The following is a 58,063-nucleotide window of genomic DNA, read 5'->3' on the forward strand; positions in this document are numbered from 1 at the left end:
TCTTTTGATAAGACAAAAGAAGTGGAAAGAAGAGGAGAACGGAGGACAGACGAGAGAGAACAAGGGCAGAAACACGCCTGATTCAATAACCCAAACATCATTCTCCATTAACTCATTTGCTCGCTCGTTCTAGTGTAAGACTGTTTTGCTGCAGCTGTCCTCCGCAATGCACATCCTCTGCAGTGTTATACTAATGATAAATACAGCAGCACACAGGTCGAGACGAGAAAGTGGGCGAGTGTCTGTCTATTTAGTTAGCCTTGTACCGGCAGTCTCAATGAGTGTGATATTGATCTGTCAGACTACACTCCTAAAGTCAGCTGACGTCCTCCTTACTGGAATCTTCAGATTTCTACCCTTACAAAAAGTACTGTAGTGGTAGCATGGGACAGTGATGGTATCAGATGGTAATACACTGAAATCTACATACAGTATATTGAATGATTAAAATATTTATAGACTTTATACTATCTAAATTTACATTGAAAAGAACTGGAGGCCAAAAAATGAAGGTTTGCAAGAAGTTTTGATAGACCTGGTATTGCGTGACTCCTAGTTGAGGGTTCCCATTTGTTTTTTTATTTCCTGAAAGAAATTAAAAATAACATGACTTGGCTTGGAGATGTAAAATAACCTTAGTATTAGAAACGAATTGCTGGTTTACCTGGCTTCCAAAAGTAAATGCATCTGTCAGACTTCTAAAATAGACATCCTTCATCCTCACTGTGCCTGTTTAATTTGATTAAAAGTAGACTGCGCCCTTCCCCTGGAGGAGGGCACTGAAAGGGCATCACGATTTGTATTCACAAACATGCATGGCATTGAAATAATGGGCAAACACACACACGCTTCTTACTAACAGGAACACATTGAGGAAAGTCGAAAGGTGAGTCTGGACACGTTTTTGTACAATCATATATTCCATGTCATTAAGTTTTAGATGCTTTTTTTTTTTTCAATAAATATGAGACATCCTGGAATATAATTAGGTTGGTTATATTAGATATGTCTCATTTCTCCTTGTCTAGATAATGACACTGCATATTTCAGCTTGGCACAAATCAATGGCATCGCTGACGTCAAATGTGGCATGACATATGTATCTGAATATGCAGAAGGGCAAATTAAGAGTTTTTGTCAATAATTGACAAAAATAAGGGAATATAACATCCAATATCAACTGTGTCCTCACTGATTAAAAATAAATATACATAATATAATCAGAAAACTTATAAGATAGTGATTTATGTGTGTTTCATTAATTTTTCTAACTGTATTTACAGTTTTTTAACTGTCTTTGATGGTATCACCCTATCCCAGTGTTCTCACCCTCCTGTATGATGCATAAAATTGAAGTGTTGTTTTGTTATTGTTTTTTTATTTGTTTTTGTTATTGGTTATTTATTTTAAATTAGTTTTTATTTTATTATTTTCAGTCCATTTTATTATTATTTATTTTGTCATTTTATTAGTTTTTATATATATATATATATATATATATATATATATATATATATATATATATATATATATATATATATATATATATATATATATGTTCATAAACAGCTTTTTGACAGATGTTTGCATTTGGACAGATTTTGGAGAAAGTCTGACCAAACAGTGAATTTCAAATTCAAATTAAATCTACAAATATTAACCACCAGCAATTTACACAGTGGCCTACATGAAAAGCCATCAATATAATTTATAACAGACAGCACACATCTGACAAAACAAATGATGCAAATGATAATTGCACATAATAATAATAATGTGGCCCACAATCATGACAGTGATAATGGGTTGAAAATGACAGAGGTATTGTGCATTTGACATATTTGTGTTTGTGTGCTTTTAGCATGTAATCACTTTATTTATTAGACACAGAAAAATACAGAGTGATGGACAGACAGAGAGAGACAGAGCTTCAGCAAATGCATGGATAAAAGAAACAAACAAGCAGCTGTGTGTAACTAGGTGTCATGTTAATTGCCAGTTAATTACATGTAATTGTTGGCATACTGCTTGTATACCATCATTCATATGCAAGACACACATATAAAGAGGTAGGTGGTGGAATAAAATCATTGTCAACTGTGTGCACTGAACAACAGAATGGAATTCCATTAAGAGTGATGAATCTCATTATGTCAAATCCCACGATGCATAGCACCTATAACTCCCACGTGTGCCTCTGCTAATGCTGCATACTGTACCTGTGTGACATAATCATGTGGTGCATTAACACGCTAACAACACACATTTGTATTCCCAGCTAACATGGATCTTTGATACTGCATGAGAGCTAAACTAAACATATACTGTACCTTACTATTAATAAGCAGCAAATTAGGAGTCTATTGAGGTAAAAGTTGTAGTTAATTGCTACTTTATAGTAATAATTGTACCTTAAAATAAAGTGGGTCCTCAAAACACAAAGTAAAAAATATATATATTTATGTATTCTAGTAGGGTTCTTTGGCAAACAACTTTTTTCATTTAGTAAAGCTGACAATAGAATCAAATATAGGTTCGAAAAGAAACAAACCATTATAATCAGTCCAGCTTTGATATTTCTTTGTTTCAGTGAACTTGCACTATTGAACTACGGCTGTAATTTAATGTGGTGTTTAAAAATGGAGCACAATCCAATCATCCCGTCTACAGATGCTGTTTCTATCGGCAGTTCTGAAATAATGATTTGATTGCGAGCGGTCCTCTTGCCTCAAATCCCCCGATCCACCAAATGCTAAGCCTGGATGAAGCTTCTTGCTGACTACCAAGATGAACAAACCCTAAATGCACATATATGCACATTTTCGGTCAATGCACACATGTATTTGTGCATGGGTGAACGTTTCGGTATGTTCCGCTGGACTAAAGATTTTATTTTAATTACAAAGGTCCAAAACATGGTGCATGGCTATGGTCAGAGATCAGGGGTTAAGGTTTCCCATCATGCCTTGCCCATATAGCCTCTGGCATTCACAGGAAGCGTGGCTTGTTTGCTGTAGTGGATAATCAAAGTCGCCAAATGTTGGTTATATCCTCCAATCCCTCCATAATAATCTCATGATGGCAGATGTGCAGATATAGCTGGATATATTAGAATGCCTTAAAGGAAACAAGATTCAGATTCATGAAAATCCCTGGGATCAACGAGCATTCATTCCTGGCTTACAGCGTACAATAAAGGATTTGTAAGGAATTTTTCTGTTGAATTGATGAGGAATTAAAAGATATACAGTAAAAAAATATATATATCCTAGGAAAACCTTGCAACCACAATACTTTTTCAAAAACCTTATAGTACTAATAAACAGCCAATATGCTAGTAATATTCATGCTAATAAGCAGCTAGCTCACAATGACAATTGGCCCCTAAACTAAAGTGTTACTCATTGTATTTAAATGTTTTTTCTAATATTTTTTTTTTGTTGTTGTTTTTAGGATTTGAAGTACTCTAAAAAGTGATGCCCGGGGAGCAGTGCCTTGCTCAAGGGCACCTCAGTCGTGGTATTGCCGGCCCAAGACTCAACCCCACAACCTTAGGGTTAGGAGTCAAACTCTCTTACCACTAGGCAACAACATCCCCAACTAATGCCAATTCAACACAATCAAGCACACTTATTATTTTTAACAAGGATTAGACCTGACATACTAACAACCCATGTGGTTTTATCTCATTCAGCCTACAAACAGACTGAACAGAGTTGAGTTGAGTAGGCAAAAAAATACTTAGCATAGAATTCTGTTCTATTCCACTTTTTTATTGTCCACCAGGAAAAATTCCGGTCCAAAGACTTATGAAACCAACAGCACATCCCTACCTCAACAAACCAGACGATTTATCATGTCCATAACACAAACAGCTTTGGTCAAGTTAATACAAATTTAATACTCAGAGTTTGTTCCAAGATTGAGTTCATTATTGGGTCAGATCATGGTAAAATTTAAACCTCAAGTCTTCCATCACTTTTATGAACTATCGGTTTTCCCATTTCCAACCACTCCACGTTGATCGTTTGCAGGCAGTACACATAATCCACCTCTGACCATAGGAATGGTCACTTTTTATTTCTACACTGGGTTCTGGTGAGTGCTGGCAAAAAGAGATAGGTTTGTCCTCATAAACTGATGAGCTCTTCACCCCTCAATACCTTTTAAAAATGTTTCCGTCCAGCCCTCTATGAACCTGAGCCAAGCGCTAATGGATCTGAGACTTCTCCTTAATAAACCTCTCATGACCAATGACCTGACAAAGCTACAAATTAGGTGATTCAGCTAAGATGTAAAACAACTCTTAAAGCATTTAAAAGGCTTCCCCGCCGGAGCTTCCGACTGTTTATTTAATTGTGGGCCGAAACAAAGACAAGACGTCTTATTGAAGCCTCAGCCTGCCAACAGACCAACACCACAACAATTACGACAACAAAACTTCTAAAAGAAACTTAATTTGCTCTCTGAACTTTCCACACCATTCATCAATACAGAGACAGGGGATTAAATTGAGTTTGTCCGGGACCAGGGCAGCCAGACATGGGTCTTTTACTGGAGTGTTAAACACAAGCTCCGGGGCTGCTCTCTCTCTGACTGTCAGGTAAAGGTCTCGGCAGAAAGCGCAGCTGAGATACTGATGAAGACTGGCACAGTAATAGCTGTCGCTGGGCAGATGCGGGATGTGTGTCTTCGCACAAGTTGGTAAGGGAAGACTGGTGTGCCTCAACAAATATGTGTGAAGGTACAAACTAGGGCCAGTTTACACCTGAAATTAACATCTGTCTGATCCAGCCATGTAAATTAGGGCTGGGGATTGACACAAATTTCACGATTCAATAACAATTCACAAGATTGTTATTCAATTCAGTTTCAAACTCTACTGGTTTCAATTCAATATTGATACATGCGGAAATATGTCAGGTACAGAACTAGCTTAGTTTAAATGTCACCTGAAAATAGCATAGACTTATAGCATAGACTTTTTTAAGAACTGATATCAGCTCATCAGAATGTAAATTGAATAAAATTGAGAAATCTATATTGTCAACCCAGCCCTAAAGTAAATGGTGTCCAAAATATTTTGTGAAATGATCAAAGGTAGTCACATGTGACCACATCACATTTGTAGTCCAGACATTAATATTGACGTATCTTGGACAATGGTGAAGGACTATCTACTCAAAAAACTATTATCTATAGCAGTAGTTTTCATGTGACGAGTCATGTGAGATCAAAATTTAAAAAGAGTGGATTTTTCATTCTGGAATCCTAAATTTTTCATTTCAGTTATAATTGTTTGTTTTCTTCTATTAAAATATGTACTTTTTTATCTGAGAGTACATTATTAGGAAAGGTGATTTGCAAAGATTAATTTGAAAAAAACTTTAACTCACTTCTTCTCTTGGTGAAGGTGGATCAAGAATGATTCACGCAAACATAGACACATTTATGTAGATTGCAGGCACATGCCCTTCAAAAACAAACGTAATCCCCTGCGTATTCAGCGGCTCAGATGTCGGGAGTAAATAACGACTGCTATGTTCATTATTACATCCAACAACAGAACACCACAGTCACTTAGAAGACATTCTTGTTTACATCTGCTCCAGCGGTGAAACAATGGTGGACTGATGACAGCCACTCAGGGCGGGCCTAAGATAAGATGCCAGTCCAGTCTATGAAGAAACGCTACTGTCAATCAAAGCATGTCTTTGTGCCATCAAAGCTGAGATTGGCTCAATTTGAGAAAGGGGTATAAAAGTTATTAAATTAAAAGAAACAATTGGTGGACTTTTATCGTTATAGGGTGGTTGTGTACACAACCTGCCAACACACATTTTCAGCACAAACTACTTTTAAAAGTGAATGCAGCATCCGATGACCACTCTAAGGGAAAACTCTTAGTAAGTAAAAATGTGTTCCTTATTCTAAAGTGTTACCAAAAATATTAATTAATAAATATACCAAATTATGGTAACACTTTATTTTAGTGGCCAATTCTCACTGTTACCTAGTTGCTTATTAGCATGTGTATTATTAACATTTAGGTTGTTTATTAGTACTTGTAAAGCACTTATTCTCCATGCCCATATTCTACATTCCTAATCCTACCCCAAACCTAAACTTAACAACTAACTTACTAACTATTAATAAGCAGCAAATTGGGAGTTTATTGAGGCACAATCATAGTTAATTGTTTGTTAATAGCGAGAATTGGACCATAAAATAAAGTGTGACCCAAATTATATTGCAGTGTGTTAGCTTTGAGATCATCTTTATGCTGTTTACAATATTTCTGCTCTCTTCGTGTTTAATACATCAACACATATCAAACCATATAACTGAAATGAAATAATAAACAACTGTTCCTTTATTTGTCGACTGCTGTGACATTTTGCTCAATTATTTTGCTCATTATTCTGTTTGGTTTCCATACACCAGTGTTTTTTTGGGCTTGCTTCCAAAAGTGCAGTGCTAATAGATAAAGCAAGTTCTAATGTAGAAAAACTATTTAAGAAAACATTTCACCTTGTACAAAAGCACTTCTCCTCAGCCAGGTTTCTTCCAACAGTAGCTCAGATGGCTCCTGAACTCCTGGCGTGACTATGAGTGAGCGGGAGGTAAATACAGCCTGCAGCCCTGAAAACAGTCGAGGGGAAGAGGTCCCTTGGTAGCATTCACGCAAGAACAGCTTGACCCAGCACAAGTCTGTTTATAGAGCTTTGAGTTACAGCAATGCAAGTACTCGACAATGTTTTGGCACAAATGCATCTGTCACTTGGTAGAAGATGGATGAATTAACCAGACACCAACATGGAAAGTTTACATGACATACTCTGAATATGGCTTAATTTTCAGAGTTGAGAAATATGGTTTCATACAGATGCATAACAACACAGCAAGCTCATTTCTATAAAGGTATGCATATGACATTTTCATTAAAACATGACTCCAAAAAAACAACTATGAAAAATTAACTCTGTTCTGCTGTTCTGACAAGGTGAATGAAATCAAAACACACACACACATGATATGAAACATTTTTACAGTTTAAAATGGATGTTTTCTATTTGAATTTTTTTGTAATTCAATTTATTCCTGCTATGGCAAATCTGAATTTTTAGCATCATTACTCCAGTTTTCAGTGTCACATGTTCCTTCAGAAATCATTCTGATTTGCCGCTCAAGAAACATTTCTTATTATTTGATAGATCTATAGTACATCTTAAAAGTTAAAATAACCAAAAAGAGAGGAGCCTGTGAGGCCAAGCTGGGTTTTTTTTTTTTTTTTTTTTTTTTTTTTTTGGACACTTGAAAAACAGGACAAATAAATCGAAGCAATCAGAGATACACTTAAAATCCAGCCATTTATTCCGAAGATTTGGTAAAGACTAGATAATTTCAAAACAGATCCTGCTCAATGCCCTGAGAGCAGCAACCAATCAAAATCAGACTAAGCCCTCAATGGGACCCAATCCAAAAGCCCCAGAGAAGGAACAATGACAAATCGAACTCAACCTAGATTAATATCAGAGGCCCAATCACCCAGAATGCCACTGCAAGAGAGCGGCATCAGCTGGAACGCATTAACCAGGGTCAGCCTTAGAATACAAGATGCAGGCAAAGCAAAAACATCAGGACTGTCACACATCAAAACAGTCAACACACAAGCCCATTTCAGGCAATTCTGCCAAATGAGAGCACATCAGACCTGAGAGAGAAAAGAAGATTTAACCTGACAGATGTGGATGTGTTGAACTGTGTGGATGGTGATTAGGACAGAAGGAAGATGGATTGCAGACAGGAAGAGGAAATCAGAACACAGGCAATCTTCTTTCTGCAGTGCAAATTGCCCACTTTACAAAACAGACTTTTTTTAATATCAAACAAGCTAAAAAAGAATATGTCTTGCACACAGTTTTTAGTTTGGTCGAAAAACAATCAGAAACTAATCTTCAGCACCAACCTGGCCTCAGAATCATATACATATACACTATAGTGTCATGACATTTCTCTTTATATATATATATATATATATATATATATATATGTTACAACTTTGTTCTCATAAAGCCCTATTATGAGATTATTCACAAAACATCAATATGCAAATTTTATTCTTGTATATTATATATTCAAGTGTGACACTAAAATGCCTTCATTTCAAATGTAGATTTGGCGAAAAATGACATTACACATGAATCTGCAGAGAAATCTCTTCCAGTCTGAGAAAGAAAACAAGTAAACATCCCTTAAAAGAGGTCTTCTTCAGTTTGGAAACAGATTAAAGATTGACAGTCTTGTGCTGTAGTTCTATGGATGTTTTGCCCTCCAGATCTTCGAGCCGGTCACATGACTGAAAGCTATAAATAAATAAAAAAACTGGCCAAAAATCACTCACCCAGACAAGAACAGATTATCTGAGACACATGAAGCAACCAATCACAGTTTGTGTTATTTTTGGATGTCACATTTAGATTGACATGAAATAGATTATACTACAGCAATGGAGAAATATTTAATTCAAATATGCAGTTCCTGCCAAATAATGAATCATTTAATCATTTATTGCCTCATGTTATTCAAAATCTATCCACCTTTTTTTGTTCTGTGGAACACAAAAGAAGAGATTTTGAACAATGTTGGGAACCAAACAGTTTTGGTGACCATTGACTTGATATTTGTACATTGATATTTCTTGATATTTCATTTATATTTCTTTTGTGTTCCATAGAAGGAAATAAGTCAGGTTTGGAACAGCATATGGGTTGATTAAAAATATAATAAAAATAATAATAATAGTTTTTAGGTAAAAGTCCTTAAACATTTAAAAAAAGTTATTGTTATTATTTTACTTGAAACAAAATAAATCTTGACTGAAATAGAAAGAAATATATAACAATGTTAACTTATTTTGTTTCAGATAGTAAAAAAAAAAATAATTTCCCATTTTCATTTAGTTTAACTTGTCAATTAATTAAAATTATATAACCAGATAATTAAAGTAACTAAACCTAAGACTGAAAATAAATTATTTAAAACCTACATACATTTTGTATTTAATAAAACAAAACAAAAAAAATTTTTTTACTAAAGCTTTGAAAACTAAATGTAAAATCTAAATAATTGTTTTAATGTTTAAAAAATATGTTTTTTTTTTTTTTTTACAATATAATAATACCCCTTTTTAACAAATTTTACAAAAGCAAACCAAATATTTAAACAAACAATTTAAACATTGATTTAAACAAGCATTGTCAATTAACATGTGAAACTGGTCAGTGCAACAAATAAAGTTTGGTAACAAACAATTTGTCAGTAAATTTGTTTAAATTTGTCATCAAGATTAACACTCGTAACAACCCAGTGCCTTTTAAACATGGCTTTGCTTCTAGAATCTGCTTCCCCCAGCAACAACCAGAAGCTGCCAGCCAATCACATGACTATTTTAGCCAGTGCTTGCTAATTTTGTACACAATATGCATTAGACAGTCAGAGAACAGACTGAGAGCCACTCATATGAGATTACATTTACTCTAGGGATGGAAGTGTTGTCCGTTTACATCGAGGCTAATTAGGGATCACAGTCTTGCACCTGTGAGGATGTTGATGAGGTTGTAGCAGTTCAGATTCAACACAAAAATCTAAAGCAAAATCAGGTGTTTTAAAACGACCTTTAAATGTGATACCCATATCTCTACTGCTCTCTATTCACTGACTGAAGATGAAACACTTGACGTGCCACGGGCGGCCCTACGGTCCCAGAGCAGCGGCCTGAAGTGAGAAGGGAATTCCCTGTGCTGTGCTCAGAATTGCTGACAGATGGAGAGCAACGCTGACAGTGCCGGTGTGAGAAAGGCCAGGCACTCCGAGGGCTCTCCACCGTGTCACAGAAGTTTTTACTCAAGTGACTCGTTCCTAAAATAAATTTGCTGAGGAATACAGTTCGGCCAGAGATGTATTATTTGTCTCTGTCTTTTCTATTGTTAGTCGTGTACTAAACCCAAAACTAAAGCCCTATACAACAGTTCTATGGACTCAGCCGGTGGGGAAGTACATGGGAGCTTTAGTAAAGCATTACCTCAGTGCAGCCTACGGGGTGCTTCACACTTCTCCAGTATTTACAGTCCATCCGAGAGCTGTTTTACAGCTTCTGTAATACACCCGCATTGATTCATGGACACCCTCCCAAAAGAGGCGTATTAGCCAATTACAGTGGTCAGCAGCTCATCAATCTCCCTTCTCCAATGACAGCGGGTCAGAGAAGGAGAGCTGCCTTTATAATTCACATCGCTGCGATAGGTTACACTTCGCAGGATTAGTACTGACCCTTTCTGAGGTCATGGCTTGTATAGCTCCAACAGAGGACAAAAGCAGGCTGGTGTAAATGGACCAGCAAATGAATGCAAACCAATGGCTTATCGTATTTAAGGCCCTATGATAGAGGTCTTTTTCCTCTAGGGCAGAAAAAGAAAAGGTTGTGATGTTTGGTTACTATCTGATTTGGATTTACATCATCTATCTATCTAGCTAGCTAGCTATCTATCTATGATTCGATTTATCCATCTTTTTATCCATCCATCCTTATATCTATCTATTAAAAAAATGACCAGCTCATTGAGAACGAATGACTTTCGGGAGCTTCAAACCACTGTGAGAGCCCCTTAAGTAATACAATGCATTTTTATGAAACCCTTGCTGAGTCCTTGCATGGCTAGTTATGACATTTCCTCTGACAACACAGAAATCAGCTATTTTCAAATGTATGTAAAGGCCCAAAATGACACTTTCCTTACCCAAGAGATGAGAATATGACTAAATCATGACAGTTTGCATCCACCTGAAGAATAGAAACTATGGAGCTTATAATATGACAAAACAAACTGAATTTGTAATGTGTAAATTTGAACTATTTGTAAAATTTTGTAATTAAAAGAAGATATACATATATATATGTATATCTTGGACGCTTTGTCAGCTTCAAGCAGTTGTGTCCGTTTAATGTTGTGCCGTGCCGGATCCAGATGCTAATCACTTTCACACCAAATATACTTTAAAACAAACACCAGAGACCGCTTAGACAAATGTTTCACATGCTGAGAATGCTAACCTAACATATAAGTATATAAATCATAAATGTTTAAGAATCACTTCTCGAACCACACGCTCACACCAGACAGCTACTAATTGGCCAAAATTTCTTTGTTTGACTTTTCAGAGATCATCTACTCTTCCCAGTGGATTTCCTCTGACCTACTTTCTCTACGATCTGAATTTCTGCTTATTTAACTTTAGAATATTGAATTTAATGTTTCGAATTTCATCTTCATCTTGAAAACTTGAAGCTGTATTTTTTAAAAATTGGATATTTGCAATCTAAGATTTCAGAGCTAAAAAAAATTGCTGTTTGAAAATAATGTCTATAAAACTCAAATATTCAGTTGTGTTAAATTACAAAAATGTCATATTCAAGTAAAAAAAAAAAATAATTCAGAACTATGTCAAATGCCACATAATATTCAGTTTTTTTAAATGACACTTGTCAATAATTCAAATATACACAGTAGAAGTTAAATTCGTTTTGTCATATTATTAGCTCCATTAGAATCAGAAGGTCTTATGATCTGTGCAAAGGAGGCAAAAAGAGACATTGTCATGCAGCATGATGGACGCCACAAACCTAGACAACAGTTCAGTTTGCTTCCATCCCTTTGAAAGAGAGAACAAAACAACCTGAAGACAAACAGAGCAACCCTGTCATTTACTGGATTGAGTCAAGGTGCTGGGTGAAGTTTGTGATTTATGAAATCATGTTCACAATTTCTGTCAGAAAACAAATGCCTGACAAACACTGTAGCACACAAACACTAAGATGCAAAACCTGCCACAAACATACAAAAAATCCATCCGTCGCATGTCTCAATGCCCTGTGTAACTATGGGATTTTAATACAAATGATGTAATAATACACTTCTCACACAGCTTGATGTCAATTCTCTTTTTACATTTTCCCACAATTCATGAATAAAGCAAACTCCTTAATCAGACGTTCTTCCACCTATACCCTTGATTACTGTTTTTCTCACTTCTACTGAGTATAGGCCAGAGTGGATTGTCAGCTTTAATACCTTAATCTCTGTCACACTATGGAACAAGCGGACAGTCAATGGAGTGATTTGCCCAGATCTTAAAAGTACAGCACTTTTAAATTAACTGTAATCCCTTCAGTTTATTCTTACACCTGGGACGAGTTCATGGCCTGGACAACGGGTTGAAAGAGTGGTTTTGTCAAATTAAAAAGGATATATTTCCAGTTATATTACTGCAGTTGATCTTAATATATATATTTTTTATATGAATGGGCAAATTCTTTATTAGGAAATGGAGTACAGTCATTAACATTTTTTAAAGACCAATTACCTAACTCTCTGGCGCTGTTCTGTTTATTTCATTTTATTTTATTCATTTATTTGCTTTATTTTATTTTATTATTATTTTTCTGATAATAAAAATAGTCACAAAAAAATAATCTGTCACGATACTGTGTCAATGAACACGCACGAAGATGAAGATGAAGATGAAGAAGAACAGTGTTTAATCAATCCACACAAAGGTAAATCCACAAAAGGGAAGGCTGGTGACACAATGATTGGATCGTAAAAGCAACATTTTTCACAAAGAGGTAAAAAAAATCAGAAAGTTAGTGCATCAAAAGTTTTATTAATTAAGCACTAACACACATAACTAATCTAAAAAATAAAATAAAAACATACAATCACTCTGGGGGAAGGGCAACTGAGACTTGAGACTGAATGAAGCCGTTATAGAGAAATAGGGAACGAAGCTTTGAAAAGGAGTCAGTTAAAGGGATACTCCACCCCAAAATGAAAATTTTGTAATTAATCACTTACCCCCATGTTGTTCCAAACCCGGAAAAGTTTTGTTTGTCTTCAGAACATAATTTATGATATTTTGGATGAAAACCAGGAGGCTTGAGACTGTCCCATAGACTTCCAAGTAAGTTACACTGTCAAGGTCCAGAAAAGTATGAAAGATGTGGTCAGAATAGTCCATCATGCCATCAGTGATTTAACCATAATGTTATGAAGCGACGAGAATACTTTTTGTAAATCGAAGAAGACTAAAATACTGACTTTATTCAATAATTCCTACGTCAACAGTCTCCTCTGTGTCTCTCCATATCACCATATACTGCCTGAGCTCTTCTGTGTCAGACGCGCCACAAAGATGCGCTGTTTCTGCGTGTATTTAGCTTTGATTTGAAAGAAAACAGCGCATCCTTGTGGGGATTCTCTCTAAATACTTTTAGCATATAGTTTATCTCGTCCGGCTGAGGTGTCTTTGTTACCATTGTAACAAGGGGCCTTTTCTGCCTTTTTGAGGTGTAATGCCGCGTTTCCACCAAAATCACCCTGAACAATTGTACCAAGAACTTTTTTCCCCAGGAACTATTTCTCCCCCAGACCTGTTGATTTCTGTGTTTCCACCGTGGTGTAAAGTACCGGGAAGATTAGCCAAATAGTCTGGTGACATAGGTCTGCACGAGCTACTCAATACAAATTACACAAATTTCAGATTTACTGTACATCCTCGGTAGTTCAGATTTTGTGCATTCGACTCAGGAATGTGATGTCCACGATGACGCAAATCCGGTAATTCTGCAAACAGCAGTGTACTTGACAACATCAGTCAGCTCGCCTTGGCTTTCTTATGTGTATTGTCACGGGAGGAGCACAAGACAGACACAGTGGGCGTGGCGTCAGGCCTCGGAGAGGCTTTTATTAACAGAAATCATAAAACAAAGGGAATAAAAGTGGCCAAAAAGGGGGAAAGTGTCCAAAATAACAGGGAATCTGGTTGTCCTCGTTGTGCTGCGGGGTTCGTGTGGGTCAGGCAGTGTTCATGGAGGAAGGGTCCAGGTAAGGGGCGGAGTCCGGCGGCCGCACGCGCTCCCCTCCTTGGTCCGGGGCGCGAGGGGCGGCGGCTTCCTCTAGCGGCCGCATCTCTCTCGTCGGCCGCGGCGCTGGTAGGGGATGGACGGCCCGGCATCCTGGCCCGTCGGCCGTGTATACGGGTGCGGTTCCCATCCGGATCGCGGGTCCGGCAGCTCACGTCTTGGTGGCGCGGGAGTCCCTCAACGCACCCTTCCTGGACCCACGAGGACACCAGTGTGCATGCACGGGGAAGAGACCGGTCTCCTGAGGAGAGGCGCGTTGGGCTTTTAAACAGCGGCGGTAATGAGGCTCCACTTCCTTCAGGTGTGCCCCATCACACGCCGCCAGCCCTGACTCGTCCAGCGCCCCTCCTCTCACACACCCACTCCAGTCGGGAGCCTGGTGAAGGGCGGCGATTTAGGACGGGGTGCCGGTGACAATCAGGGAGGAGGCAGCTGACTCGTCACATTCCCCCTCCCAAGCGACATCCCCGTCCCCAGGGCGCCACCCACACGGGAGTGCTACCATCCTCAACCAGGCTCCAAACGGTCGGAGTGGGCGGGGCTTCCTCTCCGGGCGGTCCTCCCTCTCGCAGCGCACCAGAACAGGGACAGAGAAACCGGGTTTTAGTGACAGCCTCAACCAACCACAGGGTAAAATGACAATGGAAAAGTCACTTACCCCTTGTGTGGCTGGGAGGCTGTCCCCAGTTTTCCTCCGTCCCAGTCTGGGTTCTCACGAACGTTTGCAAGCGAGAGGGGGGTGACGTCACCAGACGTTTCCCAACTGCGCTGTCTAGGCTCCGCCTGCCCGCATTCTCCACCAGTGTCACGGGAGGAGCACAAGACAGACACAGTGGGCGTGGCGTCAGGCCTCGGAGAGGCTTTTATTAACAGAAATCATAAAACAAAGGGAATAAAAGTGGCCAAAAAGGGGGAAAGTGTCCAAAATAACAGGGAATCTGGTGTCCTCGTTGTGCTGCGGGGTTCGTGTGGGTCAGGCAGTGTTCATGGAGGAAGGGTCCAGGTAAGGGGCGGAGTCCGGCGGCCGCACGCGCTCCCCTCCTTGGTCCGGGGCGCGAGGGGCGGCGGCTTCCTCTAGCGGCAGCATCTCTCTCGTCGGCCGCGGCGCTGGTAGGGGATGGACGGCCCGGCATCCTGGCCCGTCGGCCGTGTATACGGGTGCGGTTCCCATCCGGATCGCGGGTCCGGCAGCTCACGTCTTGGTGGCGCGGGAGTCCCTCAACGCACCCTTCCTGGACCCACGAGGACACCAGTGTGCATGCACGGGGAAGAGACCGGTCTCCTGAGGAGAGGCGCGTTGGGCTTTTAAACAGCGGCGGTAATGAGGCTCCACTTCCTTCAGGTGTGCCCCATCACACGCCGCCAGCCCTGACTCGTCCAGCGCCCCTCCTCTCACACACCCACTCCAGTCGGGAGCCTGGTGAAGGGCGGCGATTTAGGACGGGGTGCCGGTGACAATCAGGGAGGAGGCAGCTGACTCGTCACAGTATATATACAGCCATTACACTGAAACAAAATATTATATCAATTGCATTTTATTTTCATTATAACATATAGATAAATTGAATACAGACCAAAGATTACCTGTTAGATTTACCCAAAACAAATAATATTTTATGTTTAACCACTAAAGAGACATCAGAACCAGCGGCACATATCAGCAGGTCTAGCCGAGGTGAGGCTGCTCTCGGTGGATAGATGATCACTGAGCTCCTGCTGAAACACGGTGCTGTCTTTATACATAAACCGCAGATTTGAGTTTTAAACAACCACATTCTCGACTGAAATACTTTAAAATTACATTTCATCACTCAATAACAGTAATATTTTGAAAATTATCTGAATAAATGGTGGTTGAAATCACAATGCTGCGTGAACTCAACCAATCAGCATGTTTAGCGCACAAGTCCGAAAAGCCCGAAAGTTCTGCAACACTGAAAAAGTACCACCTCGCCAGCAGGGACTTTCTGAGGGTTCTTTTTTTACCCGGAACTTTATTTAGTTCCTGGTTCCTGCAGTTGAAACACACCGAGTACCAGCCCAAAGTCCCTAGTTCCTGGGTAAAGTTCCTGTGGTGGAAACACGGAGTAGGTCGCATTTTGGGGGAAGGGTCCATAGACCCTCATAGTTCACTAGTTGGTGGGGTGAGGGGTTTTAGGGATTATTTTAGTATAACAAATAATTGTGTGTCTGATTGGTCCAGATGATGCATTTGAAAAGGTTGAAGGATCTTACTGTAAGCCTATAAGGTTTCTTTGTGTTCTTTGTTTTTGTTTTTGTTTTTTGTTTTTGTAGATGTACAGTGGTGGCCAAAAATTATTAGAACATTAGTTTCTTGAAGCATCTTGGAAACGTTGCCACAGTTCTTCTGGATTTAGTCTGTCTCAGTTTATTCTGGTTCTTCATCTCATTCCAGACAGACTGGATGATCATCAGAAACACATCTCATCCATCTTTAGTTGACCCTCTTACACTAACACTCTCTATTCTAAATCTATTCTTTAAAAAAACTTGCCCCTTTTAGACTTGCACTGTATTAATTTACTAACTGCTTGTTTTCTTAAAAAACGTACTATTCTTTTTGTATTTTATCAATTTATTTTCTTTTATTATACAATAAACAAGAGCAATAAGTTATAATAAAAAAAACCTTGCTACGTGTACTCCATTAAGCTAACTGAAACTTGTTATAGCACTTCCTTATCATCACTCTTTTGTTGATTTTGATTGCTTCCATTGTCCTCTTTTGTAAGTCGCTTTGGATAAAAGCATCTGACTAAATGTAAATGTAAATACATGTAGAAATATACACTTATCAATATTTTCCAAGGCAATAACACATTTATACCAAATATTGTGTGTTGGCATGCACAAAGGAATAATGAGCCAATAGTCTCAAGACATACATTTGATTTAGACAAATTACAGCTCAAAAAATGAGCATTTTTAATTGTTTTTTTTTTTTATACCGAAAACACAAGCTCTTCTTTTCTGCATATAAGCTGACCAGTACAATTGGCAGAGACTACAATCGTAACTGCATTACGGAAAAAAACAGACAATCTGAGAGAAGACTTTAAATTATCGTCATTAACCATGAAGGCCCAACTCTTCAAAAAAGGTAAATGTTGCTGATTTGGACTTGAATCTTGTAAATTAACTCTGAAAATACTCTGAAAAGTTTGTGTTATAAAACAAATGGAGATACTGGAGAAATGAGGGCACTGTGGTTTCAATAATGGCAGAACAGCAGCATCAACAGGTTGTTGTAATTTTCAGAAAAGGTTGTTTCATCACTCTGAAGTATCTGTGCACTGAAGTAGTTTCTATAATGCAGAGGCCATACTAGCTGTTATCTTCCCGCGGTAATTATCCCAAAGGTAATAATGTTATCAAGGTGTGTGAGAGCCACATGTCAAAATGATTTATATGGGCCACCTTTCTTATTCTTCCTCTACTCATTTTATCACACACTTCAGAAATCACACACACGCACACACACACACACAGAGAGAGAGACTCACATACACTCACACATAAAGGCTTTTACAGACTATTCTGCCTTGCTGGACACTTAAATTCATCAAATTGCTGAGATGGGCCATTTTCCTTCTGAGGCCCGTTGTTAATCTTCCAAACATTGCAGTCACAGACATGAAGATGCTGCAAGGTTGGCCTTCACATCACAGACTAGCTCTCATGTTTGTTTCATACACTTTTCCACATCAAAGACTGTATATATATATGTGTGTGTGTGTGTGTGTACGTGTGTGAAGATTAGCGTGGATTTTAACATGTGCACACTCATGTACACAGATTTTTCTAAATGAGTAGTTTCTACTGGTCTTGCTTCAAGTATGCAGCTATTCAGAATTCTACCATTATGCTGATGGACTTTGGAAAAAGTCCATAATTTTCCAAGATTTGAATGTTTAATGAATACTTTTATAAAATGCAATTTGCCTCCTATGAGTACAAATTAAATTCCAACCTTTTTTTTAAAAGTCTACAACTCTGTAAAATTCTGCAGTGCCGGGACTTGCTTTCAACAAAGTCCTGAAAGCATTCCCCTGAGATTTTAGTCTAAATTGGCATCATGCACTTGTTGCAGATTTGTCGTCAGCACATCCATTGATCCAAATCTCCAGTTCCACCACATCCCAAGTGTGTTCTATTGGATTGAGATCTGGGGACTGTGGAGAGCATGCTTGTATAGTGATTTCATTGTCATGTTCAACAAACCAGTTTGAGATTATTTAAGCTTTATGACATGATATGTTCTCCTGCTGGAAGTAGCCATCGCAAGATTGGTACACTGTGGTCATCAACAACACTCAGTTGATCACACAGGTAGACTGATTGATGCTCTTTTGGTACTAATAAACATCCCACCAGCATTACACCACCAGCAGCTTAAACCATTGATACAAGACAGGATGGATCCATGCTTTCATGTTTCTTGAGCCCAGTTTTGACCCAACTATTCAAATTTCACAGCAGAAATCTAGAGTGTTCAGAATAGGAAACCTTCTCCAATCTGCTATTGTCCAATTTTGGTGAACCGTACAAATTTTAGAGTCAGTTTCCTGTTCTTCTGCTGCTGTAGCCCATCTGCTTCCAGGATTGATGTCTCAAAGATGCTCTTATAATTAACGAGTGCTTATTTTGAGCTATTGTGGTCTTTTTATCAGCTCAGACCAAGTATGGACCTTCTCTTCTGACCTCTGGCTGGATGTATTGGGTTGCTTCATTGGGACTGTAACTAATTGCTATTGAAAAGCATTTGCTAAAGTTGCTGTTTTCTAATTATAAATCTGAGACTGAACTTGGTATTGAACATTGTCTGTATGAAGTTATATAAAGAAATATGTACAGTACAATCATACATTTAATATTATTTAAAAATAATTTTCAAAATAAGTATTTTTTTAATAAAAATAAAGCCTAATTATTGAGGAAAAATTAAATGATTTCCAGCACAGCTGATGGCTTATAGTTCAATTTAATGGCTATGCCTTTATTAAACACTGCAGTCTGCTAGAATCCCTCCTGTCAGCCAATCAGCTGATTGGCCAGAACAGGCGTCTCTGTCTTCATTTAAATTAAACAGACACCTGCGGGGGAAAGTTGTGCCTTGCATCAGCTCCTCTCTGGTCTGCCAACATCGTGGTGTCCGGGCCCATCTCCATCCTCCTTGGCCCAGGTGTGTGTGCGAGCAGCCTTCATTACATCTAGATTGGCCAGGTGCATGTGTGTGCGCATGATTTCATTACTGTGAGATTGCTTTCTAAGTCCCACACACACACATGGCAGACAGTAAAGGGATAAAAAGGGAAGCGCGCAGCTGTGGTTGCCCCCACGATCCGACGTGCTTTTCCATCTCTATTTCTACTGCGAAAGAGATGCCGGAGAGAACTAACACAGACTACTATCTGCATGAGTAATGAGACAGTGAGGAGAGAAAGGGGAATCAACCGCTAACAAAGACCCTGAGATCGGGGGGGCAGTTAGTATTGAACTAACCTAAGCGCAGATGCTTTGAAATTGATTTTGAAATGCATACTTTACCTTGTGTTTGTCTTACACTGCCCTAATATACTCCTGGGTTTTTCTCAAGAAACGGTTTGTATCTCCATGACTTCCAAGAGATATGATTACATATATTAATCAAAAGAGATTAAACTGTGACATAAAATATGATAATTTTTAAATAATAATTCAAACAATATAATAATAATTTTTGAATAAAAAACATGTAGCCATTGTCCTATAGTTATAATACTAGTGCAGACTCACTGTCTCTGTTTGGGCCTGAGGTGAAAAAGAGAATTAAATGAAAATACTGAAAATTTCAGACACAAATCACACCATTTCTTCACAATGACCCTATTACAGAGAAAGAGAACACAGTTTCATTGCAGATACACATATTCTGTGTTGTTTACCCCCTAAACATTGATTCTGCTGTCCAGCAGTGCTTTTAAATATAGACCAAAATAGTGTGTTTTATGGTTAATATTTAATCACTCCACTTACTTAGACTTGTTTGATTAATTATTCACAAAAGAGGTGTATACAAATTAAGTCTTGTGTCCTGTCAATCAGTTGGCTCCCTGGTGGGATGGGTGGCATCCTCTTTAAAGTCAAGCTACAAAAAAATCTGTAGTCAGCGGTAGATCACATGTAAACAATATGGCTGTCACCCTATGGATGCCTCTAGAAATGAACACACCACCATAGTCATGTATTATGAGAGCTTTATTGCACAATTCCTCTGAGAGTGATGTTTCAATTTTTTTTATTTTTTTTTATAATCCACTGGATGTATTATTTATACATCCAAAATGATTCATATGAACCTCCCTCTACAGTAGTTTATCTAGGCTAGGGTACATGCACCTTGACTCTGTCACAGCTTACAATTAAAAACCACCACACACTGGAAGTGTATAACTTTGAAAATCAGTGACTGAAGACGTCTCATAGAGATGAAAGTGTAGGAACAATACAGAACTGCAGCTACAAAACAATGTCACTTTTCACAACTCTTCTTCAGGACAGTAGCTCAGGGTCAGAAATTAACTTTTATATTAAGTGGTGATATCTGGATAATATTTTTTTACCTTTATAATGGCAATTTTTTATAATTAACTAATTAAATGCATCTGTGTTGTCTTTTGTTAACTACAATCAGAAGACTTTAGACTGTTACCAATTAATTTTGATCTACATCGACAAAAGCCATCTTTATACTGCAAAGGAGGAACAGAAATGGCATCTGACATTTAGGTGGCATTTACATAACAACTGCATAATATAAATAGCCTTAAAGAATATAAATTATAAAAAATAAAATAAAATTAAAAACTGTATACACTGCAGAATTAATCTCTGCACTTTATTGTTTATGATGAGAGGATTTGTGAGGATTCACATTCAGAATTCATTCAGTAAGCATTTGCAGTAAACAAAACTAATCTAAGCGCCTCTGATTGAGTATTACATTTATAAGCTTAAAGAAAATGTGACTGGTTATAATGTTAAATACTGTAAAATACACATGAAATCAAATCTGATGCAACATGAGCTGATCTAAATGTAATGCCACAGTCACTTTTCATTCACTTTCACATGTCGCTTCAATTGCAAACAGACATAGTAGATTGTTGAATTTTACAGAGGTATTTTTAGCACTCTTGTCTTGAATTTGGGGTGCAGTTTTATTAATTTTCACTGCATTTTTCTGAACTTCTGGCACTGCTCTGGCTTTATATGGCTAGTTCCCTTTTAGTCAGTCACTCTCTACGAGCTCACTTAGAGAGACAAATCCACTTTGAGTGTAAACTAAATGAGCCAATCCACATTGGCATATGATGATTGCATCCAGCTGTCGCTGATCACAGCTCTTGGTGTTGGTGGTATGGCCCTTCCACGGTGGTGGTTTCCTGTATTGAGTGGGTTGCACACATCAAGCTGCACTATCCCCTGTTTGTGTTGCAGGCAGCCATCTAACCCTGTGGATGCAGGATGCTAAAAGAGCTTTTTCCCTAAAAGTCCATTCTCATGTACATCTTTTTAAAGCAAACTCAACATTACCTCAAAAGGGGCGGAGCTCTGTTGCCTCCGCCTTTATCTGGTTCTCGTTCTGACTGCTGAGCTGCCAATGGAACGTGCTGGGCACTCTAAAAGGAGCATACCAGCAGTATCCTTGACGCTCCTCCTGACAACCGGATTTCGATCACTGCATTGGAGGGTGAGCTGGAGCTTTCTGGAGAGGAAATTTCTGCTACACTGCTACTCTTCGAGTGCCAGCAATGCCTGAGTCCGAGGGTGGTAACAATCCGGAAGTTCTGAAAGAGCTCCGAACTGCAACTGACTAACACCGGACCATACTCATGCTCTTCTTTCGCCAGCAGGCAGCAGCGGGCGGTTCGAGAGCATCATCAAAAGCCCTACTCACGTACCCTCTACCAAACCGTGGAACCAGGTTAGCGTTTCACCACACACTCCGACCCCTTTTCGGCCCACCCACGAGTCGGGCCCCTGTGTTCCACATCGCTGCCCTATCACAGGTACATTAGTGGTCCTGCTTGTACAGTGTCTGGGTACCTAGTAGCGCTACCCAGCCCGTCTCAACTGCTGATCATCTGACTTGGCTATTCGATTCAGTTCACCCGCCATCCTCCCAATTTCACATCAGTGAAGGCAGCTGATGCTCATGTCTTGTGTGCGGAGGTCACAGTCATACTGGCAAAGGAAGGGATAGAGCTGGTCCCTCCAGCCAATTTTAAGACAGGGTTTTTACAGCTCTTACTTCATTTTACCCAAGAAAAGCTATTGGTTACGACCAATCTTGGACCTGTGTGTGGGGGACCCAGCCCTTTACAGGCTACCATTCAAGTAGCGTATCTTTGGGTGCATCTGATCCTGAGATTGGTTTGCACCAATCGACCTGAAGGCATGTACTTTCATGTTTTGATGCTTCTGCTCCACAGACCATTCCTGCTATTCGCGTTTGAAGGACGAGCATATCAGTATAAGGCCTGCCCTTTCGGGCTATCCCTGTTGCCCCGTGTCTTCATGAAAATTGACGAGGCAGACTTTGTTCCCCTGAGAGAGCAGGGCATTTGCATTCTCAACTACCTCCATGAGTGGCTCATACTAGCTCAATCTCAGGATCAGTTGTGCGTATACATGGACTTGGTGCTCTCACACCTCAACCAATTGAGCTGGGACTCTCCCCGATGCAGAGGATCTCTTTTCTCAGTATGGAGTTGGATTCAGTCAAACAGACAGAATGCCTCATGCAGGAAAGTGCTCAGTCAGTGTTGAACTGCCCTGAACATGTTCAAGAGCAGGACAGCGGTCCCACTGAAACAGTTTCAGAGGCTCCTGGGGCATATGGAAGCTGCAGCAGCAGTAACGCTGCTGGGGCTGCTTCATATACAGTAAGACTGCTTCAACACTGGCTCCATGGCCGACATCCAAGGAGGGCGTGGCAACACTGACGCCAAACCTTCACTCTGTGGTCAGGCCTTGCATTTCTTCGGGCAGGTGTGCCCCTGAAGCAATTCCCCATGCATGCTGTAGTTTACATGGATGCTTCTAACACCAGCTGGAGGCCACGTACGATGGGCATGCAGTGTCGGGGGTTTGGACAGGCCCCCAACTGCACTGGCACATCAGCTGCCTAGAGCTGTTAGCAATACACCTTGCCTTGAACCATCTCAGAGGGCAGTTACGAGGCTAGCACATGCTGGTCCGCACGGACAACACTGTGACTATTGCGAGCATCACCCCACAAGGTGGTCTACGCTCCCGTCACATGTCACAACACACCCATCACCTCCTCCTCAGTAGTCAGAAGCGTCTGAGGTCGCTTTGTGCCATTTACATTCTGGGACTGCACAACCACTCAGCTGACGAGCTGTCACGAGCTGCACTTCCTGGTGAATGGAGACTCCATGCCAAGACGGTCCAGCTGATTTTGAGACAATACGGAGCCACTCAGGTAGACATGTTTGCCTCTCCAGAGACCTCTCACTGCCAGTTGGTTTACTCCCTGCCTGAGGCAACACTCGGCACGGATGTACTACCAGCTTTGCCCGTTTGAGCCTTTGCAGTCAGCTGAGTTGAAGTTTCTATCAATGATGTGATGAATCAGCTGCCTCCTCCCTGATTGTCACCGGCACCCCGTCCTAAATCGCCGCCCTTCACCAGGCTGGACGAGTCAGGGCTGGCAGCGTGTGATGGGGCACACCTGAAGGAAATGGAGCCTCATCATCGCTGCTGTTTAAAAGCCCAATGCGCCTCTCCTCGAGAGACCGGTCTCTTCGCTGGTGTCCTCGTGGGTCCAGGAAGGGTGTGTTGAGGGACTCCCGCACCACTGGAGACGTGAGCTGTCAGACCCGTGATCCGGATGGGAACCGCACCTGTTTACACGGCCGACGGGCCAGGATGATTTATGATTTCTGTTACTAAAAGCCTCTCCGAGGCATGACGCCACGCCCACTGTGTCTGTCTTGTGCTCCTCCCGTCACAATGAAGATTCAACTCCTGTTTGCAGTGGCCTCCATCAAGAGGTAGGGGACCTGCATGCATTTTCAGTTGAAAAATCATGCCTAGAGTTTGGTCTAGCTAACTCCCACGCCTATGTGCCTAAGATTCCCACTACTCACTTCAGGGATGCAGGTGAGCCTGCATGCGCTACCCCTTAGAGGAGGAAGACACAGCCCTAGCTTTACTCGTCCCATCCAAGCCTTGAGATGGTACGTAGACTGTACATGAAGTTTCAGGATCGCAGATCAGCTCCTTGTCTCTTATGGAGGCCCAGCAGATGCTGTCTCTTAGAAGAGGATGGCCCACTGGATAGTGACTGGCCTTCTTGTTGTGAGCCCCGGCTTACGCTGAAAATGGGGCGCAGTCATTATTCATGTGATGTAGAGAGTGACCGACTGAAATGGGACCTCATGGTTACGTATGTAACCCTCATTCTCTGAAGGAGGGAACAGGGATGAACCGCTGAGCAGTTGGGTCACCAGCTCAGCTCCTCAGGGAAAACCTGAGTATGCATTGCACCATCTGCCTAGTTATACTCGAGCTGCGATCAGTGGCAGCTGGATGCTATCATCACATATCAATCTGCACTGGCTTGTTTAGTTTACACTTGCAGTGAATTGGTCTCTCTCAGCGAGATTTCCCGGTCATTATCGATGTGACTTCTCTGTTCCCTCCTTCAGGGAAGGAGGGTTACATACATAACTGAGATATTTTGCTTCAGGATATTAATCAAATTGGATATAACTTAAATTATCAGCTTTTTTGTTTTAATGAGGAAATCTCCTCAGAGAGGTTTCTCTGTGTGTTAGCAGGAGGTAAGTATTGGTACACTGATTTGCACTTCATATTTTGACTTCTGCTTTTAACTCATCGGCTGACAGTTCTCAAAGATGAATGTAAAACCATGACTGAAGATGGCAAAGAAGACTGAGATTAAAGTAAAGAATCACACTGACATTTTCTGGAGAAACGTAAGGAGCACTTGACCACACCAAAACAGAAGAGATCCAGGGAAGTGTTGAGTGGAAAAAGGGATGTCTAATCTACAATCGTTCCCTTCATAAGCATCACTCATGTCTGACGAATGACCCTCAACAAAGCGCCGGTGGGACAGAGATGTCATCAAACTGCTGTGCTAAATCATGAACACCATTGCTCACCTTCAAATCTGCAGACCACAGGTTAACGCGAGCTCTGGGGGGAAAGCCCTGGCTTCATGATACTCACTATTTTAGATAAGAAAAAATAAATTTTTCTAATCTTCAAGAGAAGTGTATATTAAAGTGTATCCTTTCCATCCTAGAGGTAATGATGAATCTGGCCCTTTCATCTGATCAAAGACTGTAGCCATTTATTTCAACAGAGAATCAGACAGCTTATAGATTTAAATCCAGTCTTTTCATTTGAAAATCTGCAGCCAGGTCATTCCGTGACATTTCAAGAGGTTGTATCATATATTTTAATTTCTAACTTCTAATAAATGTTATTTTTGGCCTTTAAAATAAATTTTGGGTTCACATTAAGTGGTTTTAGTTAAATTAAGTTTTAGTTTTTAGGGATGCACAATATTAACATTCTAACTGAATCTAAAGCATTTTGCTTTCTTTTCTTTTTACTTACAATTTTCCACGTTTGGAATTAAATTAATTCAGATAAATTTGATACTATTTTGTAAAAGTTATTTAAAAAAGCTATTTAAAATAAATATAAAAACACTAGAAACTAAAATCAGTCATTTTAAAATGCTGCATTTAGACAATCATAGATTCATATAACAATCATATGAATTTAGACGCAAAAAAATTATAACATACAGTATGAAAATTTTTCATTTATTTTAATGTTTGCTAAAGGACGCATTTATTACTGATTTGGTGTTTTTAAGTTTGGAGATGTCAGCGGTAAACAAAAGAAATCTATAAAGAAGATCACACAACACTGACCAATACTGATAAATGAACAAAAATAAATAAATAAAACCTTTAAAACTGGATAAATCATATTCTATTAATATATTGTGCATATATCAGGTTTTTCAAAAAAAAAATAATAAAAAAAAATAAATAATAATAATAATAATAATAATAATAATAATAATAATAATTCAACTTGTATTCCTCATGACACAGCCTTTTTAAATGAAACATGAATTCAAATTTTAAAAAAAAAATTCCATGTTCCTAGTATTATTGTTTATTGATTATTCATTGATTCATGGTGAAGGTTATTCAAAAATATATATATATATTTTTTTTTATTAAAATCAAACTTACTTAGTTTCTGAAATGATTGAAGTGAAGTCAACTGACGGAAGTGAAAACATGTAAACTGTTACTGTGGTTAGACTTTTAAAATGACAATGTAATAATGTACTGAAGAAAAAACATCCTGATAAAAACATGCTCAAGCTCTTAGAATGTAATCTTCATTCTCTCAGTATGCATGAGGGATATAACAAAGGGATCTAATACTAAATTAAATCTGTAGTTTTGATTAAGACTGCATTAATCATCACAGGGCAGTGGTTAACCATATGCCAAAAAATTCAAATTCCACTAAGAGGCTGCAATATATTAAAAAAATAATCAGAGAGGAAGTCTGAACTCTAGGTTTAAAATAGAGAAAGAAAAAGAGGAGCTTTCGAAAACAACATCATCAATGTGCATGTGGAAAGTGAATCAACTCCCTCTAACAGTGTCCTGTCACATCACGTTATTTCCCAGAATGCCTTTAATATATTCTCAACACTCATAATTAGCCATGTGATTCAGAAACATGGTTCAAGAGTCTGTTAAAGGACAAAGAATCTTGTCCTTTAGTAAATATAGCTGCAAATTATTTTTACACACAGTGAACTAATAAACATGACTCAAAGTTATAGTTCACCCACAGATTAAGGTTCTGTCATTGTGTGTCTGTCTAAACATTTATATATATCTCTCTTCTATTTAGACATATTTTTCAAAACGTAATATATTTATTTATACAAATATTTTAAAAAAATATATTTTTCAGTCTTCCGTGTCACATGTCTTCAGAAATCATCCTCCTAATATGCTGATTTGCCATGCTCAATTATTATTAATGCTCAGTTATTAATAATGGTCTTTATAATTAATAATTGCACCACAGAATAATTATTATTCTTATTAATATTCAAAATTATTATTGTTTTGCTGTGTTTTTCATCAAATATATGCAGACTTGGTAAGCATAAGAGATCTTTCAAACTATAAAAAAGATCTTAATTATTCCAAACCTTTGATCAGTAGTCTATGCTATAAACATCAAGTCATTGTATGGAAAATATCTTTGATTTTTGATTTTCAAAGAAGAAATAAACAGTTTGAAATGACAAGATGTATTGGGAATAATTGCAAACATTTATTTTTTGAAAGAAAGGTCATATTTCATGTCTATTCCTTGATCAGTGAAGAATCAGTGAAATATTCCTTTAAAACTCCCTTTAAAATATGCTACCAGAATACAATTCAATATATATTATAAATCAGAATTATGTCAAGTCAGGGGGTAACGCAGATTTGATCTAAATTCAAAACTGTTTCATGCCTATAAATAAGATTAGGTCTCGTTCTCTCTCACAATATCAAATGCCTAATCCACTCTTCTGATGTTATCTTATTTCATCCATCAGTTGATCTGCAGTGGTCTCCATGCCTGTCCACTCTGCCCATCTCTAGATGCCCAGCAGTGCCAGCTGGTCCTGCTTTCTGTTGTTCTGCCAATAAACACAGGCCACACTCTAATGGCGATGAGAGTCTCTGCAACCTCTAGTGTTCGGTTATTAACATAAAGTGAGTAATGGATCATTAGCCTTTTAAAGAAACGAAAGTGGATTGCTTCTATAAACGCATATGCTCAATTATTCCAGTTCATTTGAAAGCGCTGATGTTGGTTCTGGGTCATGCATCTAGAGGTTTTCTAATCCCTGTCTGTGCTGTTGACCTATTGAAGAGGTTTTAGAAGATTAGCGGTTCAAAGAGAGAACATGTTCAGAAATGCATACTACTTAGTGCATCCTGCACGGTAAACACTGTAAAATGAACTGCTGTGGTCTTAAAAACAGCATGTGAAACAGTATGTATTATGCAACAATAGTACGCTGCAATGTTGTCACATAAACTCATTGCTAAGGCAGTCCGGTCAAATAATTGTATTAATTACACTAAAAACATCAAAGCCAGCACATCATAGTCATGGTAGTACACAGTTTAGTATGCTCTGTTGTACTGCACATTTTTGTAGAATCAGGGTATTGCATTCCATAAGAAAAGGAGCATACTGTGTACGCAAGTAGTATAAGTATGTTATGCATGCATTACAGGGTGGGACAAGGTATTCCATGCAGTGTGTCTGAGTGTATACTGCTATTTTTAACAAATGTAGTAGGTCATCCTGGTATTCTATGCATATTTACATAATATACTGTGTGTGCATAGTATACAGGGTTTTAACAATACATTCATGTCATGATTAGGTTTTGTTATATATATTAAATTTATAATAAAATGTTTTTAAATATTACTCTAAATAACATAAACATTTTTTTTTAAGTACTGATCAATAAAATGCTAAACTTGGTACAGTTAGGCTTGGAATTTTCCTCCATGCATAAACATCCAATATGAGACACCAGAATATAAATATTCATGATTCTGCTTAGCAAAAATATGTATTATGTAAGACACATATGCTTGCACTCTGTCCTTGACTATACTTAATTAAATCTGCCCAAACTTATGTGTCGGGTTAAATAAACGATAGACATTTTTGCATATCCATGTTAGAACCATACTACTGAAACGCTTCGGCTCTCCTTTTCACATTTCAATAATGTCTAGGAACAACCATTTAATGTGCTCCAGAGTGACTTTTTACGGTTCAGGTGATTGGCATTGATTTAAAATCACACATTGTAGAGTGTGTTCATGCCATCTTACCATCTGCTATTGAAAATATTTAACAGACACCTTTCTCCGGGTATATAGATACACTTAGGCACGTCTGTTCATCTTCAATAAACCGCAAACAAAAATAGAATTTTAAAGGTAACTGCGACTTTAAACGGCACACGCGCTCGCCGTACAAGAAGTGGCGTCAGAGGAAAACATCTGCATATGCGGAAGTGTCACTCTACGCGTGTTTCCTGCGATGTGTTGTGTGTGATAGGGAATTTGTTCATTTGTTTGTGATATCGGTGCTCTACATGGATAAACTAGGTCGAATTTATGAGCGTTATCAGGAGTATGTGAGGTCGAACCCTGCAGCCGCGTCTCACCTAGAGAGCAGTGTTCGCGCGCTGAGTTACCTGATCGCAGGTGAGAGAGTCTGCGTCTCAAAGTGAAAGTAAACACAACCGCTCACGCCTTATTCAGCAGTGTCAGATGTATCAAATATAGCAGTAGATCAGTATGCAAACTTCTGTATTATGCTGTTGTCTTCTGTGACTGGTTACTTGTTTTCTTCCAACAACATTAAAATGTGCCAAAGCATCTTTTATATCTAAGCTCTACAAAGTAACTATGCTTAAGAGTATAGCTCTAGTTTTGGCGTTAAATGTTACTGTCTTCAAACTAGCAGTAACTTGAAGAAGCTTTCATCTTTTTGATCATGTAAAGTTTTGACTTGTCTCATTACAGGTCGTTTCTCAGCCTCTCATGAAATCTCCGAGTTGGGTAGGATTCACTGCTTTACAACATCTTTTTTTGTAGTAAATAGCACGTCTCTAGATGAATTCTCCTGTGAATTTTGTGTTTCTCTCTTTGATTTGCAGTCTACTCCGCATCTAACCTTCTAGTGCTGCTGAACGATGGTATCTTGAGGAAGAATCTCTCCAGGACTTTGCCTAAGGTAATGCATGACCCGTTTTTCATCGTATGGGTTTTTTTAAATTATTATTAACTTTGTTTTATAATGTTAGTAATTTTAATTATTTTTCACTAGCATTTGTTATCTTTGCACATGAAATGATCCACTCACACCAAAAATAAAACATTCCACCTTGTATTGCATCATGCAAAAAAATGATCAGGGATTTGTTCAAAGTAAACCTCAACCACTCTTTGAGACTTGCCATGAAAATATCCTAGCATGCTGACGGGACATAAATATATACTACTTCTAGTACTCAAACACTATTTGACGCCAGAAAACTTCCTTTTAGTGTAGTTTTAAATGCTCTTTTTAAACTAGAGATTTCTGACAGTTCTACCATATTTTGAGTTATGTTAGTTAAATTATGTTTTCATGGTACATCAAGTATCAATCTATTAATAGATCCAGGAAACTTTGATTCTCCATAAAATGACCCGTTCTTTTTTTTTTTTTCATTGCCTACTTTATCATCAAACCTGCATAAGGGACTGTGTTGGCTCTTCAGTTGGCATGGCAACCACCATATAATTATCTTCAAATGAGAGTTTTCTACTGTGAAACTTTAGAGACCGCACAGTCTGTTTCTGCTCAAGAGAAAAGATTCAAAGTGGTGTGTTTAAAGCCACAGCCAGCCGCTTCCTTTGACTGCACATTGTCAAAAAATTCATTTCCCCCTAACTCTGTCACTGTTCTGCAATTGACTTGTTGTTATCCACCTTTGCCCTCCCGATGACAGCCTGGTATTGTTTAAAACGACTTTGATATGGGCAGTGTGGGAAAAAAATACGTCTGACCCCTTCAGACAAACACATTCATTTTTGTGAGCAAGCACAGTTTACAAAGCTCCTTCATTGTTTTTTTTCCTTTATGTTTGTGCTTGAGAGAGATATTTATCTCTGCGGGTTGCATTCTCAGGGATAAACGCTTTTAAAGACCACTACTTTCAGAGCGGCCTAGCCATGGGGACATGTAGAATGAGTTTGCATTTACAGCTATGAGCCATGACCTAATGGACCTACTCAGAAGCTGTTTGACTTTATATTTAGTGATTGTAAAAAAGTCTAGTCCTCACTGCAGCTTACTCTAGCCAAGAACTGCCATTTAGACCAAAATAGACCATTTGACTGACATGTAAAGCTTCCTGTCACAGTTTATATTAGAGATGTCTCGATCATGTTTTTATGCTCTGATCCAAGTCATTGAATATTAAATATCTGCCCATACTGTGTCCCGATCCAATGCTTGTTTTTTCCTAGTGCTTGTTGCACACATTAAGTACAGAATGTGTGTTAACAATTATGAATATGGGACTACTTGTATTTTATGTAAAATAATCAGAAAAATTGCAACATAAGAGCAGAAAAAAGTATACGTTTAGAAAGCATGAAGCTTGCGGTGTCAGAATGCCAGTATGTCAGGCAAGTCCAAAGCAAGACACAATCCATCACGACAGATCAACAAGATGCAGCGCTGTATCATTTAAATGAACTATGAGACTGAGATTACAGTACAGCTAACCTCTTCTCAATTTTACGCTTCTGTGTGTTTGTGTAGTCTCTCTCTCAACAGAGGCTGTTAACCTGGTTGTCTGTACTGGAATATGTGGAGGTTTTCACAGAGGTGGGAGCCGCTAAGCTTTGGGGAGAAGCTGGACGCTGGCTAGTTATTGTTCTTATTCAGGTTGCCAAGTAAGGACCCTGTTTCAGTATACTTAAAGGGTAGTTCACTAAGAGGACATTATCATCATTTACAAACCCTCATGTTGTTTCAAACCTATATGACTTAGTTCTGTAAAACATGAAGGAAATGTTAAGCAGGATGTTTTGAGAGATCTTTTCTGTACAGTGAAAGTGACTGAGGGCAGGAACTCTGAAAGAAGAACACAAAAAGCTCTATTGCATTCGCATAAAAATAGTCCATGCAGTTTTTTGAAGCTATATGGCTTTTTTTGGCTATTTTTTCTGAAAATGATGACTACACAAGTGTCATGTTTAGTTGAGCTAATAGTCAATCTGATAATCATTGCTGTATTCTGGGTTCTGGCGTCCCATTTCTCCATTCTCTCCTGTGTTTTTAGAGCGATCCTGCGTTGTCTTCTGCTTTTCTGGTACAGATCAGGCATCCAGACGTCACCACCTTTAATTCCTCTGGACAGGGATTCTCTGCTCTCTAGTCATGGTGAGATATCATAACCACAAGTGAAATAATATTTGAAAAGATAAACATGAAAAATAACTTTAATAAGAACAAATCCAAATATTTGTACAGAGACAGTATCTTTTACATTATTCTCTCTCCAACCTACGTAGAGCAGACTGCCTTAGAAGAAAATTAATTAGTTGTAGTTATTAAAAATGATTTAGTTAATAATAAAGTAATACTACTACAGGTCCTTCTAAAAAAAAATAGCATATTGTGATAAGTTCATTATTTTCCATAATGTAATGATAAAAATTAAACTTTCATTTATTTTAGATTCATTGCACACCAACTGAAATATTTCAGGTCTTTTATTGTTTTAATACTGATGATTTTGGCATACAGCTCATGAAAACCCAAAATTCCTATCTCAAAAAAATTAGCATATTTCATCCGACCAATAAAAGAAAAGTGATTTTAATACAAAAAAGTCAACCTTCAAATAATTATGTTCAGTTATGCACTCAACACTTGGTCGGGAATCCTTTTGCAGAAATGACCGATTCTCTATGGGGTTCAGGTCAGGAGAGTTGGCAGGCCAATTGAGCACAGTAATACCATGGTCAGTAAACCATTTACCAGTGGTTTTGGCAATGTGAGCAGGTGCCAGGTCGTGCTGAAAAACGAAATCTTCATCTCCATAAAGCTTTTCAGCAGATGGAAGCATGAAGTGCTCCAAAATCTCCTGATAGCTAGCTGCATTGACCCTGCCCTTGATAAATCACAGTGGACCAACACCAGCAGTTGACATGGCACCCCAGACCATCACTGACTGTGGGTACTTGACACTGGACTTCAGGCATTTGGGCATTTTCTTCTCCCCAGTCTTCCTCCAGACTCTGGCACCTTGATTTCCGAATGACATGCAAAATTTGCTTTCATCCCAAAAAAAGTACTTTGGACCAGTGAGCGACAGTCCAATGCTGGTTCTCTGTAGCCCATTTCCTGCACACGCCTGTGCACGGTGGCTCTGGATGTTTCTACTCCAGACTCAGTCCACTGCTTCCGTAGGTCCCTCAAGGTCTGGAATCGGTCCTTCTCCACAATTTTCTTCAGGGTCCGGTCACCTCTTCTCGTTGTGCAGCGTTTTTTGCCACACTTTTTCCTTCCCACAGACTTCCCACTGAGGTGCCTTGATACAGCACTCTGGGAACAGCCTATTCGTTCAGAAATTTCTTTCTGTGTCTTACCCTCTCGCTTGAAGGTGTCAATGATGGCCTTCTGGACAGCAGTCAGGTCGGCAGTCTTACCCATGATTGCGGTTTTGAGTAATGAACCAGGCTGGGAGTTTTTAAAAGCCTCAGGAATCTTTTTGCAGGTGTTTAGAGTTAATTAGTTGATTCAGATGATTAGGTTAATAGCTCATTTAGAGAACCTTTTCATGATATGCTAATTTTTTGAGATAGGATTTTGGGTTTTCATGAGCTGTATGCCAAAATCATCAGTATTAAAACAATAAAAGACCTGAAATATTTCAGTTGGGGTGCAATGAATCTAAAATATATGAAAGTTTAATTTTTATCATTACATTATGGAAAATAATTAACTTTTATCACAATATGCTATTTTTTTTAGAAGGACCTGTAATCTAATTAAGAATGTAATAAATAAATAACCGATATAAAATATATGTATATTAAGTTTGACCATGGTCAACTTCCAAGGGGGCCACAGGATGACTTGAAATATTTAGATTAAAATGCTAGAATGCTATTTTGTAACTGTTGTTATTATTAACATACAGAACTTCAGTTAATTATTTTAATATATCAGCATCCGGTTTCTGTTATGAAAATGTTGAAAACAAGCAGAATTATCATAATTACAGCAGAAATGTCTGGGAACCTATGCTTCAGGTCATTGTAGTCATTTTTATTAATGATATTGCTGGGAATAAAAAAACTAATTAAGCCACACTGTGTATTTTTCAGTTAACAAGACCTACAGAAATACAGCACGGTGCTCTATGTATTAGTAACTGTTGTTATTTTGATGCTCACTAATTTATACAGTAAACATATAAATGGTGCCTATACATATTAAGTTATTAAGTAAAAACAGTCCAAATATGTGTGTTTGTTTAGTAATAAACTGTGTAAGTACATGTCTTCATGTGCTATCAACGGCAAGGTAATGGCTTTGATTCGCAAAGAATGCAAGTGATTAAATGGATACCTTCACTGCAATGCAAGTCGCTTTCAGTAGTCTGCCAAATGCATAAAGGTAACTATACTAACACAGAGGTTTCAAACTTAGAAGCCAAAGTTAATTTTCTTTTTTCACTCCATGACTGGAAATGAAACAAACCGAAGCGTTTCTGGAAACTGCCACACAGGACATTTAGCACAGTCGCACAGAAATAAGCAGAAAAACACTCCAGCTGATGACAATAAATAAACGGCGTGTGAGACAATAAGTACAGTGTATGGCCTGTGCAGATAAGCTGTGATTGTGTAGTTTCGGTTGAGCCAGAGCCCGTGGAGTTTCGGAGAAGTGCCCTTGAGCGTAACAACGGGAGACTCGAAAGGAACGGTCTGTTCCTGCAGTCAATGTGCTGCGGGTTCTTTATGTTGAAAAATGATCTGTTGTGCACCGCTCATACTGTGATCTCTCGAAACAGATAACAGTGCTGAAGAAGAAGATGAGGACACTTCTGTCGTGGGCCAGCGTTCAGGAAGAGTGGTGAGACCACTGGGAAGCGGTAAGACCTGACAATACAACCCAGTGTGTCACAAACTTCTGCGTCAATGGAAAGCTGTATCGTGTCTTTTTTTTCTTTTTCTCCATAGCACCGTCATTGCAGTCTCTTCTTTGGGGTCTCCCTCGGAAAAACAAAAGAAGTAGGGATGGAGAAGAGGAGCTCCAGTCAAGCCCCACACCTCTGGGTCTGCAGGAAACCATCGCAGAGTCTCTGTACATCGCTAGACCGCTTGTGCATTGTATCCTTTCTGATAGTTTCTTTTTTATTACAACTTTCAAAGTTATATCAGTGTAATATTATGCCAGGATAGCTGAAATAGTTTCTTTATTCCCAAGGGTGTAGGAACGATCAGTGTTCAGTCCGCTGCTCATGCTTGGTTTTTAAGAGTCATTTTATGTGACTGACTACATATTTTTGTTTTCTTCACAACATGGTCAACTCTTAAAATAAAATAAAATAAAATACAATGATTATTTATAAAAAAAAAAAACACTCTCACTTATTTTGTCTCCAAGGCCCTCTATTGTCCAAATCAATATTCGAAGGTCAACGCTTCTGGTTTCTGAAAATACATTTCAGGGTTCCCAAAGTTTTAAGAGCTGAATGATTTTCAAGCCTCCCTCTCTTTTATCAAGTGAATTTACATGGCTTCTTCAATCGTGATTTTCTGGAGAAGGATTAAGGATAAGGAGTTTTAATTTCTACCTAATGAAATATTTATTTTTTGTAATTATGCCAAAGTGAATGTTCATTATAAAATGCCCTTGAAGTTTTATTAAAGATTTCATTCATTTATATGGCCTTTCCCGGTCTATAAATCACAGATATTGGGTTTCCTCATATATCCAGGGTTTCCGAGTTGTTAAGGGGGTGAATTAATACAAGACATATTTTTAGTTTTAGTTTAAGCTCAGTTCAGGCACAGCGCCAGAATTTTTTCTCTACTGGTGCTTAGAAAATAAATTATATTGATGACATCAGAGTTACTTCATAAAGACATGGGGCTAAACGGGGCAATAAAAAATTCTGACGGGGCTTTACATTATTTTGTCTTAACATTATTCAAACAAAATATATAATACTGTCTGTCTGTCTGTCTGTGGACCACAAGTCACTCATAAAGCTCAATTTTTTAAAATTGAGATTTAGACATCATTTGAAAGCTGAATAAACAAACTTTCCATTGATGTATGGTTTGTTAGGATAGGACAGTATTTGGAGATACAAATATTTGAAAATCTGGAATCTGAGGGTGCAAAAAAATCTAAATATTGAGAAAATCACCTTTAAAGTTGTCCAAATGAATCTTAGCAAACCATTCTTAGCTATGCATACTACTAATCAAAAGTTGTTTATATTTATTAATTATTTTTGCGGTGGTGATGAAATTATTCGAACATTTTGACATCTATCATCCTTAACATTTGTAAGTGGCCAGTTTGGGGATTTGTGGAAAACGTTCCTGGAAACCTTGGATCATCTCTGGTCTCTTAGAGATAACCAGGTACAGAGTGCTTTACCTTGCTCTCGCTCTCTCTTTCTCTCTCTCTCTCTCTCTCTCTCTCTCTCTCTCTCTCTATCTCTCTCGCTCTCTCTCTCTCTCTCTCGCTCGCTCTCTCTCTCTCTCTCTCTCAATTCAGTTCAGTTCAAATGAGCTTTATTGGCATGACACAATGTTGCCAAAGCAAAAAACAGTGAACAATTTATACAGGCATGTAGATAATTTAAGAGGAAAAAAATTATTCATGGCCATATTGTACATATATTAACACATAACACACACAACACAAAAAAAACAATAGTTAAATACAATGTAAATATTTACAGAGAGGTGGCAGTAGGATACATACTGCGCTGCTAGGTGGATACACTTTTCTTTCTCTCCCAAAATATATCAGAGTTTGTCTATGTCGCTCGCTTGCCTGAATTCAGGCACAATTTGAGCTATTTGGGAAAAATAAGTGTCTCTAATGTGTTTATATTTGCTGCAGTGTGTGAGGAAGTGCAGCTCGTCCTCCTTGAGTCCCTCTGTGCAGTGAGAACACAGTCAGAACTCTCTCTCTCTCTCCAGCTCTGTTTGTGTCGGCTGTCTTCACACACACACACACACACACACACACACTCTCTCTCTCCAGCTCTGTTTGTGTTGGCCCATCTCCACACACAGACTGTGCTCACTCAGACGATACTCAGAAGCTTTCTTTGACCATAGTCTTTAATTTTGATCAAGGTGCCAATTGTCTTTAATCTATAGAAGTACTTTAATTTGTTTGTTTGTGCTACTTTGATCTGCCAATCATGGATGTATTCTTCCGGAGTTATTTTTCCAATTTCTTAAACTTTTGCATGTCTTAATTGAATTGATGAACTGAGTTGGTGTTTTTCCACTAAATAGTGCATGGGTGTCTCTCTGGGTGTCCTGTCCTGTAAGTAAGAGCGCAGTAAGGTAATCATCTGTCAGCGTGTCTGATAGATGGAACCAGAACTTGGCTGTTCTCTTCTGGATTTCTGCTAGAAGGTAGATAATATGCAGTCTCAGTAGCCGAGACTAAGGGCGTTTCTCTGGAGTCCCAGGATGTTCTTGCAGAACTCCAGATGGAACATTTCAGTGGGGGTTTTTTATCCCAAGATGTATAGTTTAATTTAAATGTGGGGCCCCATATCTCACAACTATGTAGAAGAATGGGTCTGAAGATGTTGTCAAAGATTTGTAGCCATAATTTAATAGGTGGGTTGAATTTGAACAAATTTTATGATAGTGTAATAAGCCCTGTGTGTCTTACCAGTCAGATGTTTTATTGCCAGATCAAATTGACCAGAAGCTGAGATAGTGAGACCCAAATAAGTATAACATGTGACATGATTAAGAAGTGTTCCCCCGATTGTATATCTATATTTTTTGTCAGTAAGGCGAGGCTGTTTCTGGAAGATCGTAATTTTGGATTTCTCCATGTTTATTGGTAAGGCCCTGTCTCTACTGTAATCTTTTATAATAAAGAGGGTTTGGTGTAACCCCCTCAAAAATGTTTTCCTTGTTTGTTTGATGAACATATTTTTGTATGAGTGTGTGGAGTGTGTCAATGTGATTTGAAGTTCTCGGTTTTGGCATAAATCCAATTTGACAATTGTTTAAAATCCTGTGTTCTTTAAGAAACTGAATTAATCTGATGAAACAGAGTAGTTTTCCGAGGTTACTGCTCACTGTGATGCCTCTATAATTATTTTGGTCGTACTTCTCACCTTGTTTAAAAATTGGGGTTATCACGTTCTCTTCCCAGATCTCAGGAAAGTGTCCAGATTTTAATAAGAGATTTAATAATGTTAGGATAGATGGCAAGTCTCAGTTTGGGGCTGCTGTGTTTCAGCATTTCATTAGAAATTCCACTTGAAAGCCAGTTGATTTCTTATTTTTTTTTTTTAGGGATTTCATGTTCTCTGTCAGTTCAGTTAATTCTATGGGTTTGTCTAAATGATTTAGCCTGTCTTTTCTAGTGTATTCCAGGTTATTTAGTTGGGAGGTCAGATGTTTTTGGGCGAGGGTTGGTGCATTTAGTGAATAGTTTTTTTTTTTTTTAATGTTCAGTCCAGATATTTGGGTCATAGATGAGAAGGTGTTTGGCCTCTTTGGATTTGTCTAAATTATTCCATAAATCCCAACAATAATTTTGATCGATTGATTCTTCAATCTTGTTTATTTTTATCACATATCAGTTTTCTTCTGTATTAATAGTGACTTGTGTAGTTTAAGGGTTTGTTGATATGTGGCTCATTTTTCTGAGGGTTTTCTGACCACTGTAGAAAAGATACGAGTTAACTGTTCATTTAGTAAATAGATACTTCTCTTCTCTTCACTAAATGTAGTCAAGAGAAATGAGTCTATCATGTTATCAGCACGGGTTCTGTGGAGCGCAGCTTCATACTGGCCAGGACTAACTTTACTCCATATAAATGTGTGGGGGTGTGGGGGGGGGTATAATTGAACTTTCTGTTCTGAAGATGGCAGATGATTCCCTGACCTGTTGAGACTGAGGACTATGTGACTGTGGTCTGATAATGGCAGCTGTGGCATCACTGTGAAATAATTGTGTCTATATCTGTGATGGTGTAATCTACTGTGCTGCTGCCTAGATATGAGGAGTATGTACATCGGCCCAGAGAGTCACCCTTCATTCTGCCATTGACTATGTATAGGCCCAGGCTTTTGCAGAGCTGCAGGACTTGTTTTCCATGTCTGTTAATTACGTTGTCGTAATTCTAGCGTGTTTTGGTAAAACCTTTTTGTTGATGATGAAGTGAACAGTTTATATATTTGTCCCCAGTCAGAGCTGATGCAGTCCACTTCCTTCCCCGTTCTGGTGTTCAGATCCCCCATCAATAGAACTGAACCTATAGACTGGAAGTGATTGATCTCTTATTGTAGGGTTGAGAAGATGTCTTTGTTATAATAAGGCGACTCATTTGGGGTGATCTACTGTATGTGGAACACAGGTACAGGTCCTCATCTAAACACAAAATCTCTTTTTGAATTTTTATCCAAATATGTGTTTTATCCCTTTTTTGTGGGTTGAATATACTGCCACAGATGGTCTTTAAACCAGACTATGATTCCTTCATTAGGCTGTTTGACTGGGGGTATACGCAGCTCTCTGTTTGAAGGGGTGTAGGTTTTAGAGTCTAAATGACTCCATGTCTTAAATAAAATAATTATATTATTGTAATATTCTCTCTCTCTCTCTCTCTCTCTTCTCAGGCTGTCTCTGAAGAGTTATTGAAGTTCAGACTGATGCTGTTTTCTGTCCAGTTTCAGTTTGTTGAGCGACATCAAGACGCTGAACCGCAGAGAGAGGGCTGAGATGAGGAGACGGGCCTTCCTTCTCCTCTACTACCTGCTCCGCTCCCCCTTCTATGACCGATACTCTGAGTCAGTGTCTCCTTTACTGTATCCGTTGCATTTGTGTGCTCTTGATGCACTTCTGGTAGTGTTTTGTTCAAATCCTTAAGCTTAAAATAGTTCACCCAAAAAACGGAATATTTGCTAAAAATCAGAAATTGTCGGCTAAGATTAAGCATTGCACCATCGGATCCTTTGTGGTGAATGGGTGCCGTCAGAATGAGAGCCCAAGCAGCTGATAAAAGCATCACATTATTCCTCACGAGTCCATAAATGAATGACTTGTGAACTGAAAAGCTGCATATCAGTAAGAACTTTAAACCATTGTTTCTGGGCAAAATGCGTAATCCATAATATTGCTTTCTCCAGTTAAAAAAAAAAAAAGTTATCTAGTTTGAGCAGGAGAGAAATACACACTGGTCAAACTCCAGAACAGTTCAAAATGAATATGTGATTGGATTTTGATGTGAAAGCAACAATGGATGGACCTTTTCACTGTAGGAAGGGGTATTACTTGTTTTTATCAGCTGTTTGGACTCTCATTTTGATGGCACCCATTCACTGCAGAGCATCCTTTGGTGAGCAAGTGATGGAATGCTAAAGTTCTCCAAATCTTAGATTGCACAAAGAAACATTCTCAACCCATCAAAGTTACAATCTTCACCTGCCAGATAATAAAGTTAGTAAGACTGTGCAACCAATCAGAAAACCCTACCAGCTGCTTATCCACTTGGCAGCATCACAGAAATATTTTCTCAAGAAAATATCAAAAAAGAGTTTTACGATTGCACTATTTAGGTTTCCAAATGCACAAGTTTACTGCATAAAAATGCTTTTTGTTCCCAGATCTAATGTCTCTTTTACACTCACAGGACGAAGATCCTCTTCCTTCTTCGCTTCTTGGCAGATTATGTTCCCGGAGTCGGTTTGGTTGCGCGTAAGTAGCGTATCCATCTCACCCAATGGATGTTCAGTGCCGTCACACTAAAAGCTTTAAAAAAGCTCAGAGATATGTGCTGACTGGTTTTCTTTTTCTGTCCTCTCAGGTCCACTGATGGAGTACTTGCCCATTTGGCAGAAGATCTACTTTTATAACTGGGGCTGACATCAAAGTGAATCTTTCACAGGTCAGCGCTGCCAAAATGTTAGCAGAATGAGAGGAAGCTATTTAGAGGATGCGAAAGCGACACTCGAGGACTCACATCACACCTGTGCCAGAACATTACCACATTTATTGAGGAGTTACAGGTACACTGCTGGCGTTTGAGAATATGCATCTGGATAATGATCCTCCGAATGCTGTTTTTGTTTATCTTTTAGCTTTCGCAATTGTATGCATCTGAGCCACATTTTTTTTGCACTTATAAACATCTGTTATTGAATGAATTTGGGCCAGACTTCAAGCTCTCCTGTCCCATAATCTATCCCTCAACACGAATGCCTTCCTTTTAATTTAGATGTTTATTTCCAAGGAGGATAGTTTTATTGAATGCATTACTTGACTGGCTGAAATGAAGTCAATTAGACGGATGTTTGGTTTTTTGTTCGTTCTGATTTGTGCCAAAGATGAAATGAAGCTGAATGTGATGCTTTTAATTGTAGCTACTGTACAATGAAATGATTCATCAAATAGGTATAAAGGTCCCTGTGGTTTATTATTATTATTATTATTATTTTGTGAAGGCCTGCCCCATCTAACTATTAATAAAATTAATGAATAATAATTTAGCTGTAAATAAAATTATCCACATGATGACCTTTCACCTGATGATTATTAAATTATTATTAATTTACAAGAACGATATGAAGAGTGCATGTACAGCTGTTGTTTATATTGCTGTGTGTAGCCTGTGGAAGTAACATTTCAATTCAATATTTTCCTAATGACAATTTAAATTGGTTTATAACAACCTTTTCCCATTTTTATCACAGAATAAGTCAGAAAAAATATCTTATAGTATCTATACTAAATAATACGTCAATCAGTAGTGCATTATTCAGATAGTTTATTTATTTATTACCTGGAGATCATTTGGAAAAACACGCATAAACCATATATTTTCACAATCGTGTTTTTATTGTCTTAACGTTTCATCCGTAACGTTTCTGCTTTTCATTCAGCTCAGCTACAGCGATAGCCTGTTGCTTTTGTCCATTGTAGGGATTTCCTGCACATTATAAGTTATTACTTTTATGAGTCTGTTTTGGACGTTTTGCGTGAGAGCGCCCTCTGGCTTTGAGTATGAATAAAACATGCACTGCATGAGAGAGTTCTGCGCTCCTGATATTCACATCTCCACATTTTGGATACGAATAAAATGTCAGGTAACGCAAAGACTATCGATACTGTCTCTTTGAATTTAAATCTAAAAATCCTCTACGTGAACACACCTGTCCAAATAAAGTGAAGGGGACAAATTTACATTTTATTAAAATGAAATATTTATTAAATATTAAACATGCAGCTATCGTTGTTCTACACAAAGCAATATAAACAAAGGTGCCTGTTCTCTTCTGTCATTGCTGTTTGATTGAGAAAAGTTTGAAATGGCGTCGAGGGATCTTGTCTAAAAACTCTCCATACTTTCAACTTATTATTACAGTATTTTTTAAATTGAAATACAATGTTTAATTAATGTAATTATCACAGCACTGACTAAACAGTCTTATACTGATTTTCTCATCCTCCGAATTATACTTATCAATCCTGTTTTTAGAGTCATTATCATTCAAAAAAATGAATAAAACCAGAACAGGATTAGAAGAGAATTCTATTTTAAATAGGACGGAAATATTTTTCTGCAACAACAACAGTACTGTTTACAACAGCAAAACCACCATAAACTCTAATAATAATATAATTCAGTTACGAATTCCAGAGTAATTAAGATGTGCAAAGAAAAAATTATTTAACTTTTAACCTTAAAATGGTCTTTTCTGTTCTTTTTATTTTTTTAAAAATGCATCACAGCATTTGCTGCCGTATCAATACAGAATCATCGGTTTCGATACACATAGCAGCAAGGAGCACAGCCCTAGTGAAAGCCATGCTCCTTTTATACTTTGAGCACCTGCCCCTCCAAATGTCTCTGCACGGCCCTGATTATGTGTGAAATAAACTCATCTGAGTTTCTGTTTTAAAACCCATCGTTATTTTGATTGAAAGACCCGAAGCAAAAATGTTTTGAAATGCTGCAAGTGTGGATAATTGGTTTTGTATATACCTCTATGCATTTAATAAATCTTTAAATAATAAGAGTCCTCATGCCTCAAGTGTTTTCCATCAGAGAGGGGAATTTATAATGCTGCTAAGAGCTGCTCGTACACATATGAGCCATATCTCAAGGTCTGATCTCACAATGTTTTCGTTCAGCTTTTCAAATCAATGTTTGAATTAAACATAACTGTGATGTATGTCCTCCAGATTCAGAGTCCCAGCAGCCCCCTCGCTGTGCTTTAGTGTATATGCTCATGAAAAAAAGCTGAACTACAGTATCAGCAATGCTGAAAATGATAAACTGCTTCCTAAAGGAAGGCAAAAAAATATCCTCTTGGACCTCAGAGTTAGGGACAGCCAAGCTATCCGTTATACATCCCTGTGGGGTTAAAAGATATCTCTCTTGAATTGTGCCCCTAGATATTCACTAGCTCCCCATTGCAATCCATCGATCACTTTTGATCTCTTTTCATGCTGAGTTCACATATTGTGGGAACCTCAGTGGGGTATTTATAAGATTATTGCATGTAACATAGACCTGTAATCTGTCTAACCATGATATAATTCAATTAGTTTAATAAATTCGAAAGCTTTTTCACCACCAGCAAATTACCTTCCGTGTTTGGAAGGGATCAATATCTAAATCAATTTAAAAACAATTAATCCTTTATAGAGTTCCTTAATCATGCCTAGCATTGATTTCCTGATAAAATGCATTTGCTTTTGTGATGTTCTTTAAATTATTTTATTGACAAATGAATACATGTAAAATAACACATAGGCTTTGTCAGGTATATATAGATACATTACTGAATGGGCCAAAACAAAAATTCTTATTTCAGAAATGTGTAATAGATTGCATAGTTTTAAATAAGGCTTTTCCACCACTGTCAAACGATTAATCGTGATTAATCACATCCGAAATAATAGTTGTTGTTTTTTACATGATAAATGTGTGTATTCATTAAGTATATATAAATACACACACATGCATGTATATGTGTGTGATTTTTTTTTAAATATATTTTAAATATATTTATAAACATATTACATAAACATTATGTAAACAAATAGGTTACACTTTATTTCGATAGTCCACTTTAGACATTCTACTGACTGTAAATAACTTTGTAACTACATGTCGACTACATATCAACTAAATCTCAGAAATTTGCAACTACATGTCTACTAACTCTCAGAGTAGACTCTTAGGGGAGGTTTAGGGTTAGTGTTAGGGGTAGGTTTAGGCTTAGTTTAAGTTGACAATAAGTCGACAAAGAAAGTGTTAGAAGATATTAAGCAGACAGTCTACTAATACTCTACTAACTGCTAGTTGTCTTGTAGTTGCAAAGTTACTTAATGCTAGTAGAATGTCTAAAGTGGACTATCAAAATAAAGTGTAACCAACAAATATTTTTATTTTGGATGCAATTAATCACGATTAATCACTTGACAGCACTAATTTAATGATATCATATGTAGATGTGAGTGGGTCATATGAACAAAATCTCTTATCACAAAATGAGCAATTTTATTTCACAGCAATAACGATTTATCACAAAATACAGTTATTTTTGCTGGAAATGTTTTCTTTTTTTTTTCTTTTTCTTTTTTTACTGACTTTAGTTTCGATATCAAAGCAAAAAATGATACTAGCCATAAATAATCTAAGTAAAAGGTTCTCAAGCTTACTGATTGCAAGTTAACAAGTCAGTAACAACTGCATAGAACACCGATTCAATTGAAATGAACTGTGCCCTCCAAGCTGCGCACGTGAAAATATATGCTGAACAGTTATGGACAGATGCAAAAATGAGTTGGAAAAGCCATCTGATTGAATTCTACTCTGCTCTCAATGTTCATACTATCAATACTACAGTATGTAAGATTAGAATGAGTGTGTCCCAGAACATAGCATGTTGAACAGGGTATGCCATTGGAAAGAGGAATTAAAGCCTTTGTGAATCTTCATAGTTCTTTTAATAGCTTTAAATGATGATCTTTTACGGGACCATCCCTCACGTTCACTTAGCTTTAAAGCTTGAACGTATTTGAAAAATAACCTATTTATCCAATAATCGTAGAATTTCAAATATAGTGGATTTCATCAACATCACTCAAATTAACAAAAATGAAGTGTGTCATTTTAATGTATATTTCACTAACTTTAATGTTGACACATTATTTTTGTTATTATAGGTCCATGTCACTTTCCAGTTAATATTCTCAAAATGGTTACTCCAAGTGTTTAATATGAAAAAATAAAGGACAATGAATCAAAGGTCTAAAATCTTTCTTTTTGAATTATTGCATTATCTTTTAGCAAATAAAAGACAGTAGTATTGATTATTTGAACATAATATATTTATTTTTCTAATTTTGAACAGTTGAAACCAATGAACCCAAGAAACCCATGAACATTGAAAGAGGAGGTATAAAATATGAATCACCAGAAGATCAATAAATGTCTAATCTGATTTTTCAGTTACAATTCAGTTGCCATATATATGTAAATAGTATAGTAAAGAAACACATTTGAGCAAATAATTGTGTATCTAACATTCTAATGTTAATCGATATGGAATATCTCAGAATGAAGAAGGGAAGGAAGCTGGCGATTATAGATTGACCAGAATGTCAGCGATAAAAGAGAAGCACAGCTGCCTCGGTTATCTCTTTGGAAGCACTCCATCCCTTATTAGTACCATATCCATCCCAGTCAAAGCTCGTAAAGTCCCCACACTGTCTAGGGGTGGCTTCAGGAAAGTGTCCACCTCCACCAATACAGAACTGTGACAATATGAGTATATTACAAACAACAAAACACATCTACAGACACTTTATCTCCAATGTAAATGAATAACTATTAATGCATTATGTGGTGATTAACGGCATGTCACAAACGCTGTCCATAGACATCGATTTAAATCCAGAATATTTCGCCAACTCACATGTTCAGTGTGACAGGCGGTTGGTTTGACACCTGAACAAAGAGCCATGGCTGCCCCTTCGGTATTAAAGACTCTGAATGCGATGAATCCAGGTGTTAATATTTCTAAGGAAATGCAGAGAATGTAACACATACAGTATGACATGGCTTTCATTCATTGAACTGATTCAAAATTTAAACATTTCAAAAATGTGAATCATACAGGCTAAAGAGAATTTGACATACGTCTTGAATTGGGACCGTACAAGTTTTTGTTGTAATCCACATTTCCGGTATCATACACTATTGGAATAGCAGGTCCATTATCAGTGAGGCATGCACCTAATGCAAACCTCACAGGGAATTTCTAGGAAAATAAGAGATAACATTTTTATAATTGTACAAAATTGTAATCTTTGACTATTTTTTGTGTGTGTTTCAAACTCTATAAACTAGTATCCAAGTTCATCTCACCTTGAATAAATAGAAAAGGTTTCCTCCGTAGAGGTTTAAGAAGTGATTTTCCGTGTGGTATCGCAGGATGGAGGAAGCGGACCACTGTTCCAAATCAATATTATTAGGAACATGCCACACAGACACATCTTGTGCCGTAATGTCATAGTATCCAGGGTTCTGTGACATGAAGGAAACAGACTGTCATTTCAAATTCTACATCAACATCCTTTGATTGTCTGTCTAGTGTCTCAGTGTCCTTTATGTGAAACCATTAATGTAATAAAAATACCTTATAATCATCACTTGTAGAGGACTCTGCTGTTCCGAATGTGACTGTGTTGGCCCATGTGCCCTCTCCATCAGGCCGGTTTGGGTCACTGCCCTGCTGATTAGACCAGCGATCACCAAGAGTACACTTTCCATACATGTTGTTTTCATGAACACTGGCAACCAGCGTCCAGCCGCCGCCAGCAGTGGTCATATCACAGAACGTCTGGTAAAGGACTCCTCTTGATGAGTTCAGATAATAAAGACCATCTGCATGAACAGAAGCATTCCTTAAACACAGTTGTTACTTAAGATCAAATATTATCATAAAATGAGCGTACCATCATAAACCTGATATTTTTCATGAAGTTCCTTGCAGTTTCGAGCAACTCTTCTCTGAAGCATTGCATCCTCACGTTTGACCTTGGTATCACCGGTTTTGACATATGGTACTTCTTGATCCACTACAATGTGAGACATAAAGGTTTAGTGGAATGTATTGGGATACAAAATGTAATTTTCAATGCTTTAAAATAAATACATTACAATCCAAACAAATGATTACATAGATTACTTACAAATGATCACACTTCCAGCCTCACAGAGCCATAGATTCAGTGAGAGACTGAAAAGGATCGCTAAAAACATTGGTGGAAGAACCATAGTCTGCAAACACATGGGGAAAAAGTTCTTCACAATTAAACTCAAAGCTGAAATTAATGTTATTGGTTCCATGTTTCTCTAAAAGACTGCTTACTAAAAGCATATAGGCTATGTATATTTGAAAATATCATTTTTATGTTACAACAACTCTTACGTTTGTTTCTGGTCTTCTCTCAGAGGAGTTGGCAAGCACTGTTGAGGTTTTTGTCTGAGAATAAAGCTCAAATCCAGTCCATTCGGTCCACATTACCCACACTGAATGTTTTGGTGGGGTCAAGGACTTGAACAGAAACCAATGACAATATATTTACCGATTTTGAGATAGGATGCTACAAATATGATATTTTGAAGAATGTTTGTAACAGACCCATTTTGGTTACCATTGACATATTGTATGGACAAAACAAACAAACAGACATTTACCTTTTTTATTTTATACAGGATTCAATATATTCCATTCAAAATAGTTAGGGACCACTTTGTATACTGTATCTCAGACTGATAATTAAAGACCAAGGGTCCTATAATACACCTGGCACAATGCGACGCAAGGTGCTGCGCAAGTGTGCTTGTTAGTTTCAGGCCGGCGCCGATCGCATTTTCAAGTCCAGCGCCATGTCATTTAATTAGCAAATGCATTTGCACTCATTTGTGCGCCCATGGGTGTGCTGGTCTAAAAAAGAGGAGTGTTAAGGCAAATTGCTGGTGCAAAATAGACTGTGCCATAGACCAACTCAAAGCTGGTCTAAAGTCTGGGGCAATGTTTTTTCTTTGTTATTTAAAGAGCGTATTAGTATAGGCGGGTCCGCAACGCACGTATGTAACCCCTCTCTCCCAGGTCCTCTCCGACGCTCTGTGGGTGGTCTGGGTCTGCTGGTATTTAAACACTATTACTGGGCTACCAATGTTAAGGCTTTAATGATCTGGGAGAAGAGAGCACCAGGAAATCTGACCCCAGATGTTCTTCTTAAGGGTGCAAATGGAGACGAGCCTGGCTGGGACCTTGTTACGTATCATTAGTGAATAAACTATGTTTGTGTTGAAAAATTCAGTCAAAAACCAAGTAAAAGAAAAGTCCAGTCACTGCCAGAGACCTCAGTGTATACACTACAGTCATTATTTTTAACCCCCATGGTCTGACAGACCCCTTTTTTGTTTGAAAGGAGAAGGGTTTAAGTTCTATTAAAGGTGCTGTAGGGAACTTTTGTAAAAAAATATTTTTTACATATTTATTAAACCTGTCATTATGTCCTGACAGTAGAATATGAGACAGATAATCTGTGTAAAAAATCAAGCTCCTCTGGCTCCTCCCATTGCTCCTATTGCCATTTGCAGAAAGTCATGCGCTCCCGGTAAAAAACAACCAATCAGAGCTGCGGTCCGTAACTTTATTTGTGTTCAAAATGTAGAAAAATGTATATAATAAGCGAGTACACCATGAATCCATTTTCCAAACCGTGTTTTTGGCTTGTCCTGAATCACTAGGGTGCACCTGTAATAAGTGTTTATATTCTGACTATTTTAGATTGTTTCGGAGGCACCGCGGCGGAGTAACCCAGTACCTTTGTGATTCTTCATAGACATAAACAGAGAGAAGTAGTTCCGGCTACGATGTTCTTCCGCAAGACGCAAGCAGTTCTGTTTATTAACCGCTAGAGTGTCAAAAGTTCCCTACTGCAGCTTTAAGGATCTTTATGTTGAGCAAAGGTTTACATCATTTAATCAGACTGAAGGCTGATCTGCCCCATTCACACTTTTTTCATTATTTACAAATTGGGCATTGTGAAGTCCAAAATGTATCATCTGAATGCAGTACCATCTGCTCAGTCAACAGTAGACATCAGTTGATACAATTCAAGGTCATTCATTTCTTACTTTATACAAAAATCAAACTCCATGAAATGTTCTCTTCTGTTTCACCATTGTGTGACAAGTGCAAAGTCACTGATGCAACTGATCATGCTTTTTTGCCCTTCACTGCTATTCATTGTCAGAATTTTGGACTTATATATTTGAGTGGTACTCTAAGGCCAATAATAGGCTTATTCTGCTGGCAACGGAACTTCTCACAACACACCCCTAGCCTTCCAAAAGCCTTACACTGGGTCTGATCGTGGCCAAGAGACTGGAAGTCATCCTCACCTCCCTCTTTTTGAATTTCGATTATCTATAAGATCTCTGTCATACAAGTGGATAGACTCCGATTTCTGAGGTCTAACACCTTTGAAAAGTTTTGGGGATCGTTTCTTGGATATTTAAACAGATTAGCTGCTTAACCGACCACTAATGTTTCCTATGAGTGTTGAGTTGTACATTACCTTTGGGTATTCCAGACGATTGACTGTTTACTGAACCTGTAAGTATTATAATTTATGTCAAGGATGTTATGTGTTTTTTTTTAATGGGTGCATGTGCAGTCTGATACAATGTTGTTTGTTTGTTCTGTGCTTTACTTTGAAAAATCCTTAAAACACACATATACACACACACACACACACACACACACACACACACACACACACACACACACACATATATATATATATATATATATATATATATATATAAATATATATATATAAAATAATACAGACCAAAAGTTTGGACACACCTTCTCATTCAAAGAGTCTCCTTTATTTTCATGACTATGAAAATTGTAGAGTCACACTGAAGGCATCAAGGGCTATTTGACCAAGAAGGAGAGTGATGGGGTGCTGCCCCAGATGACCTGGCCTCCACAGTCACCGGACCTGAACCCAATCCAGATGGTTTAGGGGTGAGCTGGACCGCAGACAGAAGGCAAAAGGGCCAACAAGTGCTAAGCATCTCTCGGGGAACTCCTTCAAGACTGTTGAAGACCATTTCAGGTGACTACCTCTTGAAGCTCATCAAGAGAATGCCAGTAATCAAAGCAAAAGGTGGCTACTTTGAAGAACCTACAATATGACTAGTTTCTTACAACCTGTGTGTGACTGTCTTGTGTCTTGGAGTTTTGTATTTAGAGTGTGCACAGATACACACTTCAAAAATCTGAAATGACCATATGTGGATTTTGGCATACTCTTTTCAACATGCTTTGCTTTGGGACACACTTATTCTCATCTCACATACTATTTAGGATGGATAGTATGTATGGACATTGGGACGCAGGGGTAGAATTTGATCAAATGTCTTTACCAACTAATTTTTGCTTCTGTCCTGTGTATGACATATTATTTATTCTACACTGCCCGGACATAAGAAGTGAGCAGCCGCGCTCACGTGCGGCTCAGAGGGAACATTTCAGTCATCACTGCATGAATTAAATACACAATTATTCTTATTAAAGCTACAAAAGCTTATTCATTCAAGAATAGTGTGCTGTTTGATTCACATTAATGGCACAGACAGCAGCAGGTATATTATGCTGCTGTCACTTTAGGATCTAATGAACAGGTGTAATATTATTTTATCAGACATTTATCTAATTTTCTATCAACTGGACACGTTAACTCATGACATTTTGTGTGTATTTGACAATTTAGATGCAGAGACACAGACAAGACTTAAAGGGGAAAACATAAAAGATACCATAGCCATGGATTAAGAATTTGTTCCCATGACTAATTCATTCATTCCCTCGCAAGACAAAGTGACTGACTGTGTTAAGTTTATCAAGAAAAAAAAGTTTAATAGCAAGCAAATCATGGAGAATAAACAAAGCACTACCTATCGACCGAAATGTTCATTTGCAGTGTTTTACACACCCATATCTGGAAACATTTGCTAAACATGTTTTATAATCACATTTGCTATAAATTTGCACCAACATTTTTGTTTGCTGTGCCTCTGCAATGCTATAACCTGTAATGCTGTTTACATGGCCAGCAAAATACATTTGCATTGAAACCTTTCCTTGTGAAAAAGATGTATATATAATATAATTTATATAATTTAAAAAAGAGTACATACTCTGGAAAAAAACTTTGAAGTATCTAAGAATATATGTAAGTGTGAACTGAATGTGAGGTTTTTAGACACTTAATTACGTTATTAACAAATGAAAAATGTGTGATAGTTTAAATTTCTATTATGCAGTTGAACTATTTTGACTCATTTAAGGCTTAAATACATTTTTATATGTAATTTCATAATTGCGTCTATTGATTTCGAAATATGGTTAAATTGTACTGCTGAATGTACTGACACAAATTTATGATAAACATAAATGATACTTTAATGTAATTTGTACTGAAACTTGTATGTCATGTATTTAAATATATTTACACATTTACAATGATGCAGTTGAACACAGGACATTTAAACTATGTACTTGTATTATGTAAATGTATTATCACTTTAATAAAAATGAAAATGAATTACATGTGCTTGAGTATGTTAGTAAACACATAAAATAAATGTAGTTTAAATGCAACAGATTTTGTATTATTTTATTTATTTTTATTCTTATTACATGTTCTTACTATTATAATAACAATTAATTAGACATATTAACATGCAAGTGACACTAAACAAGCCAAACCCTGAACCTAACCAATGACCATGTAGTAAGTACAAGTAGTTGATTAATATTACTCAGTACCTAAAGGTACAATTACAATGTGACAAGGACACCAAAATAAAAAAACGTTTTTAAAAATGATTAAAAAAAAAAAAAAAAAAAAAACTTTTATTTTGACATTATTATAAAGTGCACTTTTTAAAAGTGTTCTTAAATGTGTTAAGAAACATAGTCGTGAAATTGAACACTCTTTAAGCACACCTAAGTCTTGTTCAGACTGTCAGTCCAAATCCGGTTTTTGTACATATATGCGATTGGAATCCAATCATATTTCACAAGTGTGAATGGCAAAAAAAAAAAACATGAAAACTTATTCAAATTGCATTTCAGTCAGTCTGTCTGCCCAGATCGGATTTTACATAACTTATTTGCCTGTGTCAGTTACTTATGCCACGTAAAATGCAAACATGTCAGACATTGTTTGTAGAAAACACTGAATGTATTTGTAGAAAAAAGGTTGTGTTGTTGGGAAGTGCAAGACAGCACAGAAGACATTATATAATCCAGCACGATGTTGTAAGACAACATCTCTTGCAAACTGTTCTGCTGTTAGTGTAGGCATACCAATACAACGTCGTTGAGTAAAACGAAAGCGCACCACGGGACACACAAATCCCATCTGAACAGTTGCGATACACAGTAAAATATTTCAATCAGATTCCAGTCAGATACACAAATAATCGGATTTGGGCTGTAAGTATGAAGGCTTTGGGTGGCCTTAACCTCATTAATATCATAACATATAGTCTGGATGTACTAAAAGTGCCATTCAATATAATTAAGCACACTTGTAATGCACACTAGGGTTAGTCTTGCTATTGTATATGAATCATTTCTCTCCCTGTGTGATCATAAGGAGGAACTTAGGTTTGGACTTTGATTATGTCTCCAGGACACGAGCGGCTCGTATGTGTATAATGCTTCCCTGAAGTCAGCAGAAAAAGACAAGTTCAAATTCCTGAGGAGAACTGGCTGCAAGAACGGCATCTGCCTCAGAGGACTACACATCGCTCAAGTCCTTCAGGTGAGAAATTTATGGCCGAGCCTGTAACCTTCCAGAGCGAGGCAGCAGCAGAGTCACGGCTGGCTAACAGCAGCCTCAACCTATTGGCCCATTCGTCCGTAAACTCTCTTTGATAAATCATCAAACCTCGACCGGCTGCCAGATCTCGCCCAATGCTCAATGAATTCCCAATGAAAATCTGCCAATGAGGTTTAATTTCTCTAAATGGTAGTCATATATCAGAAATGGGCCTGTGGTTGAATTAATGTCAGTGATTTGTATCTGACTCAGGCAATCTGTGACAGTATTACCCAGCATGGGCAGCCGATGAATTAAGCCATCTTCCAGTCAAAGTTGTTTTTCTTGGCCCATTTGCAATAATTGACAAATATGTTCTCAAAGCTCCTCCGTTGGAGACCTGGGAGAAGGGTAGAGATAGAACCTATAACAACATCCCATTTGTGGTTAGAGCAACCGAACAGGAGACTGATTTTAGGGAACCTGCTTTGTTCTTTTTTTTTTTTTTTTTTTTTTTGGTTGTAAAATAAAAACTCTGTCAGGATTGTGCGCCTACAGAACTGAATTGGGAATCTATTAAAGTTCATGAATTTGAATTGAATTGGCAATTATCATTTGGATTTTTTAATTCAATGATTTTTCCTAAAAAATATTGTAATGTACACCATGTGGATTATTTGTAGAAACGTATGATTATGATCATTGTTTGAAATGTCACCTATATAAATGTGTATTTAATTTAATTATTTTTTTGTTTCCTAATAATATCTTGAACTCAAAATGTTGAAATGTATGATATACAGTGGGGAAAATATTTATTTGATCCCCTGCTGATTTTGTAAGTTTGCCCACAATGAAGTGAATGTCTGTAATTCTTATGGTAGGTTTTTTTTAACGAATTAAGACTGAATACCAACGAAACAATCCAGAAAAAAAAAACAGTATGTGAAGGTTAAAAATTGATTTGCATTTCAGTGAGTGAAATATGTATTTGATCCCCAACGAAAACATGACTTAGTACACAGAGGTAAGATGTAGTTGGTGACCGGGTTTGTACACATCCCAGGAAGGTTTTTGATCCACTCCTTTGTTGCCTTGGCGGTATGTTTTGGGTCATTGTCATTCTGGAAGACCCATCCATGACCCATCTTCAGTGTTCTGGCTCAGGTCAGGAGGTTCTCATCTAAGACTGTACAGTCCATTTGTCCCTCGATACAGTGAAGTAATCCTGTATCCTTAGCAGGAAAACCGCCCCAAAGCATAATGTTTTCACCTCTGGGCTTGACTCAAGGGATGGTGCTCTTGGGGTCATTTCTCTCCCTCTAAACATGGTGAATCAACTTAATGCCAAAGAGCTCAATTTTGGTCTCATCTGACCACAGCACTTTCTCCCAAGCCTTCTCTGAATCATTTTGATGTTCTTTAGCAAATTTTTTACGTTCCTGTACGTGTGCAGGGTGACCTTACAGGCTCTGCAGGATTTCAGTCCATTGAAGCGTGGTGTGTTACCAATGGTTTGCTTGGTGACTGTGGTCCCAACTGCCTTAAGATCATTAACAAACTCCTCCCGCGTAGTTCGAGGATGATCCCTAACCTTTTCCTGATCATCCTTACCCCATGAGGCAAGTTCTTGCACAGAGCTCCAGACAGAAGCCAATTGTTTTGTATTTCTTTCATTTCCGAAGTTGTCTCCTTGTCACCAAGCTTCTCGCTGATGGTCTTGTAGCCCATTCTAGCCTTGTGCAGATCTACAGTCTTGTCTCTGACATCCTTTGACAGCTCTTTGGTCTTGCAAGGTGGTGGGAGATGTTTGAATGGAAGATACAGATTATGAGTCTTATACACCTAATGAGATGACATTAGGAGTAACTTCTTAAAGGGATACTCCACACCCAAAATGAAAATTTTGGGTGTGGAGAAAACACTTACCCCATGTCGTTCCAAAATCCAGTAAAGCATTGTTCAACTTCGGAACACAATTTAAGATATTTTAAATGAAAACCGGGACCCTTCTCACTGTACCATAGAATGCCAAGTAAATAACAGTGTCAAGGTCCATAAAAGATATGAAAGTCATCATCATAATACACCATCTGCCATCAGACGTGCAATCTGGGTTAAATAAAGCGACGGGAACACCTTTTGTGTGAAAAAAAACAAACAAAATATCGACTTTATTCAACTTTTCTTTCGTCAACAGTCTCGTCTGTGTCTCTCCCTATCACCGTATGCTGCGTACGCTCTTCTGTATCAGCCACGCTACAAGGATCCACTGTTTTCTTTCAACCCGTGTAGATCAGAGAAATGCATACCCGGACCCGTCTATTATTTGAAAGCTGGACCCGAACACACCAGGAAGACACAGCGACTGGACCCGATTGTCACATATTCCACCTTAAATTGCTATTACAAGTCAATAAACCTGTTGCAAAAAATACAGCTTTCTGTCTTACCTAATTTAAGGAGCCATAGTCTCTCTTCCTTGTACCTGACTGTCTGTGATGCATTACAATCCTCTGACAAGAAAGTTATCCATGTTATTCCTCTCGTTATTCCAAGTCCAAGCTTAATCCACTCATTATTTCAGGTTCAATAGTCCACTTCATGTCAAGGTGAAGGATGATAAATGCAACTGTGCACATGTACATTCTGACTCGAGTTAACTTGCATAATAACTCCGACTGTTTGCCCTTTTGAACTATAAAAATGCCACTGATGTTATTTATTTGCTATCATCTATGTGCTCTCTGCTCTGCGTTGAGTGTGAATCTAACCAATAAAACTGTGATGAGTGGGGCAGGGCCGAGAGACATTGGAACAGGAGCGAGGAGGAGATGGAGGGATATAAAACCAGAGCGACGACAGTGACGGACGAGAGAGGCCTGTGTTTTAGTTTGTTTTGATTTTGATCTGTGCGCGTCAGTCGTCCGTGAGGGGCTGACGCGCTGTTTTGTGTTTATTTTGTTATTAAAGTTTGATTTGATTCCCGCCTCCTTCTTCCCGATGATTATGAAAGTTTGTTACAAAAACTTTTAAGATTAAACGGTTAATTTATATTATTATAAAAATGGGGAAAATGTAAAGCGCGGTTTGGCGGTCGAATTGTCTCTCACTGGTTGCCATAGAAACATGTTGCTGATTTGAAATATATTAAATATAAGTGTGTCAAGTCTGCAAGGATTATTACCGTGCGGGCACTTGCATTAACTCTGAGTCTGCGCGCTCTGCTTCTAACGGCAGAGAGAGAGAGCGAGAGAGAACACTCTTCTTTTCTTAATTTTACGAGTTGCAAGTTACAAAAAACACAAGCAGTATCTGATCACGGCCAGGTGTTCTCCGAGTCCGATGACTCCGATCGCACGGGTTTTGCACACAATGTTAAACAGACCCGGAACCTGAGGTAATAGATTCGGACCTGACCCGGACCCGGCTGATCATTTAAAATATAGACCCGAACCCGTGCGGCCGGTACGGGTCCCGGGTCGACGGTTCTCGGGTGCACTGTGAAGACCTCTATACAGAAGAGCATGTGCAGATGATATGGAGAGACACAGAGGAGACTGTTGACAAAGGAAAAGTTTAATAAATCATTATTTTTGTTTTCTTCACTTACAAAAAGTATTCTTGTCACTTCATAATGTTACGGTTGAACCACTGATGGCAGATGGACTATTCTGACGATGTCTTTCATACTTTTCTGGACCTTGACAGTGTAATTTACTTGGCAGTCAATGGGACAGTCTCAAGCCTCCCGGTTTTCATCCAAAATATCTTAAATTGTGTTCTGAAGACAAACAAAGCTTTTATGGGTTTGGAACGACATGAGGGTAAGTGATTAATGTCAAGATGTTTATTTTGGGATTGGGTATCCCTTTAAAGTGTCAGGACTAATCTGTGTTCCACATGGGCACACAACCAATCTGCGGGAGCCAGAATTCTTTCTCATTGGTTAGGGATGAAATACTTATTTCACTCACTGAAATGCAAGTCAATTTCTAATCTATAATGTTTTTTTCTGGACTTTTTGGTTGATATTCTGTCTCTATCTGTTAAAATAAACCTACCATCAAAATTACAGAACCTTAATTTCTTTATAAGTGTGCAAACTTATAAAATCAGCAGGGGATCAAATAAATATTTCTCCTACTGTAAGTGGACTTTTTTTCTTCTTTTTCTCACAACATCTCTGTTGATCGGAGAGGCCTTGATCAGTCAGGCGTTGAGGTTGCACAATAGCTTAGCCCCATGCCCAACCTCTGACCGGTGCCCAGAGAGGCTCTTCACCTTCATGGCCTCTGACATGAGGGCCACCTGCCCCAGGAGCATCTTGGCTAAGAGAGCTGCCGGTTCAAATGAAATTTTCATTGCACAATTCACAATAAAAGCAATTGCGCTTTATCAGCACTCTGAATATTTTATCATTTGTGAGCTCCAATAAATATTTCATTGTAAATGGTTGTATAATAAGCAGGATAATGAACAGCGAGCTGGTCATTATCTCAAAATAAACCCATTCAGCATGATACACGACCACTCTACTCTTGATTGTCCATTATGCTTAAATTTGTGATCCATAGTCAGCTCTTTAAAACTAAATCTTTGCATTGATGTCTCATGTATTCCAGGAGTCTTAAAGAGCCTTAAATCCAATATGCTTATTATACTTTTATTATAATGACTATTATAATGACTTGTAGTTAAATGTTTTATAACATGCTGTTATTTCTGATTCATTTGTCATTCGGAATGCATCATGGGACGACTAGCAACACACCACGATGCCCCTGCCAAGACCAGGAATGTTGGATCATATCACAATAGAAGATTTTGACTGATATCCAAAACTAGTCAAAACAGCTGGTTTTCTCAGTTAAAAGGATTGTTCACCCCAAAAATTACTGCACAATTTCCCAACCCTCAAGCCATCCTAGGTGTATGACTTTCTTCTTCCAAACAAATCCACTTGGAGTTATGCTGAAAAATGTCCTGGCTCCACCAACCCTTACAGTGACAGTGAATGGTTGAGAATTTAGAAGTCCAAAAAAGTGCATCCATCCATCATTAAAAGTGATCCACATGGCTAAAGGGGGTTAATACTTCTTGTAGTGCTGGGCGATAAAACAGTAATGATAATTAACATCAATAAAACCTCAAATGAAGACTGCTCTTTCTAATGGGGAAGATCTATAAAGTTAGACACCACAATAATTATTTTTTCCAAGA

The 58,063-nt window shown here is 38.1% G+C and overlaps 2 protein-coding genes across 2 annotated transcripts; one reads left to right on the forward strand and one right to left on the reverse strand.

Annotated features, from left to right (window-relative positions):
* Window positions 1-29,156: 29,156 nt before the first annotated feature.
* LOC113118666 (peroxisomal membrane protein PEX16-like) lies at window positions 29,157-43,027 on the forward strand. Its single transcript, XM_026288016.1, has 11 exons — window positions 29,157-29,379; window positions 29,701-29,736; window positions 29,835-29,911; window positions 31,490-31,623; window positions 32,013-32,113; window positions 34,755-34,835; window positions 34,924-35,073; window positions 36,267-36,339; window positions 39,637-39,756; window positions 40,599-40,663; window positions 40,773-43,027. The coding sequence occupies exons 1-11, from the start codon at window positions 29,268-29,270 to the stop codon at window positions 40,829-40,831; spliced, it is 1,008 nt and encodes a 335-aa protein (XP_026143801.1). The 5' UTR covers window positions 29,157-29,267; the 3' UTR covers window positions 40,832-43,027.
* Window positions 43,028-45,566: 2,539 nt separating this feature from the next.
* On the reverse strand, window positions 45,567-47,243 carry LOC113118832 (intelectin-like). Its single transcript, XM_026288245.1, has 7 exons — window positions 47,174-47,243; window positions 46,937-47,059; window positions 46,618-46,865; window positions 46,347-46,505; window positions 46,119-46,239; window positions 45,895-45,998; window positions 45,567-45,733 (listed from the first exon to the last, which is right to left on the reverse strand). Exons 1-7 carry the CDS (start codon window positions 47,241-47,243, stop codon window positions 45,581-45,583), a joined length of 978 nt encoding a protein of 325 aa, XP_026144030.1. The 3' UTR covers window positions 45,567-45,580.
* Window positions 47,244-58,063: the final 10,820 nt, after the last annotated feature.

Source organism: Carassius auratus, chromosome 18 (assembly GCF_003368295.1).
Source record: "Carassius auratus strain Wakin chromosome 18, ASM336829v1, whole genome shotgun sequence".
Lineage (NCBI taxonomy): Eukaryota > Metazoa > Chordata > Actinopteri > Cypriniformes > Cyprinidae > Carassius > Carassius auratus.

Excerpts from the sequence above, each read along its gene's own strand:
- LOC113118666 (XM_026288016.1), top strand. The coding sequence starts at position 29,268 with ATGGATAAACTAGGTCGAATTTATGAGCGTTATCAGGAGTATGTGAGG. Across the intron at positions 29,737-29,834 it reads TCATGAAATCTCCGAGTTGG|TCTACTCCGCATCTAACCTT; the intron begins GTAGGATTCACT and ends TTTGATTTGCAG. Across the intron at positions 35,074-36,266 it reads CGCTAGACCGCTTGTGCATT|TGGCCAGTTTGGGGATTTGT; the intron begins GTATCCTTTCTG and ends AACATTTGTAAG.
- LOC113118832 (XM_026288245.1), bottom strand. The coding sequence starts at position 47,243 with ATGTTTTTAGCGATCCTTTTCAGTCTCTCACTGAATCTATGGCTCTGT. Across the intron at positions 47,060-47,173 it reads GGCTGGAAGTGTGATCATTT|TGGATCAAGAAGTACCATAT; the intron begins GTAAGTAATCTA and ends CTCACATTGTAG. Across the intron at positions 45,734-45,894 it reads CCGCCTGTCACACTGAACAT|TTCTGTATTGGTGGAGGTGG; the intron begins GTGAGTTGGCGA and ends ATATTGTCACAG.